Genomic DNA, 72,089 nt, shown 5'->3' with positions numbered 1-72,089 from the left:
GTACTCTTTAGCTGTGGGAAGGAGCAGCTTTTCTTTTCCCTCTAAAGTGAGCATTCTTTTTTCTAACCTTCAGAAAGCGTGGCCTCCCTTATCCTGAGCTTGGTCCAGGCGAGGTGAGGTAATATCCCCAATCATTATGGCTGAGTAAGGAATCTTTGTTGTCCTTTAGAACTCTGATTGTCTATCTATATATAGAGCAATACCCAATGTACTCATACCACTTTGCTTTTTATTGTAGGTGATTGATAAACCATTTGACATGGAGGAATAGGAACACATATCCTTTATGTTTTTGCTTTATTCACAGTTTATATTGTTTTCTGTGTTTGTAGTACGAACTAGCAGTGGCAAAAAACTTTATTAGAACAGAGGCCCTGAAGAAAGCCTTGGGAGGTAGCCCCCCTTTTGGCAGAAACATGTCGGCCCTCAAGCATTTATTTGTTGACACTGTTTTTTTGCGCTGTTCTTGTTTTTAATTGGAAAGAGTCTTACAGCTATTAAAGTTTCTTTGCTGTCCGTTCTCTATTCTATTTTTATTCCTTACCTTACACACACTCACTTTTTGCACTGCACTTGGTCCCATTTAGTGATCACACGCATGGTCTACGGGTAAACGTGGGCTTGATCCCAGTCCTATACGGTGGGTCTGGAAGCAGTTTCAATGATCTAGAGACACACCAGCCCAACCTTTGGATGACCAGATGATAACATTAGATCACTAACAAGACTTTGATGGGAATCCATCTCTGGACTGTGGGTCTCACCTACCTTTGCTAGTGGTTGGATGCGTTGGGTTACCTATCCTGTGTAAAGACTTTATGGTTACTTACCTTGCACCTTTGTGGCTTCCAGTCTTACGAGTTTAGAGTACATAGACTCTCTCTTTAGACCCCCAGGCTCTGTGAGTTTTACTGAATAAATAATATACCATATAGCATGCCATTGTACATATACCAGAGTACACTGAGTCTGTCACATATAAACATAGTGCACATTGCAAAACACGTTAGGGTGTTCCAAAAAGCAATGAAGCATCACATTTTTTAATTTATAAAAAAATTCACATTAGCAGTGCAGAAGATAACAAAGAAAAACCGAATAAAGAACCAAGATAAGACTCCCAATGGGTGGCAAGAATAGATCTATGGTGCACAGAGAAGAGAGAGTGAATCAGAAAAAGAAAAAGAGTCAGCACGTGTGAGGAAAATTGAGAAATGGGTGCAAACTAAGATGAGAATCTATGTATTCAAATGAAGACAATACTTACCAAAAGAAGTAAAATATAAGAGCCTTCAGGAAGTGAACAGCTGGTGCTTGAAGGCTTGATGTATCTATAATTGAACACAAACCGGAAGGCAAGAGAATACCTTTAAGGCTTATATTTGGTGAGACATGTAAAGGAGGCAACTACTAAAAGAGATAATAGGTTACCTGTAATTCACATGGGAGTGCCCAATCAAAGATGTATGACCGGGTCGGAACAAAGGTGAAACTTCTGTGGTGAAGAATCTAAGGGAACATACAACCTGTTATGTTCCATCATTCCCTACAGTCCCTACCAGGACAGGTAAAACTTAAAAGTATATGTTCAACTTTTTAAATACACTGCACCCTGCCCTATGGGCTTTTTAGGGCCTACACTAGGGGTGACTTTTGTGTCTTAAAAAGAAAGGTTTAGATTTGGCAAAATTTTGCTACGTCGAAATGACAGTTTAAAACTACACACATAGGCTGCAATGGCAGGCCTGAGACATGGTTAAGGGCCACTTAAGTGAGAGCACAATGAGTGCTGCAGGCCAACTAGTAGCATTTAATTTACAGCAGCTGGGTACATGTAGTACCACTTGACTAGGGACTTATAAGTACATTGAATGCTAATCTTTCTTTTACTGTAATGTGCTTTTATTATTGTAATTTCTTTTATGGTTGTTTGTACACACCAAATTAAGCTTGATTGAATTGGATGTAAGCCAGTTTTACCATGTTTAAAGGCGAGAGCACAAGCACTTTAGCACTGGTTAGCAGAGTACTAAGGCCAACAAAAACAATTCAGCAAAACAAGAGGGCTGAAGGCAAAAAGTGTGGGGCTGGCCATGCAGAGAGGGCCAAGTTCAACAGATTGCAATACGACACAGAATGTCTGATATCCAATATCATGTTAGGAGATGGCTTTCTACATTATTAGCCGGTGCCATGTTAGGCATCCTGAGACTCTGCATTAAGAAACAATAGCAACAAAAAAAACGTGCTTGAAGTGTCTGTTCGACTTAGACTCATATTAAAAACTAATTTATGATAAGTTACGTGAATTAGAAGAACTATAGGGTAGGTGTGTCCTTCCATCATAGACATGTATCTTCTTCCCATTAACAATAAAATAGGGTATTAAACATTGCTTATGAAAATTATTGAAAATCATTTTTACAGTAGTTTAACCCTGAAACCACACATACGAGGGAATCACTGTGTACAACTAAGTTTCTTGGAAGTGTAAGAAGAATTAACATTTTCTTATATTTTCATTGACTCATACTGTCTGTATCCTGTGCGTGTTTCTGATCTTATCTTTCATTTCTTGCATGGTAAATCACTCACTCTTCACTGAACGTATATCAGAATCCAGGCGAAGTTAACTGTGGCAGGAAGGGTGTAGGAAAGTGTATTATTATGTGCTGTGGGGGCTAGACCTCACCATGTAATACTATCACAATATCACAAAGATAGTCCTTGGGTTCACACTAATAAATCCTTAGCTCAGTCCTGGTAGTGTGGCAAAGAGCAGTCAGGTGTTATTTTAGGAACATGTGTTAAGCATTTCAGAGTACTAACATGGATACTAAGTAATTGACACAACTCAAGAGAAATTTAACACCAAATTATAAAATATAGTGTATTTCTATCTTAATTTAGACACCAAAATGAATGGAATAGCATATGTATAACCAGAGTTATAGATTTTAGAAGCAATATAAAATCAGTGCAAAATAATAAAGTGAAACTTTATCATTGTGGTCAATGGGTCAAACCACTAGTGACAATCGGTCACTTGCAAGTTGAGTCGTGCAGTACCTTTGCAGGGTAGATGTGATGTGGGTCACAGGACCAAGCTACAAAAATCATTTCAACTATACAGGCCCACGGAGCCCGGGTGCAGAGTTGTCCTGGCTGTCTGTGGTGTCGGAACGAAAGCTGCGGGAGAGTTGCTTTTACTGCTGCGACTGTGCTGCGGGGGAAAAAAAGATGCAAAACACAACAATTGTTGACATCGGTTGAAGGTCTGATGGAATTCCCTCTAGATGTCTTGTTAAGTGAAGGGGCCGGTTGCCGGACTGGTGACCATCAAGCCTTGACAGCAGTAAATAGAGCAGAAAGTAACTTTGATGTCTGGTGGTCCCAGGAAACGTGGTAGCTACCTGCAACTTTGTGCACGGCAGGACAACAGTTCCCACAATGCACTAGACCATCAGGATTTGGACAATTTTTCGAAAGCCCAGATGGCCAGCGATTCTTTGAATCCGGAGTGTTGTTTAATCTGCACTTTGCAGGGGAGTCTCGATCAGGCAGTTCCAGAAGCATTGCCCCAAGCGCAGGGAATCCCTCTTTAGCTTTGTACAAGTCCTTTTTTCACAGACAAGGGTCTCTTCTTCTTTCCTATTTGATGCAGGTTGTTCAGAACTGAGGTTTTGGTATCAGGGGTGTCCCTTAAATTCTAGATTTAGGTGAGTTAGGGGAGTTAGGGGTGTGGGAGAAAGTAGCCAATGAGCTGCTAGTGCCTGCAGATAGTCCCCTAGCTAGACCCTGAGATGTGACTCACCTTTTCTACCCAGAACCCTCTATTCTGCTACTCCTAAGGATGGCAGAAATCTAATTTTAATGTACGGACCAGGCCACTCATCATGGAGGTGTGGCTAACCTTCTGGGGGTGTACACCTCCTTGACTAACTAATTTCCCACCTATCCAGGTGCAAATGTGCATAGAGCAGAGGGAGGGCTGTTTCCTCCTCTGGAAGTCAGCCCTGATGCATATCAGAGGTGGTTCAACCTTTGAAGCTCACCACCTTGATGTGCCACTTCACTTGTCTGTTTTGGAGGAGGGAGATGTGACCTCCTTGCTGCCCAATCCTTTCTTCCTGGTTCCTGGGAGTGAGGGTTAACACTGCCTGGCAGGAGGTCAGAATCTTATATTGGCAGCAGCAAACGTGGACTTTCCAGTCAGAGCACAGAGAAGCTGGGGCAACCAGGTGGGCAACCTCTAAGGTAGCCACCTGGGTGCATTCCACATCGCCCCGACCACGAGAATCGGGCAGGGTTGAGAATACCAAACAACATATTTAGGTGGTACCATAATGGAGCTGCCAACCTCAGGTTTGCCCGAGTGCCAGCCCATGTTATCCTATGGATCACTTATCTTGTCCTTCAATGGTAAAGGTCACTATAGGGTCATATGAGCTTGCACTTACATGTCCACACCTTAGATATAATGCACCCTGCCTCATGGGCTTTAGTAGGCCTTCCTTAGGGTGACTGGCATATATTAGGGATAGTGTATTGACTTCACCACACATGGTGAGGGTGAAGTCGAGTTCAATTGGGATTGCCAATTTACACATAACAGTTTTAAGGAGTGGCCCACTGGCAATGGGGTCTGGGCAGCAGACCCCAGTGCACTATAGAGTCATAACCATCAGTAGTGGAGCAAAATGTGGAGTGTGACCATACAAAAAGGGAACTTTCCTACAAAGGGGATTATTGATGTTTTATTTTGGTCCTGGTTTCTTTCTCCCATTTTCCCCACCTAACGGCTTTGTAATATCATACTTTCTTAATTCTGGTCACAACAATTATGTATAGATCTTACTCCCTCTTTTTCTGAGGCCATACTTTGTATTGTTTAAACAGTTTATTAACATGTACATTTGTAGCATCCCCAAGCTCTTCTCTGATCTCTTTCGACCATGGAAATGGTTGGAAACGTACTCCAGCCAAGGACTGGAATAATATCTACTCTTCAAGGATGGGAAGAAGAACAGATCACACTCAGATTTACCAGGTGAGTATCGGAAGGGTTTTCTCTTGGAAAAAAACTCCGAAACATCTGCTCAGGAGGCTCCATTTCCCCAGTGTTTAGTTCTCTATTTAGAACTTTGGACAGCTAGAATGAGGAATAGTCACATGACATTTCCAGTGGTATGCCTCAACCCTGCACTTGACATAGTTTCCAGGCATACTACTGGGAAAGTCTGTGAATAACACAAGAATGTAAATGTACGTGCTGGGAAAGATCTCAATCTCTACCTGTATGCTTCTGGTATTTTTATGAATACCAAATAACGTGTGGAAAGAGCCAGAGGGTTTCGCCTTCTGACCCCCTAGCCCCAAGGACTTAGTCAATGTGCCAGGCTGAATGAGAAATCCAGCTAGATTGCCACTCATAGCCAACCGACTGAGCAATGTTGAGCAGGAAGACAACCATGGCCCTCCCAACCCTCTTTTATGCATGAACAACACCCTCAAAATAGCACTCAGAAGCAGGATATGTATTTGAAAGTAAAATACATTTACAAAGGAGGTTGAGGCAATATGATATTGCATCCAACCTTTCCACAGGAAAATTGTTAAGATACTTATGAAGGTGCCCTGAACCGAAAGCTCAACCTCTTTCAACTTTCAATGGGAAAACATTTCAATACAAATCAATTTCAATGGTTCAGCACTCCTTTCAGAATAATATTAATTCTTATTCATATTGGTTTAACACAAACTCATGATATTTCATACACAACTTTAATAATTCATATTCTCCAATAGTCGAGTTTTGAAGATAATTCTTTATTCATGTTAACATTCTTATTAAAGATAACCACATTCGCCAATGCGTTTCGTCCTGATGGACTTCATCAAGGTTCTTTTCAAAAAGTGGCTCTGATTGGAGACAGTACCTATATATAACTGGTCAATTTCTATAAAATAACTGATAGATTAAATCCTGTGGCACAAATAAGTCTCCAAAAGTGACCACTTTGTACTTAGCACAGGCAATGTTGTCCTGGCTCATAGGGGAGTTTTCTCATAACCAGCATTCAGGGAATGGACCAACTTCACCACAGTGTCAGACTTGCACTGACCATGCCAAGAGCTCCCGCCAGCGACAAACACCCACAAGTCAAACCTTTCAATGCCTGTAGCCGCCTTTCCAGTGTGGAGGCTGCCTGAGTCTGACTTGCCATCTAAATTGGCTGTCTTGAGTGAAGTCTAGGCATTGGAGGGTTTGACTCATGGGTGTTTGTCGCTGGCGGGAGCTCATGTCATGTCATGTACCCTAAAGATGATGCTTGGTTGTGGTAGCATGGGAGTACAGTAGTACTCAAAAACACAGTTTTAAAATTAGCAAAAGTGTAGAGTGAGGGTTTGCGAGAGGCTGGCGGCCCACTGGGGATTGAAATAGGCCCCCCACAGTGCACAGGCTAAGAGCGTGAGTAGTGGAACTGGCCACCTTCAGGATTTTTTAGCTGTCCATCAGATGTAAGGCGCACCACCTGACCAAAGGGATTGTGCAGAGTGGGGCTGCCTAAGGCAGACAGTTGAGCACAGGGCCAGATGAGAATTTGCATTGGATAATAAATTCAACCGTAACACTTTATGCTAGGTTTGCATTACAAAACTAAAGCAAACTTGACACAAACTATTATAAATCTGAGTTCCCATTCCCTCTTTATTGGTGCCTGTTTTGAGGTTGGACTTGTAACAGTATATTGGGCCTTTGATGGATAGTATAGCATACTATGGAAGGATATTAGGGTAAATAAGGACTTTCTGTGATTATAGAGCAAAATGTTTTTGCAGCATGCTATTGAACCTATTAGAGTACCACTCTCTTGTTATACGCTTTTTCATTTATCATAGCTCTATAACAGTAGAGTAGCATTCAGTGACTAGTATAAACTGCTATGGTGGACTCTAAGGATACATTAATATCAATAGACAGACAAGAAAAAAACATCAATGTTTTTCTATTTTTTAACTAGGAAAGGTGGTTCTAACAAAAACATACATTTTTTGTTGTTTTCCAAATATTGTAATTTTTTTCTTTAATTTTCTTTCTTTAGGAGATTTAACTAAAAAATAATAAAACATAAGGCATCATAACTAGTAATAGCAAACTCTTTTTTTTGCAAAGGGCTTCATGATCGTTGCCAGAAATTGGGTCTCTAGTTGGCAGAGGTATGCACTCTGCCCAAGTAGGGACCACAATCTTAGTAAGGGTAAGTCAGAGACACAACCTAAATTAACTTGTTCTTACCCTCTGGTAGCTTGGCACAGAGCAGCCAAGCTTAACTCAAGAGACAATGTTTAGAGTATTTGTGCAACACTTAAACTACAGTGACGCAGTGGAAACACCACAAAAAGACTCCAAGACATATGCATTTTTAAAGAATACACTGCAACATGGTGCTTTAACACAATCGCTGCTGATGATATTCTCCCCCTGTGCTGATAATGGTGAAATCCCATTGTTCATGACGAGCTCAGCTCGTCATGAGCACACGAGAGGTGTACCTCATGACGAGCTGAGCTCGTCATGAGCATCGAAGGGGTTAACAATAGCGTATAGGGGCTACTTGAGGTCACACTAGACTGGGGTTAATCTAAAGGTTTCAGGTTGACCATGATGGAGGGCGGGCCAGTTACAGGACACATGCAGGGGCCAAGGAAAAAGTACCTTGCAAGCATTGGCGTCAAGGACTCGATACGTTGATTCCGATTTACGCAATTGGGTCAATGCTTTGAAGTCAAGCCTCGTAGTTTGGTCCCACATTTTTTCCAAACCCCTTATGATGCAGGCGCTGCATTGCCATAGAGCCTTGCTGGAATGTCTTCAAATCTGCACTGCGTTGGCATTAAACCTCGCAATCGGGACCCTTGTCTTCGTCGAATAGGCACTGCAGCAGCATCCAAGGGCACTTTGTTGGTTCTGATCAGTACACAGTCATCACTGCATCGATTCTTGCAGAAAGACAGCTCCAGAACCCACTTTCAAGTCCCAGGACTGGATTGGCACCTCTTGGCAGGGCAGGGCTCACAGTTGGCAGAGTCCAGCAGCAGAAGCGCTGTTGAAGGAAGTCTTTAATAGCTCTAAGACTTGATGAACTGGAGGCAAGACAGCAAGCTCTTGGAGAACCTGGGTGCAAGGATGTAGAGAGCAGGCTCAGTCCTTCTCACTCCCAGGCAGGAAGCAGAAGGCAGCAGGCCAGCACAGTCAAGTAGGTAGCAATGTGGCAGTCCCCCTCACAACACAGCAACCAACAGCCATCAGGTTCTGAGTTGGTGGGGGTCAGGGGTCTGTTACTTATACCCCAGTTGGAATTTGAAGTAGGGTGAATTCAAAAAGACGCTTTTAAGTGCGCAAAACCCTGCGTTTCCTACCCTGGCTCCAGACTCACTCCAGGAGGGTATGTAACTCTTTGTGTGGGAACCGGCACAAACCTATCCAGGTGCAAGTGTCGGCTCCTCTCTCCCATTCCTCTCAGGAAGGCCCATCAACATGCAGATGACTAGGCTATCACATCTACTCTTCCTTTGTGTATGGCTGTCTAGAGGGAATGTAGGAAGCCAGCTGTCACCCACCCCTTATGTGTGTTCCAGAGACAGGCAGAAAGACACCAAATGGCTTAAGTAACAATTTGCAAACTTTATAAAAGAGGCATTTTCAGAACTACAATCTAAAACAAACTTCATCATAAGTTGTATTTTTAAATTGTGATTCCAGAGAACCTAAAATTGGTTTTCCTAGAACTTCCTAATTGGAAGCTGCACTGTAATAAGTCAGTCCCAATGGTATTCTATGATAGAGATCGGCCTTGCAGTACTGAAAAATGAATGGAAGAGTATTTTACTACCAGGACATATAAAACCTAAAAGTACATGTCCCACCTTTTATATACCCCTGAGCCCTGCCCATGGGCTGTCCAGGGCCTACCTTAGATGTGACCTATATGTAATAACAAGGAAGGTTTGGGTCTGGCAAGTAGGTTAACTTGCCAGGTTGACATGGCAGTTTAAAACTACACATGCAGACTATGCTATGGCAGGCCCGAGACATGTTTAAAGTGTTACTTAACTCAGTGGAACATTCAGTCTTGCAGACCTACTAGTAGCATTAAATTTACAGGCCCTGGGCGCATGTAGTGTTTTTTACTAGTGACTTATAAGAAAAATTAAATATACCAATTATGGATAGAACAATTGTTGCAAAGAAGAGACGAAGTACAGTAACGTGAAGAGTCTTCTTTTTCGTTCCTTCACCATCACAGGTTCCAGTCAGCTGAAGTCAGCTGTGGAATGTACAACACAACACAGACTGGCATATACCAATGGGGTGGAGGGAGCGGGGTGGTGGGGCATACCAAGTCCAGATTATGTTATCATGTTTTAAATAGAGGCACAATCACTTTAGCACTGGTTAGCAGGGAAAAAGTGCACAGAGTCTTAAAGCCAGCAAAAAGAAAAAATAGGAGGAGGAATGAAAATTTCTGGGATAATACTGCAAAAAGGGCCATTTTCAACAATCAGCCACTTACGTGTTATGAACAGGGGCACTCTGTTCACCCACCGAGAGTACCTTTCCAGTCCAAGCAGAGTAGACCAATGTTTCTATAGACATGGTTAAAGTCCTGTTGTTGTGCACTAAGACCCTCAGCTAGTACACTCTCTCTAACTTGTAGACTATAGAGAGCTGCAGCTGATGTAGATGGTCCCTCTTCTTCATCACGCTTCCTTTTAGTCATGAGGGAACGCCATGCTTGAATGTGTTTCAGCATGCCAGAAGTGCTGTATAAATATTTGTTCTCAGTTTGACTCTGCTTCATCTTCTTGAGACTTGTATGGTCACCAAGGTCTCCTCCTAAGGACCATGATTAATTGTAAGTAAAGTTAATCCCAGAAAAAGGAGCACATCAGAAATTCACTGAAAAAAACAAAGGTTAAAGTGATAGTTAGGCCTTGTAATGATTTAAAAACTAGTGTTTTAAAGCCAAAAATCATAAAACACAAGGAAATCACCCTTAATTCAAGAAACGGGACAGGGTGTATATATACAAACAACAATAATGGATTCCCTTTTCACCTAAATCAATATTAGAAAGTCTTTTTTACAGCACAGTAGTGACCTGGACTCACCTATTATATGGCGGCCCGTATTGTCAGGATCTCGAGAGATTCAGAGAACCCTCTTTTCCTATTATAGAGAAAAAATAAAAACTATGAAAAACAGTAAAAATAAGTAAACATAAAAATCATTCTTAATAATATTAAAAAAACGTTATTCACACTAGAACCATTTAAATATAAGAATATACATATCTTTTTTTTTAAATTTTTTTTATTAAACAAAGAAAACATGATTCAACAATCTGTGCACGCCGGGTGAGTCACATAGCATGGGGGTTTTCGTCACATCACAGGATACATTACAGTAATAATCACATTTAGGATTAAGGGGAAACAGACATTTCTGATGCAGATACAGTAGCCGGTGGTTCACAAAGGTCACCCCTGTATGTGTTCCAGAGTCCCCAGACCTTCCCCCACTTGCCCGGACAACCCCTAGCAATATATACATTTTTTTCACGCATCATGCACCAATCTAGGTCTTCGGACCATTTGGAGAGATCTGGGGCTCGGGTGGCTCCCCACAGTTGTGCTATGTTCCGCTTTGCTACCATACATGCCAGGGTCACCCATTGAATCTGCGAGGCATTCAGATCAGTCGGCTCCCACACATTCAACAAGCATCGACGGGCCTCCAAAGGAACCTCTATCCCCATCACCTCTGTCATTACCTCATAGATCTTGCGCCTATACACACTAACATACTCACAATTCCACAGTACGTGGAGGAAGGTTCGCAGCTCACCACAACTTCTCTTACAATCACCACTCACTCCCCGTCCCATCTTAACGAGACGAGGCCCGGTGATGTAGATCCGGTGTAGGATTTTTAATTGAACCAGTCTGAGTCTCATCTGGATGGCAACTACCTTTGGGGAGAAGACTGCTTCAAACCAATCTTCGTCATCCAATATCAGATCATCCTCACGCCACTGTTCGCGTAGCCTCTTTAAAGGATCGTCCATATGATTGACAAGCTTCCTATATATTAGGGAGATAGTTTTTTCAGGAAGGTGGCCATCGTGCACTCGGTCTTCGATAGATGATGCCTCTGGGAGCACCTCACCCCTCGGGACGCGAGCCATCAAAGCATGTCGGACCTGGCGGTAGCGGAAGTGCTCACTATCATTCAGTTCATATTTTGCTTTCAGTGACTCAAACGTGTGCATCTCCGTCCCGTTCCAGACATCCTTCGCCTGGGAGACACCAATCAATTCCCATTTATCAAATCCTTTTGATTTCCACAAGCTCCCCATTTGTTCGGAGTTGATCAATGGCGTTGCTAGTGTCAGTTTACCCTCCCAACCCAAAGACTTATTTGCAATGTGCCAGATTGTTACCGCATGGGCGGTTGGACCCGTCAAATGAAATCTTCCCTTCCTGGCGTATAACGCTCTACCGATATCTCCCCCTGGTGCCTGTTCCCTATCCATAGCATATCCCGGGTCCCCTGGGAGTCCGTATACAATTTGATTGTTGGCCGCCAGTTGGGAAGCCTAATAGTATTTCCTCAGATCAGGGAGTCCGATGCCTCCATCGTACCATGGAAGGGTCAACTTCAGAAAAGTGATCCTTGGTCTACCTTCCCACAGAAGCTCCCTCTGCAATCCTTCTATATCTTTAAAGTAAGACACGGGGACCGGGTCCATCACGTTTTGCAGTGCATACAGAAATCTAGGAAGGGACATCATTTTGAACAACGTCGCTCTTCCGAGCAATGAGAGTGGAAGAGCCCTCCAGCGTACCACATTGTTTTTCAGTCGGCTCAGAGGGGAACCCAAATTACGTTCAAATCTAAGCTTTGCATCAAACGTTATGTATATGCCTAAGTAAGTAAATCCCACCTTTTCTATCTGAAGAGGACAAACTGCGGGATCACTAGTGGCTCCCCAGACAAGACGAAGATAACAGATTTTGACCAATTGATCATAAATCCAGAGTATCTACCAAATATTGCCAGAAGATCCAAAAAACACTTCAGGGATGCTCTGGGCCTGGTGAGGTATTGCATAATGTCGTCTGCGTCCATCTCAGACCGCGTATTGTTAGGTCCCAGTGGGCCCAAGCCGCCAAAGGCTCCAGTGCCAGTGCAAAGAGTAACGGGGACAAGGGGCACCCCTGTCTCGTGCCTCTCTGCAATGAAAAGTCTGCCGATTTACAGTTGTTGACCGTCACTCTTGCCGAGGACTTTGCATAAAGGAGTCTCACCCACCCTACAAATTCCTCCCCGAAACCCAACTTTACCAGCACCGCGACCAAATAAGACCACTCGACTCGGTCAAAAGCCATGGTGGCATCAAGTGACACCAGAGCCGCGGGCTCCTGCAAGGTCGGTGAACGACCGAGGATCCCATGCAGTCGACACAGGTTGAGCGCAGTGTTACGACACGGCATAAACCCTGACTGGTCTGGATGTATCAAGGTAGAGACCACCTTAACCAACCTTACAGCCAGCAATTTAGCGAGGACTTTAGGCTCCGCATTAAGGAGGGAGATGGGCCTGTATGAGGAGCAGAGTGTCTTGGGTTTCTTAGGCTTAAGAATGACGACTATGTTAGCAACCCGTTGGTCATAGGGGAGTTCACTCTTTTCCCTGCTCTCCAGAAACATCGCGTGCATGTAGGGCGCGAGTCTCTGGGCATGTAGTTTGTACAGCTCAATTGGTATCCCGTTAGGGCCGGTGGCTTTTCCGGACTTCGTGCCTCTTATGGCCTGTGCAACTTCGTCGTCAGTGAAAGGGGAATCTAAATACTTTCTATCTTCATCAGACAAAGTCGGCTTAGCAATATCCTTAATCATGGCACTATTTTCGTCCTCGGTGTAAGAGGCTGCCGGGGTGTACACCTCTTTATAATACATGGCAAACTCCCCCGCCACCTTCTGCGGATCACAAACACTGAAAATCAGGAACCCACTGTGAAGGGTTCAGAGACCTAGTTTGTGTGTATGGTTGCTGCCAAATTTTGTCAGTTTTTACCAAAATGAGAAAGAAAAATTTCTTTCTAGAGCCTTCCTCACCGGGGTTTCCCCACGGTGACATGCTTCATCATTGGGGCCATCCCAGTTCTCTACGAAAAGGGGCGTGCTGCGACTAGCGGACTACGCAGGAGCACTATTTTTGTGAAAGGCTATGTGTGGTGTAGAGTGTTGTGGTGGTGGAGTGGGTGTGTGATTAAAAATACCGTGCTAGTGGGCCTCAACAATTTATTACGCTCCTAGTTTGGTATGTTAAAATGGGGTGACACTGTTATCTAACCTTAAATTTGGGCTAGATCAGTGTTCTGTGGTCGACATGTTTCAAGCTCCCCAAGCTTTTCATCAGGACCATACAGGGTCCAGCCCTGTATTTTCCACTCCTATATTTAAATAAATAGGTTTGTTTTGTAATTGTGTTTTTTTATGCGCTGTTAATGATTAAACATGCGTTTTCATACATACGATTTGTATCTTATTCGCGTATCTGTAAAAGAGAATGACACTTGATTAGTGGCAAACATCCCCCCTAAAGAGCAAGGGGATCACACATGCAGCTCACTTTGTCTAGGGCGTGAGTGTGCCTTGTGCACCATATCGGTGAGTGCAGGCTTTCAAATCCAGTGTAAATATAAAAAAAAACTGTGAAAAAGTGGTTTCGTGAATTCACACATATAAATAACACAGGACTTAATGTGACTAGAGACATGACACACAACATATATACACACAGTATTGTCATGGCAAAGGATATATTTACATGTATGAGTGCTAAGTTACACTTCATGGTCTCAGGCGAGGGCAGGATCGCCTCGTGGAAACATTGCTGTGAAATTTTGAAGTAACAATTAAATTTGTATTTCATCGGAAATTGCGCGTTTTCAATGAAGAGTTAAGACCCTCCATAAAGTCGATGTACCAGTATTATATTGCGATGCTATTGTCTTGTAGTACTTACTTCCTATTGGCGAACCCGCTCGATATTACCTGCTCGATCCTCACCCGACCGCATATTGATGGTAATCGGGTATGCCGGTGTATTTAGAGTCACCGCGCTTCCGGGTTCTGAGCGTTTGGAAGCTAGACCGTTCCGTATGCGGCGGCCATCTTGAATGGATGTTAGTGGTGTGGGCGCGAGTATGATTTATAATTACTTGTAGATCTCGTATTTCACGGAGATTTTTGAAAACAAAGTTTTATCATCGGTATCCCAATGTTTTGCTTCTTTTTGGTGATATTTAGAACACCTTTTCAAAAAAATAAAGAAACAATAGTTTATTCGGATAATCGTTCAGAAAGAAGGTTGAACCCATAAGGTTATGGTTATTTGTGCATTGGGTTCTGTAATGGTACTTCATACTGGTGTATTCCTTTTATTTACAGTTACATGGGCTTATGACTGTTGTTGGATATTGTTCAAAAAGCCTGATGGATTTTGTGAATGATCAGAGAGAGTTATAAAATGGATTTTCATGGTTTCTTGTTGTCTTTTGTTAACCACATTAATTTCTGAATGCGCCCCATGGGATTTCATCGTTCAGCCCAAGGGTGTCTGTGTGTAATCTGAACACCCATCTTTGCTCGCGTTCATGGAGAATTCGATCCAGGTTGTCTTTGTTTTTTACTGTTTCCAACACCACCCAAGTTAGGTCATTGGGTGTGTGGTTCTGCTCAATGAAGTGGGTGGTCATCCGGGTAGTGGCTCGTTTGCACCTGATGTTGCTCCTATGTTCCACTATGCAGGTACTGACCTTCCTTGTGGTCATACCTACATAGTGTAAGTTGCAGGTGCATGTTATTAGGTATACCACTCCACTGGTGTTGCAATTGGAAAAACCTCTTAATTCCCATTTTGTGGCATTGTTGAAGATTACAGTTTTTGTTATAGATGTTAAGTGACAGACACTGCAATTGTTACAGGGAAAATGTCCACTGGGTAGTGGTTGAGCTCTTATTGTTGGGTTTGTAAGTATGGGGTGAGTGTGCACCAGGAAATCTTTCAAGTTCTTCCCCCGGCGGTGGCTGAACATAGGAGTGGGTATTGTCAATCCTCCACTGTTGACCACAGGCCAATGTTTTTTGATTATTTTGGCCACTGTGTCTGATACCTGATTGAATGTAGTAATGCAGATTGGTCTGGTGTTATCTGATTCTGTTTTTTCTTTCGGTTCCAAAATGACATCCCTGTTATTGTTTCCAGCCCATTTTTTGGCTTCCTTTATCAGTTTGCTAGGGTATTTCCTATTTTTCAGCTTGTTGCTCAGGTCTTCTGCTTGGATCAAGTAATCTTCTTTGTGGCTACAATTCCTTCGTAATCGCAGGAATTTCCCGAAGGGCAGGTTCTGTCTGAGGTGGCGCGGATGAAAACTATCATATGCTGAAAGACAGTTGCGTGATGTCTCTTTGAAGTGGGTTGTTGTGATAAGTTTTCCTGATTCAGCATATATGTTCAAATCCAAGAACACTAAGTTGGTCTTGCTCATTGAGCACGTGAAATTTAGAAAGGGATCATGCGTGTTAAGCAATGTCAGAAAATTTTTTGCTTCCTCTTCCGTACCTTGCCAGATCAAGAAAATGTCATCGATGTAACGTTTCCATTCCAAAATATGGTGTCTGTAGGGGTTTCTCTCATTCAGAATTTTGTTCTTCCCCAGTTGATGAACGTACAGGCCCGCTATGCTCGGCGCAAAAGTGCTGCCCATGCTGGTCCCGTGTTGTTGTTTATACAGTGTGGTCTCGAAACGGAAAAAAATCTCAGATAGTGCTAGTTGGCAACATTCCATCACCACATGTCGTGGGGTATGGTATTCCCATTCATTCTCAAACAGTACTTCCTCCAGTATTTGTAAGGTCTCTATGTGTGGCAAACTTGTATATAAACTTTCCACATCCAGGCTGATGAGGATACTGGATGTGGGGTCAAAGTTTAGATCTTTGAGGAGGCAAAGTACATCCTTGGTGTCCCTAAGGTAAGTATCAGTGTTTTGGACCAAAGGTCTTAGGAAGGCGTCAGCAAATTGTGATAGGGGTTCCAAAATTGAACCTATCCCCGAGACTATCGGTCTCCCTGGTGGGTTTTCTAGTCTCTTGTGAATTTTGGGGATAGTATAAAAGTATGGTATAATTGGTTTCTTGTTTGTCAGAAACTCTATTTCTTGTTTACTTAGCCAATCATTGGCCAGACATTCCTCAGTTAGGTAAGCAATTGAAACTCGTAGTCGTTCTGTAGGATCCTCATTGAGTATGACATAGTTTCTCGTGTCTCCTAGAAGGCGAAGGCATTCCCTTCTGTAGTCAGTAGTGTCCTGTAGGACTATTGCCCCGCCTTTGTCGGCTGGCTTGATGGTGATAAGGTCATTTTTTGATAGCTCTTGTATTGCTGTTAGCTCTGCCTTGCTGGTGTTGTGAAAGACTTTAACTGTGCGTGGAAGATTACTTGATCCAAGCAGAAGACCTGAGCAACAAGCTGAAAAATAGGAAATACCCTAGCAAACTGATAAAGGAAGCCAAAAAACGGGCTGGAAACAATAACAGGGATGCCCTTTTGGAACCGAAAGAAAAAACAGAATCAGATAACACCAGACCAATCTGCATTACTACATTCAATCAGGTATCAGACACAGTGGCCAAAATAATCAAAAAACATTGGCCTGTGGTCAACAGTGGAGGATTGACAATACCCACTCCTATGTTCAGCCACCGCCGGGGGAAGAACTTCAAAGATTTCCTGGTGCACACTCGCCCCATACTTACAAACCCAACAATAAGAACTCAACCACTACCAAGTGGACATTTTCCCTGTAACAATTGCAGTGTCTGTCACTTAACATCTATAACAAAAACTGTAATCTTCAACAATGCCACAAAATGGGAATTAAGAGGTTTTTCCAATTGCAACACCAGTGGAGTGGTATACCTAATAACATGCACCTGCAACTTACACTATGTAGGTATGACCACAAGGAAGGTCAGTACCCGCATAGTGGAACATAGGAGCAACATCAGGTGCAAACGAGCCACTACCCGGATGACCACCCACTTCATTGAGCAGAACCACACACCCAATGACCTAACTTGGGCGGTGTTGGAAACAGCAAAAAACAAAGACAACCTGGATCGAATTCTCCATGAACGCGAGCAAAGAAGGGTGTTCAGATTACACACAGACACCCTTGGGCTGAACGATGAAATCCCATGGGGCGCATTCAGAAATTAATGTGGTTAACAAAAGACAACAAGAAACCATGAAAATCCATTTTATAACTCTCTCTGATCATTCACAAAATCCATCAGGCTTTTTGAACAATATCCAACAACAGTCATAAGCCCATGTAACTGTAAATAAAAGGAATACACAAGTATGAAGTACCATTACAGAACCCAATGCACAAATAACCATAACCTTATGGGTTCAACCTTCTTTCTGAACGATTATCCGAATAAACTATTGTTTCTTAATTTTTTTGAAAAGGTGTTCTAAATATCACCAAAAAGAAGCAAAACATTGGGATACCGATGATAAAACTTTGTTTTCAAAAATCTCCATGAAATACGAGATCTACAAGTAATTATAAATCATACTCGCGCCCACACCACTAACATCCATTCAAGATGGCCGCCGCATACGGAACGGTCTAGCTTCCAAACGCTCAGAACCCGGAAGCGCGGTGACTCTAAATACACCGGCATACCCGATTACCGTCAATATGCGGTCGGGTGAGGATCGAGCAGGTAATACCGAGCGGGTTCGCCAATAGGAAGTAAGTACTACAAGACAATAGCATCGCGATATAATACTGGTACATCGACTTTATGGAGGGTCTTAACTCTTCATTGAAAACGCGCAATTTCCGATGAAATACGAATTTAATTGTTACTTCAAAATTTCACAGCAATGTTTCCACGAGGCGATCCTGCCCTCGCCTGAGACTATGAAGTGTAACTTAGCACTCATACATGTAAATATATCCTTTGCCATGACAATACTGTGTGTATATATGTTGTGTGTCATGTCTATAGTCACATTAAGTCCTGTGTTATTTATATGTGTGAATTCACGAAACCACTTTTTCACAGTTTTTTTTATATTTACACTGGATTTGAAAGCCTGCACGCACCGATATGGTGCACAAGGCACACTCACGCCCTAGACAAAGTGAGCTGCATGTGTGATCCCCTTGCTCTTTAGGGGGGATGTTTGCCACTAATCAAGTGTCATTCTCTTTTACAGATACGCGAATAAGATACAAATCGTATGTATAAAAACGCATGTTTAATCATTAACAGCGCATAGAAAAACAGAATTAAAAAACAAACCTATTTATTTAAATATAGGAGTGGAAAATACAGGGCTGGACCCTGTATGGTCCTGATGAAAAGCCACCACAACACTCTACACCACACATAGCCTTTCACAAAAATAGTGCTCCTGCGTAGTCCGCTAGTCGCAGCACGCCCCTTTTCGTAGAGAACTGGGATGGCCCCAATGATGAAGCATGTAACCGTGGGGAAACCCCGGTGAGTGAGGGGACTCTAGAAAGACATTTTTCTTTCTCATTTTGGTAAAAACTGACAAAATTTGGCAGCAACCATACACACAAACTAGGTCTCTGAACCCTTCACAGTGGGTTCCTGATTTTCTGATATAGACTGGAGGCCGACCTAGTTTAGCTTAACCTCCTTCTCCCCCCTTTTTCTTGTTTGGATCAGTAACACTGCTCGCTTCACTAATAGACAACTCAGGCACCAATCTGGAGGCTCTCTCCCCCCTCTCGAGCCAAGCTATCAATTTCCCCGCTTTATCACCATGCTCATAGATCCTGCTCTGTATATCATTGTATGGGCAACAGCCTTCTCCCATGCCATGCTCTTATACTCATCCTGACGGAGCTTCAAGCGGTGGAGACCGTTCTGATTCGGCGACTCCAATATTTCTTTCTCTAAGGACATCACCTCTGTCTCCAGTCTAACAATATCTGCCTGATGTTTCCTTTTATTTCTCGCTACCAGGGACAGAACCTCACCTCTAATAACAGTTTTGTAGGCCTCCCAAATTATCCTTGCAGAGCTTACACTGCCAGCGTTTTCACTAAAATATTGATCTGAGAGGCGTATAGTCTCCTTTTTCACACACGGGTCCTTGAGATACCACGCGTTAATGGGGGCAACTTTACCCGCCGATGGACCACCGTAGTCTAGCCGCAACCACACAGGGGAATGATCAGATATACCTCTGCTCATGCACCCGGTTTCCCTGATGTTCACTGCTTCAGAGGCTGGTATAAGAATATAATCTAACCTTGACATGCTATTATGCGCGGCAGAGACGTGAGTGAATTGTTTCTGTGTAGGGTGTCATGTCCTCCAGCTATCTACCAGACCCAATGTTTCTAGAAATTCAGGGAGCCACCGCTGGGACTGATGGAGAACCCTCCCTGGGTGTCTATCAAGCTCTCCATCTGACACTGTGTTGAATCCCCCACTACTACGAGGGGGCCCAGGGGGAGCATGAGAAAGACAGCGCCCAGGTCTCGGAAGGTATCAGATTGCAAGCCAGGCAGTACATATGTCGACAAGAATGTGACTGTCCTACCCTCCAACCGACCGGATATACCCACATATCTGCCCCTCTGGTCCACCCATGTCGATCGAATCTCAAAGGGGAAGGAGTTTTTGAACAGTATTCCGACACCCCTTGAACCTGTGGTAAACCCCGCGTGTGCCACCAATTTATATCCTCCCTTATGCAGTGCCATACATCTATTGCCAATCAGGTGTGTTTCTTGCAACAACACCACATCTGGCGAGTGTCTTCGTATGAACTGATTCACCATCCCCCTCTTGATCCTGTCACCCAGACCATTAACATTCCAACTCAGTATCTTCATCCCCAATCCTTTCGGTTCTTGCGACATTTACCCTATTCCCATGACCGTAAACACCCGACGTGAACATGCAAAACTATTCAATGACGTCAGAAAAATTGAACGAAAGCCAAAAACAATAACCCCCAACCCCCAACCCCACCCCATCACCCGGCACCCCTGCATCAGGCCTGAGCCCCACCCCAACTCGCAGTGTGTCTGTCGCCCCCCCACTAATCTAAGGAACTAAAGATAGTATCGGGGAGGAACCCGATGCCCAGCCCCTCCCTCCCCCTCCTCATTATTATTCCCGAAGTATACACATCTGCTGAATCCCCCTGAGTGCTACATTAGTCCACTACCCAAGTCCATAAATAAAACACAATTAAACGGCGACACCTTCCCCATCCCTGTTCATCTTCCTCCGCTACGTGCTGGTGCTCTTCGGGATGTTCTGACGCAATACTGTCCGCCCAATCCGCTACCACCTCCGAATTATCGAAGAACCAGGCCTTGCCGTCCACTTCCACTCGCAGTTTCGCCGGAAAGAGCATCGAGTATCTCAGTACCTTGTCCCTTAGTTTCCTCTTTACCGGAAGAAAACTCTGTCTCATTTTCTGCATGGCCTGCGTAAAGTCTGGAAAGAAGGAAAGCGTAGTGTTTTCATAATGCAGCGGGCCCGTGGAGCGGGACGATTGCAGAATCGCATCCCTGTCTCGAAAGTTCAGCACCCTGGCGATCATCGGGCGGGGCGGTGCTCCTGGTTTTGGCCGACCTCCTGGCACCCTGTGTGCCCGTTCGATTGTGAAAAAGTTGCTGAGGCCCCTTGGCTTCAGGTGGTTGAGCACAATATCTTCCACAAAAAGATCAGGTGTTTGGCCTTCTGCTTTCTCCGGAACACCAAGGATGTGTACGTTATTTCGCCGATTGCGCCCTTCGTAGTCATCCAGCTTTCAACGGGTTATCTTCCCGCGCTGCCTGCAGATCCCGTACTTCCCTTTGCAACTCCGCCACATCATTCACCAAGCTGGAAGTTTTAATGTCCAGGGCTTTGACCTTTTCGCTGGTTTTGGCGTGGTCAGTCCTCAGTAGGTTGACTTCCAACTTCACAGAATCCAATTTGGCGTCAAGTGCGTCCATTGTACCGACCGTGGCGGCCTGGGTGTTGTTTATCGCCGCCAAGAGATCTGTCCTTGTAGGCTCGACCGGTTCGTTCAGTGGGTCCCCTCCGTGCGGCGGGGTCTACCTCTGCTCTGAGGGCAACCCCTTGGGCTGAACATATCGGTCTATCTTGTGGGTTCACTTCAGTACCCGAGGACACCACAATATCTCCACCATCGACTCTCAAGCCCAGCTCGGAGGGCAGCTTTCAATTATCTTCACCAGACGTCAATCCAAATTCATCGCATCTTCAGCGAATGAGTTTCCGTTTCGGTTGTGGGCCGCAACTTCCGGTTGGACTATCCGCTGTTGTTCAACTAGAGTGCGGGTGCACGAAGCACTGTGGTCCCCGGATGAGATGAGGTGTAGGCCTCCAAGCTCTCGACGGCGTTACTATGGGCAGGAATGCTCGATTCAGTCCCAAATTTCACCAGGGGGATCAGCGTCTTTTCCCCTACCGATTGTAGGGTTCGGCAATCAGGATTAATTCAGGATAGGCCCGACGGAGGATCCGGAGCTAAGCCTTCACACAGCCATCTTGGTCAAGCGCTTAGCTCCTCCCCCAGAATATATATATCTGAGTATTTTTTTTTTTTACCACTTTAAAAAACTTAGGGCCAGATGTATCAAAGGGTTTTGCCCATTCTGTGTCTATGGGGAAATGTGTTGATACATATGGCCCTTAATTATTACATTAAAACACATGAATACATACCTGTCACAAGCCAGGAAAGAACACCGACTACAGTCTCCTTGTCTTACAGGCTTGTCTCGATGAAACCGGAAGTCAGGCGGCCTGGAGAGGACACGAACTTCCGTTATAAGATAGCCCATCGAGAGGCAGGGACGCAGGAAGCACAAAAGAAAACGGACACCAGCTGACAGCGGCGCTCTCCTCCAAGTGAGATCAAGGGTTGTCCGGAAATGAAGAAATAGTCCCTGTCAGCCTGTGGTCTCCTGCTTCTTGCCACATACGAGGAGGGACGTAGTTTACCCAGGTGCGTAAACGTGTCTTCAATAAGGTTAGAAGGCGGGAGGGGAGAAGGGAGAAAGTTATGACGCAGTAAGGTATGATCTAGAAAGAAAAAAGGGGGGGACGAAGAGAAGATGGCAAAGTGGGAGGTATAAATGAAGGAAAGCAGGGCTGAGAGAGAGCTATCCTTATTCTGTAAAACCAAGAACTCAGCTGTTTTCCTAGCCCTAAAACTCTTCAAGTCTAGTGGCATTCTCCTTCCTACTTTAGGGCCGATTCCGATCTGGTTCGGAAAGCTCTCTGACCGAGCCGGATCCGGAGTGTTTTCCGACCAAGCAGGAGTCCTGCAGTCCACCCGAGCGAGAGTACGATGCGGCTGTATGCTGCCAGACTTGGTTAGATCGGACTCCCATAGAAGTCAATGGAAGCCGGTCCTACGAGGCGTACATGGGCTCCCATTGACTGAATGGGTACGTCACGCACAAGTGTGCCCCCTACAGTGGGTACGCGTTGGTGCCATCCGCACCATACATGCCTGTGTTGAAGAGACCCTTGGGTCTCCCCCTGTGTCAGAGTCATAAGGCTGCGGGTGACAGGGGCTCGGCCGTGGACCCCCAAAGGCAATGTCCCGGACAGTTTGCAAGCCGGAAACTTCGGCTCGCACTGGCTGTCCGACGCGTGCATCATACTGGATCGGTCGTAATTCCCATCCATTGCACGGCACCGTCAGCTTACGGACGAGTTGTACAGAGCGGTTCGGACCCGGAAACGACCCGGTCAGTGAATTTCGTATTGCTCGCATCGTACTTGCTCGCGTGTACAGGTGTACGAGTCAGGTAGAAAAAATTAACTTTTTCCGGCCGGATCACATTCGGTGCCTTTCCGAACCAGATCGGAATTGGCCCCTAAGAGTGCACCCAAATATAATAGGAAAGAATGAACAAGAGCACGAAACTAACATACTCAAAAGAAGAAAGAATAAAAAAACTATTGACTTACCTAATGTATGTTTAATTTTATCGAGGTTACCGGCAGACAGGAGTTCCAAAGGCCCTGCAAGAGATAGAAGAAAAGAAGAAGCCATAAAGAAGTGAAAAGTTGTTTTACTTATAATTTGTTAAATCTTATGACAACTATTCCATGCTTTAAATAGAGGAGAATTGTATGACACTTGAGAAAGCTGTCCTTGTTGTTTCAGTAATATCCGTTCGACAATATCATAATTGCATTTTATACAGAAAATACATTCCATAAAGTGCTAGTGTAAATGATTATACACAAGATGACTATTTCAAATCCCCACACACATAAATTATTCTACTATTCAATTTATGTAAGAAAACATGACAATGTTGACAAAATTCATATATTAAGAAGGCTGTTGTGCTTAGAACTATCTCCACCCAAAACTGTTGAATTGGGGTTTCGGTGAAAAATCTAATTTTCATCACCTTCTTCAGGACGATTGATAAACATGCAACCATTATCACTTTATCGAAGCGAAAATCCGTTTCTTGCGTCACGGATCTTGAACTGGGGTAATCTCTTATCCACCCTCGCGATGACCTTATTCGCCAACTAATTTATGATGAATTAGTTGCAAATAATAAGACTCTAATATTGATTTAGGTGAAAAGGGAATACATTATTGATGTTTATTAAAACAAAAAAACACTAAAAGCCACCAGTTACAGTTTACTGATCTAACCTAACTTGCACCCCTGGCATGCACTGCACATGACCTCACATATTAAATCACGCATGCCAAATGCAATGACATCATTGATGACATCACTGATGACATCTCAGATCACATCATTGATGTCAACACTGATGACATCATACAATCTACTGCTGTTTATGTTACTCTATAAACCAGTGCAGCATTTCCTATGCGCACATTTTCCCTGTACTGAACATTTTGTGCACAGCTGACCTCATGTAGACAATTAACAAACATGGGTGGGCAAGTTTCTGGTGTACACGAACTTCGCTCTGTTTATAACTCTTCATGGCAATGTTGTTGCCCCAATCTCCATTATATGGCAAAGCCTCTACTACGCGCAGCCTTAGAATGATTACATTTACATTGCATAATGAGTGAAGAGGTAGTAGTATGAGCATAGCTTCAGATTCACATTGCATTCAGTAAATATCATAGCGGTTTACACTAAGTCAGCATGCATGATTTTTTATTTTTTTTGAAAGGGTTAAAGGATGAGGCATATCTTACACTGACTTGGATGCTGTTCCATATTTTGAGAACATATCTGAGAAGCTGAATAGAGATGAGATCTTGTTACCTCTTTTAGATACAAAGACAGAGTTATTGGCACATAGTCGAGATGGTTGTGCTCCTCTGAAGTAGTACATTTCTTTTTTAGGTAGTGGAATAAGTTACGTTTTCATGTAAAGTTTCAGTGCTTTGAAAACCCTGCATGCTGTTCTGAGAGTAGTGTGAGATTGAAGGGGAAGCCATTTGTTTTAATTTGGTATCGGTGTGTTTTTGTTTGTCAGAACCCAATCTTGCAGCTGCATTGAGGATAATAACAGGACATATTGATGGAAAAGAGACCTGTGCGTACGACAATCCCATATTCCAGCTGTGAACGAATGTGTGTGCTACCTACTTCATAGCATCAGCAGGCAAAAATCTCCTTATAGATTTCAATACTTTTATTTAGTGGTAAGCAGGCTTAGCAATGTTTTCAGTGCATATATCTATGTTTGGCTTGTTGTCGAATGAGATACTGTATGAAAATAGGTTATTAGTTGGGAAGAATGTGAGTCCTTCCCAAGTAATGAGCTGAAAATCGTGTTAGGTCCAACAAATAAGTATAAAAAATGAACCTAGGCTCAACCACTGGTAGCTATAAAATCGAGGGGACAGGCTTAAATGAATGAAAAGCGTTTAAAGCATTTTTTTAAATTTCTTTTAATATAATAGTTGTATCATGACATATAACAATTACAACGGATCACATTTCCATGAGCAGGCTCCTCGCAGTATCAGTTCTTACTCGTTTTAAACCCCATCAGAATCTCACAGTTGCTTAACTAATCCTGAGAACCCCTCTTCCCAAACAGAGCATCTATTACATTTCGCCTGCTGGCAGCAGTCTAGGTCCTCCTTCCAATCTTTTTTCGCGGGAGGACTGCTTGCTCCCCGTAGTCCAGCTACTGCTGCTTCCACTCCCAGCCAGGTATCAACGTGTTTGGGCCCCTTCTCTTCTACTGACACGTTCAGCAGTAGCCACTTAGCTTCCAACGGCACCTGCTCTTTTGTCACCTCTTTCATTATTGCAGCTATTTTGGACCATTTTAAACACTCTTGTCCTGGATAGGTAAGATCTGTGCAATATACTTAGTTGCACTAATCGCAATCTAGCTCTGATCGCTATGTCTCTTGGACTTTGAAGTGCTTCGCTCCGGTCTTCATCATCTAGCACCCCCAGGGCCAGCCGACTATGTCTCTCGCAGTGGGACAAGACTGTCCGGCAAATCGTTTATTTTTTTTTTATATATCAGAGATACTGTTTTAAAGGGCATCATATCTAGTAGCAGTCTATCTTCTAAGGGAGAATTCTCTGGAATCGTTTTTCTCTCTATGTCAGATGACTTTTCAGGGCGGGCTGCAACTGCCAATATTGGAATATTTCTGTTTGTGCCAGGTCAAATTCGATCTGTAGTTTCTCAAAAGTAACAAAGGTGCCAAATCTCCATACATTGCCTAACTTCTCAATCTCTATCATGTGCCACTTGGTGTAAGCTCTCAACTTCTTCACCTCACCTAGTTTGTCACCTTCCCTTAGACGAGTTTCATCTGTAACTTTCCCTACCCTTCCCATCCAACGCATCTATTAGCTGCTTTCCAGGCTCGAAGCACCACCAATGTGTGCAGTGAAGCCGATTCTGAACTTTCTTGCAATAGAGGAGTGCTGGGTAATCTCTGCTTCCAATGGCCGGATGATCCACTCTATAAGCAGGTTCCTGACGATCTCCAAACACTCACTCGTTCACCACCTCCAGTTGGGCGGCCAGTAATAGGCTTTAAGATCTGGGACCACCATGCCCCCATGATAGACTCCTCTCTGTAATTTTACCAGCGAAATTCTGGCAGCCCCGCCGTCCCATAGTGAGGACCTCAAGATTCCATTAATTCTCTGCATATATGATTCTGGAATTTTGAATGGTGTATTTTGGAAAATATACAGCATTCGCAGGAGGGTCATCATTTTGAAGAGGACTGCTCTTTCCACCAGTGAAAGGGGAAGTTTGCGCCAGTGACCAGCATCCTTCTGAAAGCGATCAATCTGAGGGACGATATTGAGTGTCAGGAATAGTTTATCATCCCTGGTAATTTCAATTCCCAGGTATTTAAATCTGTCTGTGACCAATGAGACGGGACAGCTATTTGGTAGGGACAAGGGGCCCAGGGAAAGCAGAAAGATCAAGGATTTATCCAAATTGATTTGATATCTTGCAATGCTCCCAAATAAATCGAAAATATGCAGAATTTTTGGAACAGAGGTATGGATATATATATATATGCTCCAACTTGCCAAAAAGCAGTGAGTGGCACTCCAGCATCTTATTCCAATAATTTATTCAGGTCAGAATGGCGTGTTGTAACAGATTCCTTAAGCAGCTGGAAACCTCGGGATACTGCCTGACGCGTTTCAAAGGACACAGCCTTCTTCCTCAGAGGCTCCGCTTACTGTTCAACAGTTACTGCCAATTACGACGCCCTTTATGGGCTGCTCCATCGAGACTGCGGGGCAATATGGAACAGAGAGTCCGGACCACGTTAAAACCCAATGTCACTGCCGGTAAACAAAGCCCTTAATGGGCCTCCATACACAAAACGCCATCCAAAATCCCTAACAATGCTTCCCACAGCAGGGCAGAGAATTACTCCACCCCGGGCCTCCTTGTCGATATTACCTACTGGCAGTCGACAGTAGGTATATATAGTTAGGACCTAGTTTCCATAGGAAATCCGTAACATTCTATTGGGAATAACTTTGGCGCCGGTTAACGAATCTACGAGAATTTCTCAAAGAAGATGGCCCGTTACGCTCCTCTCCTTCCCTGAAAGTCTCGAGGGGATTCGTCAAGCGGGGGCCGAGAAAAAAGGGGGTCCCAAAACGTGTTTTGCCCCATGCAATTTTCCATAGGACGATTAGACACGGCTACAGCCCGAACCGGTGAACGGAATTACACCAAACTTGGCAAAATGGTAGGGACTGGTACGCAGTACGCCCTTTTGTTTAAATGGTGTAAATCCCTCCAGTAGTTTTTTTGAAAATAGAAGTAGAAATATATATATATATATAGGTGTGGCACCGTGCGCGCGCGGGTCCCCCACGTGCGCGGACCTTGGCGTGCGTGAGCACACTCCTGATTGGCTGGCAACATTCCAAACTGTCCAAACCAGGAAGTGTTGGCCACCATCTTGTTTCTCAGGAGAACTGAGGCACAAGAGACCCCAAAACAAGAGTGGAAAATGCAAAAAGGGGGCAGTGTAGAGACCCCCTGACCCCCTAGCCCTTCTCAGGGGGTCCCAGAAGGAACCCCACGGAAAAAAGAAAACAAAATGTTACAAAAATTCGTTGGGTCCGCGCACCGTGCACAGACGTGCGCGCACAGGTACACGCACAGTGCGCGGACCTTCCCGAGTATGGGCTGCATTGATTGGCTGTGAACACTCCAAACCAGGAAGTGTTGGCAGCCATTTTGTGCTCGGCAGACCGAGGCACAAAAAAAGCAGAAAAACAAACGTGTAGAACGCAAAAAGGGAGCAGGGTAGAAACACCCTGACCTCCTAGGCCTGCTCAGATGGTCCCACAGGGACCCCCAAGGCCAAAATAAGAATAAAAAATAAAAAAGCTCTGCTTTTTTTTTAAAATTACCCCCCGGGGGGACAAAATCTTGGGGAATTGCGAAAAAGAAGTGTGGGGGGGCCCAATCCCCTCCACACTGCCCAGGGGACCACCACCTCCTGGGGCAAATCAACGCAGCCCCTGGTACATACTGGAGGCTCCTGGTGGGCTAGTTGGCCTTAGTACCCCCTCTGAAAAAGCGCTAGGGGGCTGCATTTCAGAAATGTGTAAAAAGGGGCGTGGCTTCATTACACCTCTCTGCAATGCTGCCCCCTGGCGCATACTGGAGGTTCCAGGTGGGCTAGTTGGTCCCCATGGACCCTCAGTATGCAAGTGCACATGGCCTGCGTTGCAGAGAGGTGTAAAAGGGGTGTGGCCTAAATACCTCTCTCTACAATGCAGCCTTCTGGTGCATACTAGAGGTTCCAGGTCATTCATTCATTCATCTATGCGGTAAACCAAAGGATTCAGGCCTGATATAGTTAGGAATTAGTATTTAAAAAACCTTGCAAATTCACTGAAAAAAACAAAGGTTTCAGGCCTTATATAGTTAGGAATTAGCATTTAAAAAACCTTTGAAATTCACTGAATAAACCATAGGTTTCAGGCCTTATATAGTTAGGAATTAGCATTTAAAAAACCTTCGAAATTCACTCAAAAAACTATAAGTTTTAGGGGTGTTATAGTTAGCTGGACATTTAACTCATACAAAACCAATGAAATTGCTCCTATATAGTTAGTTGTACTAACTATATTTCACGCACCCGCAATCCACTGCTGATGATGTCACATATTACATCATTTATGACATGGTCAGTGACATCACTGATGACATCTCAAATGACATCACTGATGACATCACTGATGACATCATCCATGTGACAATCACATACACCTTTTCATAAACTAGTAAAATCTTTCATCACTCTTTGTAAAATAGAGAGTATCATATTTGAATCCATTGACACAGCAATACAAGTATCTAAAAACCCACTCAGTGATTCATAGATGTATACACACATCTAATCACTTACCTGTAGATTCACTCATACATGCTGTCAATGACAAATAGAACACTATTCACACATCTTTGGGCAGTCACACACCCCCCACCGAACCACACACACATTCACTCTCCCATACAAATACTAAGTTAAATAATCAATAACTTATATCGACTTTCACATAGCTATTAACCAACTGGAGAACCAGTTTACAGAACAACTGACAAAGTGATACAGATATTCACGCAGTTTAATCACTATGCACTATATTTAGTGAGACACTATAAATTGGTAAAGTAAACAGTCAATTACACTGCTACTAAATCCTCCATCCAAATATTTATTTTTATATATCCACTCATTCTTCAACACAAATTGCTATATATATATATATATATATATATATATAATGCATATTTAAATAACGAAGCAAACCACATTCACTGGATGATGTCATCAGTGATGTCATCAGTGATGTCATTTGAGATGTCATCAGTGATGTCATTGACCATGTCATGAATTATGTAATATGTGACATCATCAGCACTGGATTGCGGGTGCGCGAAATATAGTTATGTTATGTTATGTTAAAAATAATTTGTTAAGCGCACTGCCACCGATTGGTTTCCTGGCGCTGATAAGAGACAGAGAGCAAAGCCTGAGGTCATAGAGTATGCTGGGATTATTGATATGCTTGTCTGAAGAGCCAGGTATTTAATGCTTTCCTAAATGAAATGCCGGATCTCAAGGGGTAAGGTGTTCCACAGACGGGGTGCCAAAACAGCAAATCTGCAGCCCCCAGCACGCTTTCGTTTAAAAGCAGGTATCTGGAGGAGGGCCAGATGAGCTGAGCGCAGATTGCGGGAGGGAATATGTTTTGTGATGAGTTTATCCATAAATTTAGGACTTTTGCAGTGGAGGGATTTAAAAATTATGCATCCAGTTTTGAAGGAGCAACGTTGGGCCATGGGGAGCCAGTGGAGCTTCCTAAGCAATGGAGTGGCTGATTGCCATCTTGGTTGCGCCGTAATCAATCTAGCCGCGTAGTTCTGCACCATTTGAAGGCGCCTCAACAGATAGAGGGGTAGGCCTAAATAAATGGAGTTTGCATAATCCAGGTGGGAGAGCACCGTGACGATCACCACCTGGATGATGGCCTCTGGGGTGAAAAAGTGTCGCACCTTCCGAATTTTTCTGAGCTGGAAAAAGCAGTTGGAGACCACCTGACCCACTTGAGCTTTTAGTGAGAGATCACTATTCAGGGTGACTCCAAGTGTCTTTGCTGAGGCGGAAGGGATTGGGGCTCGGCCCATGTCTGATGGCCAATAGTGCTGGCTCCAATGTTTAGCACTGTCTCCTGTAAGCACTAGCTCAGTTTTTCCAGGGTTTAATTTTAAATGATTTTGGTTCATCCATGCTTGGATGAACCTCATAGTGGACTGAAATTGGGAAATGGAAGATTCAGAATTATCGATGGTAAAGAGTAATTGCAGGTCGTCTGCATAATTGTACACCGGCACCTGTTTATCTCTTGAATGGGGTCCTTCCAAGGGGTCATTAAACCAATAACTAAAATCACCTACCAGAAAAATTCTGGCATGTTCCATAGCCAAATTAGCAATCTGCTCACTTAACGTAAGAGGGAAGGATGGCATGGAATTAGGGGGCCTGTACAGAAGTACACAAGAAATGGTAGTATAAAGGGTTTCAAGTTTTAGTTCTCTCCACATCACTGGAGTCAAGCTATCCAGGCTGAAGAAGGCTGATAGCCAGAAACCGGTCCTTGGATGCTTGATTCCGGTCTAGGAAAGACATGGCTTGGCAGTTCGGGCTGGACTGTTCCCATGAGGCACAGGGTCAAGGCTGATTTGCATATAGCCATTGTCTGACCTAGGGTGGTGTGGAGTGCAAAAAAACGATGGATTTAGGCCCAGATCTTTGTACTGGGGTGAATGTAAGACATTGTTCTGCATTCTGTCCATCAACTGTGTTTTTTGCAATTTTCACCCGAGTGGGCTGGGTATGCTCAGACGTGAGTCCCAGGATCTCCACATCACTGGAGTCTAACTATCCAGGCTGAAGAAGGCTGATAGCCAGAAACCGGTCCTTGGATGCTTGATTCCGGTCTAGGAAAGACATGGCTTGGTAGTTCGGGTTGGACTGATCCCATGAGGCACAGGGTCAAGTCTGATTTGCATATAGCCATTGTCTGACCTAGGGTGGTGTGGAGTGCAAAAAAACGATGGATTTAGGCCCAGATCTTTGTACTGGGGTGAATGTAAGACATTGTTCTGCATTCTGTCCATCAACTGTGTTTTTTGCACTTAACGTAAGAGGGAAGGATGGCATGGAATTAGGGGGCCTGTATAGAAGTACACAAGAAATGGTAGTATAAAGGGTTTCAAGTTTTAGTACTAAATTTTCCGTGTCCGGTAAATTGAGGCATGTGAGGGTGGTAACTTTTAAGGTAGAATGAATAATTGCTGCAACCCCCCGCCAGATTTGCCTGACACACGGTCCGCGTGTATATTGTAGTAATTCGGGGGGAGTGCTGCTATTATAGCAATGGCAGAATCTGGGGTCAGCCAGGTCTCAGTTAATAGAAGAATATCAGGATTATCAGTAACCAATAATAACGAAAATGTCCTGCTGATGTTTCACGAGGGAGTGGGTGTTTAAATAAAAAATGGTCAAGGAGTGTGGGTAGGGTGCAGGCTCCACCTGGCTGTAGGGGCCAATGCACAGTGTAATAGGGATTTCTCCGAGGGTAGTGCAGTCTGCTAAGATCCCTTGTCTCCTAGCCCTGCTGCACGTTTGCCTTGAAATGTGACCATGGCCTTCATTGTAATTCAGAAGGTCATTACGGGAATATGAGATCAGACGGGCAGCATGCCCGGCCCCGGGTCCCGTCTGGTCGCAGACAGGCTCGCCTTTGGCGAGCCTTCGGCGCGCCCGCAGCGCTCGTCCGCTGCGCTTCCGATACGGGGAAACCATTTTATGCCTTTGAGGGCGGGAGGGGTCGAGAACTAGACCGCTCCCCTGCTCCTCACCTCACCCAAGATGGCGCCTGAAATGCTAGACCCCAAGCAGCACTTAATCGGCTGCAATGGGGAACAGCACGCTGACAAGGTGGGCAGTTACGATTTAGAGTGGGTAAATGCCAGCGCAAGGAGCGCAATAAGCCAATTTTAAAATTCAGCAATATAATGCTAAATACGGTCGCAAGTGCAGGTAAAATGATAATTAGAATATCGTAGGCTCAGCACACGCTCACATACAGGTCCCGGCTTCCGCCTCAGGACATCCACGTTAACACTGTAAATCGGTGAACGCGGTGACTGTCAGGGTATTTATGCCTTTGAGGGCGGGAGGGGCCGAGCACTAGACCGCTCGCCTGCTCCTCACCCCACCCAAGATGGAGCCTGAAATGCTAGACCCCAAGCAGCACCTAATCGGCTGCAATGGGGAAGAGCACGCTGACAAGGTGGGCAGTTACGATTTAGAGCGGGTAAATGCCAGCGCAAGGAGTGCAATACGCCAATTTTAAAATTCAGCAATATAATGCTAAATACGGTCGCAAGTGCAGGTAAAATGATAATTAGAATATCGTAGGCTCAGCACACGCTCACATACAGTTCCCGGCTTCCTCCTCAGGACATCCACGTTCACACTGTCAATCGGTGAACGCGGTGAATGTCAGGGTATTTATGCCTTTGAGGGCGGGAGGGGCCGAGCACTAGACCGCTCACCTGCTCCTCACCTCACCAAAGATGGCGCCTGAAATGCTAGAACCCAAGCAGCACCTAATCGGCTGCAATGGGGAAGAGCACGCTGACAAGGTGGGCAATTACGATTTAGAGCGGGTAAATGCCAGCGCAAGGAGCGGAATACGCCAATTTTAAAATTCAGCAATATAATGCTAAATACGGTCGCAAGTGCAGGTAAAATGATAATTAGAATATCGTAGTCTCAGCACACGCTCACATACAGGTCCCGGCTTCCGCCTCAGGACATCCACGTTCACACTATCAATCGGTGAACGCGGTGACTGTCAGGGTATTTATGCCTTTGAGGGCAGGAGGGGCCGAGCACTAGACCGCTCACCTGCTCCTCACCTCACCAAAGATGGCGCCTGAAATGCTAGACCCCAAGCAGCACCTAATCGGCTGCAATGGGGAAGAGCACGCTGACAAGGTGGGCAGTTACGATTTAGAGCGGGTAAATGCCAGCGCAAGGAGCGCAATACGCCAATTTTTAAATTCAGCAATATAATGCTAAATACGGTCGCAAGTGCAGTTAAAATGTTAATTAGAATATCGTAGGCTCAGCACACGCTCACATAAGGTCCCGGCTTCCGCCTAAGGACATCCACGTTCACACTGTCAATCGGTGAACGCGGTGACTGTCAGGGTATTTATGCCTTTGAGGGCGGGAGAGGCCAAGCACTAGCCCGCTCGCCTGCTCCTCACCTCACCCAAGATGGCGCCTGAAATGCTAGACCCCTAGCTAGACCCCTAGCAGCACCTAATCGGCTGCCATGGGGAAGATCACGCTGACAAGGTGGGCAGTTACAATTTAGAGTACAACTAACTATATAGGAGCAATTTTATTGGTTTTGTATGAGTGAAATGTCCAGCTAACTATAACACCCCTAAAACGTATAGTTTTTTGAGTGAATTTCAAAGGTTTTTTAAATGCTAATTCCTAACTATATAAGGCCTGAAACCTATGTTTTTTTATATATATATATATATATATATATATATATAGTTTTAGGGTATTAGTGCCTAAAAAAAGTAAAACGTCAATCAGAAGTCTTTGTTCATGCTTGGCGAGGAGTTGGGGCAAATTCAGGCTGACTGCCATGGAGTGAAGGTTGGATACCAGCAAGCAGGTTGTCCTGGTAAAATAATTCACCTTCTGACTTAGTCCCTGAAATGGAAGTCAAAATCCTTCAGCAGGGCATGTTTGCAGGCTGTATTCAGTGAAGTTTCCTCAAAGACGGATAGCTGTTGGACAAGGTCCCACTAAAGCTGTTGGTTTTTGGCATGAAAATCTCCAAGCGGGGAAATGTTACTTTTCAGTCATCCAAAGTTCTCTCGTTGGTCTGATACTTGTTGCACCTTTCACACCAGATCAAGATTACTACCTTTGAACCTAATTTTTTTTGAAGCGCATAATCCTCCAGCAGGGCAAACCTGAAAGTTGTATCTGACAAAGTCCTGACAAAGACCTCTCAAAATCAGAGACTTTGCCATGAGGCTCCACTGAAACTATGGACGTCTTATAAGTCCACAAATTGTCCTAACTTTTCAGACTTTCTGGAGCAGTTCATTTTGGTCTCTTCTAAGCCATGTAGGACTCCAAGCACTTAGGGATCAGAACTCACTCCAGCAGAGGCCACCAGCAGGGTCCAGTCCAGGTTCCATTTCTACAGGTCAGCTGGTCACTTCAGGAAAAAGGCCTCTTGCAGTTTGTTGTGTTAATGTAGCCACACAAGAGGTCAGACAACTGACTTCTCAGTTCTGCAAACAAGTGGGAGCAGGTCCAGTTCTTTGAGTCTCCACACAGGTCACAAATAGCAGATCCAGTCTTCTTCTATTCTTCAACAGGTCCAGAAAGTGTTCGATGAGCTAGGGGTGATGTGCATCATTTGTAGGATTTGCAAGTCAGTGCGTAGGGGTGCCTGTTGAACCCTTGATAATCAATGAGATAAAAGTTCCCAAGGGCAATCCTTCCTACTGGTGCAGCACATCCCGTTTGCCTTACTAAAAACTATCCCACAGGTTTCCTTTCTGATATAAATCCAACATGGTGGTACACTTCTTTCCTCTCCTCCTCAACTATACCAAACTGGTTCTGGGACCATCTCCCCCTCCCAATGGGCTGGGACCAAGCTGGCAACAAATGACCAGATAACAAGGTATTCTCTTTACAATGGACTGTAGATGTGCAGGTCTCACCCTAGTCCCTCTCAAGCTAGTGAAGTTACTGAAGCCTTCCCAACTGAGCACAGTCACATACATCACACACAGGTCTTCTTGGCAAAAATCCTAAACTATTTTCTGCTGTAAGAGCAGTTTCCACACATCCTTGAGAGGAAAGCACTTATAGGGGTCAGCTACACGTTGGCCAGTACTGGATGAATCATTTCTGTAGATAATCCCAAACCACAGTAAGTTTAAATAGTGTTTTATTATCTCAAATGTTAAGTACAGACCTGTACAGGGAAATAGCTTTTGGAGGCTTGTCATTACATAAATATGTCAACAAAATTCTTGCATGTAATAATTTTGAATACTGGGCTACAAGGCCTACTTAGTGATCCCGTGTGCAGAGTTAAAAAAAACAGCAAATCCAATCAGCATAAAAATGGGTGTGATCACGCAAGAAGATGAGTTTTATCACATATAATTAGGGGTGGAGAATTCCTCATAGTTGCAAAACAAAAAAAAGTCTGTGGAATTCCACTCCATCCCACAACCAGAGCCCGAGAGACGTTTCCATCATGTAACTCTGGGTGAGTGCAGCATTAAAGCATTTGTAAAAACGCTGGCCGATGGTCTGACTCCGCTGCAGCTGATTCTTTCTGATCTGGGCTAGACCTGGCCCATGGGGTGGGTGTGAGGCCGAGCCGCCGCCACCATGTCTGTCAGTTTGGGGGTAAGGGTAGCATATGGTGCTGACATCATAGGTGGCGGCGGAAGGTGCTACGGCTCTATCTTGTCAGACGGTACTACTGACAGTGTCCCTTGGCTCCCCCCAACACAGGGCCGCCCATCACCCCATTCTCCCTAGTAGTCTTCTCACCCCTTGCACCCCATGGTGCTGCTGGACAGCGGAGAAGGAGAGGCTGGATGTGGTGAGCTGGGTGGGTGTGGAGGGGTTTTGAGCCATGGGCACTGATGTCAGATGTCAGATAGAGGCAGGCATGTGCAGAGACCCCGTCAGAGGTCAGAGGCTGCTCCCGCCAAAGTTGAGAGTGTTCTGGACGTTTCAAAATGTGCTCCCCTCTATAGTTTATCTTTTCTGTCATGCCTGATAAACACAAACAAAAATGTGAGACCTGGTGTTGACTAGAGGAAGGTCAGACACCGGTAAACTCCACAACGTGGTAGTGGGAGGCACAGCTTTTTCACAACTCCACACGAAGTAGGAAAACCTTTGCAAGCTCCACCAGAGGAGCAGAGTTCACTGCCCGACCTCTACATATAACCATTGATTTTGTGCTTTAAACTGTTAATGCACAGGCTAGGTTCAAGTAGGCTTGTTTGCCAATCCTTATGAATGTTACTGCTAGGGTAATAGCTGATAATGAGAAATGTAGTTTTCTATGATTCAGCTTGAACTTTTTGGAGGACATCAAGCTTTGTATTTCAGATATACAGTGTGTAATGTAGTTGATTGATGGACTACTAATATAATTACATAAATCTGCATATTGTCAGGATTTACTTATGTGAAAAGCCAATGGAATTTTTGAAATCCCCCAATGGTTCTAGGTACAGGTTATTAAGAATATGTGCAAATATTGGGCCCTGTGTATCACAAACATTAGTTAATATATGATATAATAAGGTGCAATTAATCTGCACAAAACAATATTGTTCGATTAGATGTGATTTGAACCACATTTGTACTGTTTCCCCAACAGAGAATCAAGAGGACATGGTGCAAAGGAAAAGGTGAACCCCATCAAACACACTGACAAGTCCATCAGGACTTGTCAGACATTGCTGCTCTCTTATCCACCATTAAATATGCCTCATCACAAATATTAAACATGTCCATTTCAGCGATTTGACCATCTGAAATTGTTCAGTAGCCCATTTCCTTAACTATATTGAGTTAGATGTTTGACTACACATTTAAAATAGGCTTGGCAATGAAAAGTAGACCCATGATGAGGAGATCATATTCACTCCTGTCAGTGTCAGCTTCTGAGTTTCAGGTTAAATCTTATGGTGCCTTTCTTTATGATATGTAGAAATAGCCTTGATTGTTTGGACATACTAATTATATTTGTTCAGAGTGGGAGAAGAGAGTACCCTACAGCTTTAGCTAGATAGGTGGCATGTGACCAAGTGGGGGGCTTAGTTTGTCTGCTGGAAAAAAATATTTCCTCTAGCTATTCAAAAATGATCAGGTCAATAAAGGTCACACAATCTGAGACTATTTTTGGTCTTGCACTTGTAATAAGGCAGACATGATTACCTTCACCTTTGTGAGGAATTACCATTCTGCCAAACTCTAAATGAGACCCTTAGTTTGGAAGTACATAGCTAACATTCAAGTAAGAGCTGCTCAGCCCTCGGGACACAAATGTACAACTTACCCTCTCACAACTTGCGATAAATGTGTTTTGGGGACCCATATACCATCCATGGTACAATTGAAGGTGGCAAAAGCATACCAGTAAGTAATTAAATCAAGCATTTTATATTATAAAGAGGTAGGCGACAGGAAGGTAGCACCTTATCTAATTCCCTCTTATGATGTGCAGCAGGGATAACAGAAAAAGGATTTGGCAGTTTCATGAGACATAAGATTGCATGGCTAAGGTATCTCCAGATCCCTGTTCTTGAGTTTTAAAAGGCATAACAATAATCCAGAATGGAGAAAATTAATTACAGCTCCGAATGCATTACATCTAAAACTATATTATATCTTCAGGGTATTTGCAAATGCCTGAAGTGATTACGGCTCAGCCCATTATTTTTTAAATTGAGTCTGAGGACCACTTGTGAGGCAATCAACTTTCAATTTAATATTGTTCTATCTGGGGTAGTGCAATTTTTTCAAGATTTTGAAATCAAATTAAAAGAAATCAATCTAGCCTTGGGAGAAAAAGAATCGACTGAATAATGACTGTTGAAATTGTTAATTGGTTGTGTGTATGCAACTGTAAACATGTTAAAGTGTTATGTTTGACTCCATTTTACCTGATTATATTAACTTTTTAGCTTCTGTATCTGACCTGGGTTGGAAAATCCGGGAATCCACACAAACATTTTGCAATTAATTATTTAACCAAGCAATAAATCTTTTTTTCACTTACATCTCATCTTAGTAATCGAAATTCTCATGTTTTGGTCACATGTTGGTCTGGGAATGGGAAGTGGATTGTGAAATTATGGAAGATATGGGAGCCAATTGGTTGTGAACTTCAACCACCACCACAAAGAAGGCACTGGGCGTAGTTCGCAGAGATGTGCTATGCGGAACTCCGCGGGGTTACAAAAAAACTCATCGAAGTTCCGCAAGTGGCAGAGTGTAGTGCGCTGGTCTTCCTGCCGCGCTGGTCTTCCTGCCACTAGGGTAGAAATTTTGCCCGAGTGGCAGCTCACGCTCGCGAACGGTAAGTTCGCGAGCGGGAGCAAGGAAAAAGCCCTGCTGCACTACGCAAAGCGTAGTTTTCTGCACTCCGCCAACTCATCAGACTCAGCAAACGGAGCGGAGTTCACCGCCAAGGCCTAGGTATAAGATCATTCTAAGCTGGCATCTCACTTTATCCCACCTAAATCGTATTCATAGAGATACGGGCCAATGTTGATTAGATTGTGACTATGCTTCATTTGTGGTGGGCTGCAGGGGGGGTATCGGGCCTTTTGGAGAGAAATGCTTAAATTGATTAAAGAGATAACACATTTTATGATCCCTTGAAATTTCCTATTAATTTCAGTGGGTGATGCAGATGAAGAAGGTCGTGTTTATTGTCATCCTTGACAGGCAAAGTATTTATCCAACATCTATTATCAGTGAGATTGACACTAGCTCACAAATGGAAATCACCAGAGGTTCCCTGAGTTGTGGTATTGTGGGTCAAAGTGTGGCACATATATGCTCTGGAAAGTTTGACCGGTGCTCTCAGGGACACGGTTAAGAAGTACAGTAAAATATGGGGCATTGCCTGTACTGATGTTAACGACAATGGAGTCCTGAAGGTTGTCCCCTCCCATCTAAATACTGCAGACAATAGCAGGAATGAATGCGTCCCATCCTTCTACTTTCTGAGTTTACCCATGTAATATGCTAGAGTGGGATGGCTCCTTTGACTGAATACTAGGGAAGAACTACACATGTCTATGCAACTTACATGTCAGTTATCCATACATCGCAAATATCAAACCTTTACCACATAAATTACTTACATGTGTTTCTATGTCATTATTTTAATAGTCATTATTTTTATTTTTATTGTTCTTTGTTATTTTTCAGTACATCCCATAAATAAACATTGGGAAAAGAACAAAATGAGGCTCATATTTTTTATATTTCATGTCTCTTTGGTGTCAGTGATAATATAGGGCACAAAAACAAAATAGTGGATAGAATTCTTGAATTAATCGCAACAACTGGCAATCCCTTCATGCTTTCCATCCATTACATTTTTATATACTTTAGACAGGGAAAATACCTGTCCATCGCTTGGACACCATAATTTTACAAATAATATTTATTAGATTATTGCTAGTACTTGCAACCACTGTTATCTATCTTGACTTATGAAATCAGAAATTATACCATAAATAACATTACTGGTGATCCATAGATCATATCACTAATTACTTCGCCAATTACTGAAGATGCCATTGATTTCTTTTCTATAGCGTCTGTTTGCTGACAGTAGAAGCATTGCATTTGTTTAATGTATCCGTTGTGAATATGTAGGTACGTTGAAAATGATACTGGGGCCTTACAAATAAAATGAATGCCACTGATATGCACTGACTGTAAATGCAGTTTCTTTCTTAAACACAGAAAACATCATCGGTTTTCTGACAGTGAAAATACAGCCTTGTTCCCAGGGCCCACTGAGCAAAGACAAAAACATCCCCTGTTGGTTCTCGGGACGAGGCCATTCCCTTTGCTTAGAGCCTGGTAGGCACAACTGAAGGTCATGACCTGTAGACTCCAGGAACAGATGGACTGGGTATAGGACATTGTTTAAGACAATCAATTATGGCTCAAAGGAACTCATTGCTGATGTGAATGGTGTCGAAATGTGATGGCACCAGGGATGTTACTGAAGGTGTAATTTGTGATGTCTTCTGTTAGGTCATGTGCATGGTCATAAAAGTGCACTGGGGACAAATTAAGCATTTCTACCTCACCATGACTCCGCAAGTTCATGTTTGGCAGGTTTTGAATCATAACATTAATACATTTTCACCAGAAGATTTTTTTTATATGAATGTTAAATGTAAATATTAAATATGTTATACTGTTGCTGAGAACTTAGATGAGCACCAGAAACTGTCTTAATGAACGTTTTCTCATAAAATGGGTGATTAACTTTATTTACATTTTTTTAAGGTATACTATTCGATCTGGTATGGACCAAAAGTAGGCTGGGAGGAAGTTATTTATTTATCTAATGTAGATGCAATGAAGTGTCCTAAAGATATAGGGTTATGATGCTCTCAGTACAGGTAGCATTTATATTTTGTACAATAAAAACTTCGTGCAGGGGGGATATTGGGTTCATATTGGTGCAATGATAGGCTTAGACAATATAGTCACTTTCCTGCTTTACCCTTAAAGTGTGCCAGTCGCGAGCACTACCTCGGTAGTGCTATGCACGTCCGTTGGCCGACGAGGCCCCGCCCACTCAATGGAACGCCCCGCACTGTGGCGGAATTCCCCCCGCTGTTAAGACGATAAACAATGCAAAGTGTGTGTATGCAGATGTTTTTTCATTGACATAATCAATCAATCAATCAATACATTTATAGAGCGTGCTACTCACCCACGAGGGTCTCAAGGTGCTGAAGGGAGAGGGGGGGCGCTACTGCTCGAATAGCCTGAGAGGCGGTTGTTGAGGTATTCGGGGCCCATGTCGTGGAGTGCTTTGTGTGCGTGAGTGAGGAGCCTGAACGTGATCCTCTTGCTGACAGGGAGCCAGTGCAGGTTTTTCAGGTGGGCCGATATGTGGCTGTGGCGAGGGATGTCGAGGATGAGTCATGCGGAGGTGTTCTGTATGCGCTGTAGTCATTTCTGAAGTTTGGCTGTGGTTCCTGCGTAAAGGGGGGGGGGGGCGCCACTGCTCGAATAGCCTGGTCTTGAGGTTTTTCCTGAAGGTGAGATGGTACTTGGTCAGTCGTAGGTGAGCGGGGAGAGAGTTCCATGTCTTGGCGGCAAGGTAGGAGAACGATCGTCCTCCGGTGGCGAGGGAGTTGCAGAGGTCTTGTGATGGTGTGATGTCGTTGTTGCTGGCGTTGGAGTTGGAGAGCTCTTTTACGATGCTGAAGAGTTCCTCGCTGTTGTGGGTGTTGTTGTCCAACCTTTGAATGATGTCCTTTTGGTGGTGTGGATCAGCTGGTGGTGTTTGCGAGTGGCGTTCTTGAGGGCTGTCAAGTTTTCTTTCGTCCGTTCATGGTGCCAGGTTTTTTCTAGCGTGCGGCATGATTTCTTTGAGTCTTTGAGGGCGTCGGTGAACCATGTAGTTTTCCTGTTGCTGGTCTTGCCTGGGGGGTTCTTCAGCAGAGCGAGGTTGTCGGCGCAGTTGGTGATCCACTGTGCGAGATTGTGAGCTGCGTCTTTGGGGGCGGGGGTCTCGGCTGGTGGGTTCTGGCTCAGTGATGTGGTGAGCTGGTCTGTGGTGACTTTGCTCCAGCATCTGCGGGGGATCTGTAGCGTGCAGTGGTGTGTTGTAATCTTCTTGTAGGTGAAATGGATGCAGCTGTGGTCGGTCCAGTGTAGTCTGGTGGAGTGGCTGAAGGAGACGTGGTTGTTGGCGGAGAAGATGGGGTCCAGCGTGTGGCCGGCGAAGAGGGTGGGGGTGTTCACCAGTTGCTTTAGTCCGAGGTTGGCGAGGAGGGTAGTAGTGTTGCTGTCGTTGTTGTTCTCTAGGTGGAAGTTCAGGTCCCCTAGGAGGATGTATTCTGGTGAGGTTAGTGCGTGCGGGCTGACGAAGTCAGCGATGGTTTCGCTGAATTGTGTGCACGGGCCCAGGGGTCTGTAGACGAGTGTTCCTCTGAGTTTGGTTTTGGGGTCGGTGAGGATCTGGAAGTGTAGGTGTTCAGCGGTGGAGAGTGTGTCTTCGGCATTGGTCGTGACGCTGATGGTGTTCCTGTAGACGAAAGCGATTCCTCCTCCGGTTTGGTTGACGCAGTCCTTCCGGGTGATCTTGTAGCCGTCCAGGATGGCTATGGCGATGTCGGGGGCTGAGGAGGCGTTCATCCAGGTTTCCGTGAGGAAGGCGACATCCGGTGCTGTTGTGTGGAGGAGGTCCCAGAGTTCGATGGCGTGTTTGTGGACGGAGCGGGTGTTAAGGAGGATGCACTTGAGGTGGTTGTTGTTGTTGTTGCTGGGTTCGATGGGCAGGGTGTAGGTTGGGAGGCAGGTGAATTTGCAGGTTTGCAGGTGAAGGGTCCGTGGGTTTACTTCGGGGTTGCTTGGTAGCAGGCGGGTGGTCATCCGGTGTTGAGTGCGTTGAGGGTGGTGGTGTTGTATCTCAGTCGGGCGCCCTGGTTCTGGCGTGGGCCTGGTGTTCTGGCGCTGGTCGCGGTCCAGGTGCGGACGGGTGCAGACGGGCTTGCCTTTGGTGTACCTTCGGCGCGCCAATGGCGTGCCCGCTGCGCGGAGCTGTGGGAGGAAGGAGCAGCTGGGAGGCGGGAGCAGGACGGCGAATGGGGGAACGGGGGGCGGGGCCGCATGGACGCAGCGGAGGGAAGTGGGAAGGAACACAGAAAGGAAAGGGGCAAAAGGAGGCACAGGGGGCACAACAGTGGGGGGAAACAGCGAAACAAAAGTCAAATAAACAGTATCAGAAGAAGCAGTGCAAAAGTAAAAACAGGCAGAATCAAAGGTAACAGATGAGGCAAGGACTCACGCAACAATCTAGGCAGCGGCAAGAGCGAGGCGGGGGCAGGCTTCACAGGAGGACCGTGTGGCGGCTGGGGGGTGACCTGCCTGAGGACAGGGTCGAAGGTCGCTCCCTTCACTGCTGCGCGGTCTCCATATGAGGGGCTGTGAGAGGGAGGAGCAGCTGGGAGGCAGGAGCGGGCGGCGAATGGGGCAGCGGGGGTCAGGGCCGCAGGGACGCAGCGGTGGGAAGCGGGAAGGGACACAGAAAGGAAAGGGGCAAAAGGGGGCATAGGGGGTACAACAGTGGGGGGAAACAGCGAAGCAAAAGTCAAATAAACAGTAACAAAAGAAACAGTGCAACAGTAAAAACAGGCAGAATCAAAGGTAACAGGTGAGGCAAGGACTCACACAAGAATCCAGGCAGCGGCAAGAGCGAAGCGGGGGCAGGCGTCACAGGAGGACCCTGTGGCGGCTGGGGGCGCCTGCCTGAGGACAGAAATAGCTTTTATACATTCAAAGGGATCACTGACACTATATTGAAAATAACAAAATCTACTATTTCCAGACATCAATACTTTTCTTGATATTGTTTAAATATATCTATTATTATTATTTGTCTATTGTTTTACATTTATATTATTTGTTTATATATATATATATATATACATATATATATAATAGAACATTTTAAAAATAAACTAATAATAGAAAATGTTTCAAATAAACAAATAATAACAGTAGATATATTTGAACAATATCAAGAAAAGTATTGATGTCTCGGAATAATATGTATACTATTCCCACTCTAGTTTGTACAACAGTTGTGAAAGCCTAGGCCTTCAGAGGGGTTACATTCACTGTTCCAATGCCAAACAGGCCAAATGTCAGTAAAATGTTGGGCTTAGGAGGGCTACGATTCCCTATTCCAACTCCTGACTGTGCAGCAATAGGGAGAGCGTTGGACTCCGGAGGGGTAAGATTTACTATTCCCACTGCAGTCGGTGCAATGGTAGGGACGGCATTGGACTTCGAGAGTGCTGAATTTACAATTTCCACTTCAGTTTGTGCAACAGTAGCGAAACGTTAGACTTCAGAATGGTATGATTTACTATTCCTACTCCAGTCTGTGAAACAGTAGAGAAAGCATTGGACTTCGGATGGGTTAGATTTACTATTCCCACTTCATTCAGTGCAAAAGTAGGGAAGAGGTTGAACTTCGGCAGGGTAAGATTTACTATTAAACAAAAGAAGGGTACGAAGTTCCTAGGTGATATAATAATCACTTATAAAAGATGTTAGCTTCTTATATAAAAGAACATAAGTGTACTACAAGTGAAAAGGGGGGGAATTCCTCCTTTCGGAACTAGCGCTCTCACACACCCAGCAAGCTAGTTGTCATGCTTCATCATTTAAGCCTGTTCCTCGTCGGGCCGGCGCTGCAATGGCTGACGGGAACCCTTAAAGGGGCTCTTTATCGGAGATTTTATGTTCCTTGCCGTAAGGGTGCTGTGGGTGTGAGGGCCCTAGGTAGATGTAGATGTAAGTAATGGTGATGTTAAAATAGGTAAGGAAATCCTCTGTGGTGTATTTTTATTCTGTGAGGGACCCTGCCTGATTAAAATGAAAAATAGGGAGGGGTAACTCTTTCTGTTATAATGTGACAGAATTCGTACTCGACTCCCAAAAGGTCAACATGTTTCTCGCCCTATAATGTCATCGAGTGATCAATGGCGATTCTTCAGGACCGTGAAAGAAAGGAACCCTTCGGCCGACATCCCCTGCTCCGCCGCTCCCTTCCTAGGAACAGAGACACCACAATCGGGGTTTCATGCACTCTGCTGCACCTGATGAGACCTAACTACAAATCTAATTAGATCGCCTCATCTCTCCAAGGGTAATGAACCAAGGGGACCTCCAGTGTTAGGTAGCTACGCACCTCACCACTCACTTGTAGATAGCTTTTCCTTTTGAGTTTTAAATAGCGCTAGCCAGACCCAAGGGTATTGGAGCGCTTTACAGCAGTTATAGTACAGGAATCTCAAATAGTCAAGTACAGGAATCACAAATAGTCATCGGTATACATATTAGTTCGGAACATGATTGTCTTGCGCAGAACCATTTCAAAGGTGTGTGGGAGTGTGGAGGGGCACAAGGATGCTAGGAGGAGGTAGATTATGGTGACAAGTGTCATGGTGCTGCGGAATGCAGACATGAGCCCTTTAGCGGATGTATGACGTTAGCACGCATACTATTAACACGCATACCTTTACAACGCGGTATTTACAACGAATACCGTTACAACGCATAGCGCTTTGAGGTGCTGGATAGTGGTAAGTATAATTTTATATTCCAACTCCAGTCCCCGTGGACACTAGGGAAGGTGTTGGATATAAAATTAAACTTATTCCCTATCCTAGAGCGCCCCCCCAGCGCAATGCGTTGTAATGGTATGCGTGGTAATGCCTGCGTTGTAATGGTAGTGCGTGGTAAAAAATGTGTGCTAAACGTTGTATACCCCCTTTAGCACTGGTTACCTGTCCGGGAAGGCACGGTTGAGGTAGAGGTCTTTTAGGATTTTTTTTTATTTTACAAAGGACAGGATAGTCCTAATGTCTGCCTGGATGAAGTTCCATATTCTGGGTGCGTTTCTGGAGAAGGAGCGTGCAGCGGTTTTTTGTTTGCATGTTTTCATAGGAATGAGCAGAAGGGAGTTGGAACTCCTGAGGTTCCTAGTCTGGCCTGGATATTTGAGTTTGGAGGCCAGCTATTCAGGTTTCCCTGTGTGGAGGGTTTCATGCGTGAGGGAGGCAGTTCTGAAACTGGCCCGCATCTCTATTGGGAGCCATTTTAGATCTTTGAGTGCGGGTGCAATGTGCTTAAATTTTCGGACTCCGGTGACCATTCTGGCTGCTGCGTTTAGAGTTGTTTTGAGGGGAGCTAGGTGGGATTTCGCTGTACCGGTGAGGATAGCATTTCCGTAGTCGAGTCTGGATAACACCAGGGATTGGGTGGCTTGTTTGAGGTTGTTGGGTAGGATGAAGGGTTTTATTTGGTTGAGAAGCTTCAGATTGAGGAAGGCACTCTTCGCTGAGTTCTTGATGTGGCTGACCATGTTAAGTTTGGGGTCTAGGGTACATCCTAATGATTTGGTGGAGTTGGCCAGAGTGTGATTGCAGTTCAGAGCATCAATTCCTTTAAGCCATTCCATGATTTGGGGGTTTTTGTCTTTGTTTGAGAAGAGCAGAATTTCAGTTTTGTCTTGGTTGAGTTTGAGGTGGTTTATGGATGGCCAGTGCTGGACTTCTTTAAGAGTTTTGTTTAGTCTCTGAATGTCTTCAAAGGAGGACGCTTCCAGATAGATCTGGGTGTAATCTGCGTAGAGGTGAAAGGTGATGTTGGCTTTTTTGCGTATGGAGGTGAGGAGTTCCATATAAATGTTAAATAGTTGAGGGGAGAACACTGATCCTTGGGGGACCACTCTATTGACAGCCTGAGAGTCAGACAGGAAGGTTTTGATGTTTATCCTTTGGGAGCAGTTGTGTAAGCAGGAAGAGAACCACTATAAGACCACCTTGTCTGCTCCTACCCTGTCTTGAAGAGCCTTGATGAGAAGATTGTGATCCACCGTGTCAAAGGCTGCAGATAAGTCTAGGAGGATGAGTAAGCAGCATTTGTCGGTATCTAAAGATTTGTGAATGTCATCCACGATGTTAAGGATCGCGGCCTCAGTGCTACAACCTGTTCCGAAACCGGATTGGTGGGGATCTAGAAGGTTGATGCTGTCCATGTGCTGAGTCAGTTGAGGAAGAACGCACTTTTCAAGAATTTTGGCAAGGAGGGGTAGATTGGAAACAGGTCTGAAGTTGTTGAGATTGTCGGAGTCAAGACTAGGTTTTTTCAGGAGTGGGGTAACTTGGCCGGCTTTGAGGCAGTCAGGAATGACGCCGGTTCTCAGAGGAGCTGTTTATAATCTTGCACCAGTATGGAGCTATGGAGAGTATCCCTTTTTTTGTCAATTGAGTGGGTAGAGGATCTAGTGCATGAGCTGCGAGTTTGGAGGTGGAGATCAGATTGAGAATCTCGGTTTCCGGTATGGGGTTGAAAGATTTCCAGACTTTCATGGTATGTTTGACTGCATTAGCTTTGGTTTCTGGGGGTGAGATTGTGCAAGAGGAGTTGGGGTTGATGTCTAGAGAGAGCTCAATCTTGGTGATTTTGTCTATGAAGAAGTTGGCGAAGTTGTCGCGCAGGTCTTAGAGGGTTTAGATGTTTGTTTTCTGATGATATTAAATAGTGCTTTGGGTCTGTTTTTCGCCTTGTCCAGGGCGGTGCAGAAGAAGGTGGTTTTTTCGTTGATAATGTGTTTTTTGTATTTCCTTCGGGTTGCTTTGAGTTGCTCGTGGAGGCTTGTATAGGGGTTGTTCCTCCATCTTCGTTCTGCAGCTCTTAGTTGTCTTATTTCAGCATTCATGTCTGAGTTGAACCAGGATCTAGATGGAGTGTTCCTGTTTTTTTTTTAGTTTCAGGGGGGTTAATTGATCTAGGATGGAAGTCATGGTAGAGTTATAGTGAGTGGTGAGTTCCGTGGTAGAGAGATCATCTGTGGAGGTAGGCAGGAGTGAGCCTACCCTTTTTTCAAAGTCGGTCATGGAGATCCGTCGAAGATGTTTCATCCATTAGGGGGGTCTTGGGTGGGGGGTTGATGAGAGATTGGTTGGGTAATGTGAAATAGGATACGGTGGTGGTCAGACAAGTCCACAGGTAGGATCTGGTCAATCATGATGGTGTTCTGTTGGGAGATGATGGCATCCAGGGTCGCTCCTTTATTGTGGGTAACTTCTGAACAATGCTGAATGAGGTTGTTGTTGTGCAGCAGCTCATTCAGGTTCTGGATTGCCGGGTTAATTGTGGGTTTATATAGCGCTAGAATCGACTCCCGGAGGAGTATCTCCGCGCTTCGACTGCTGGGGAACCCGTCCTGGCTCACCCTGAGAGATGGTCCCTAATGGGTATCTCTAAGGTGCGACCAAGCATCCCCGGCGGTCTGGGGGGGCCGTTGTGAAGATGATATTTTTGTCCACCCTAAGCGTGGAAGGGTATTCTCAGATGTGAGACCCTTGCTCATTGCACCATCAGGATTCAAGCAAACCGGGCCGAAGACGGCTGTAATGCCAGAAACCGGTCCCCGGGAGCCTGTTTCCTTCCCAGTGTAAGAATTGGCTTTTGTAGTTTGGTTTGCCCTGTTCCCATCATGCACTGGGACAGGAACAGACTAATTTTCATACAGCCAGGTTCTGAAACTGGGATGGTGCAGTGAGCTAAAAAACGGTGTTGGATCTAGCCCTGATCTCTTGACTGGGTGAGAGCTTTCTGCTTAATTCAGAGACTCTGTCCCTCACCACCCCTTGTTGTAAATATTTTTGTCCACCCTAAGCGTGGAAGGGTATTCTCAGATGTGAGACCCTTGCTCATTGCACCATCAGGATTCAAGCAAACCGGGCCGAAGACGGCTGTAATGCCAGAAACCGGTCCCCGGGAGCTTGTTTCCTTCCCAGTGTAAGAATTGGCTTTTGTAGTTTGGTTTGCCCTGTTCCCATCATGCACTGGGACAGGAACAGACTAATTTTAATACAGCCAGGTTCTGAAACTGGGATGGTGCAGTGAGCTAAAAAACGGTGTTGGATCTAGCCCTGATCTCTTGACTGGGTGAGAGCTTTCTGCTTAATTCAGAGACTCTGTCCCTCACCACCCCTTGTTGTAAATATTTTTGTCCACCCTAAGCGTGGAAGGGTATTCTCAGATGTGAGACCCTTGCTCATTGCACCATCAGGATTCAAGCAAACCGGGCCGAAGACGGCTGTTATGCCAGAAACCGGTCCCCGGGAGCTTGTTTCCTTCCCAGTGTAAGAATTGGCTTTTGTAGTTTGGTTTGCCCTGTTCCCATCATGCACTGGGACAGGAACAGACTAATTTTCATACAGCCAGGTTCTGAAACTGGGATGGTGCAGTGAGCTAAAAAACGGTGTTGGATCTAGCCCTGATCTCTTGACTGGGTGAGAGCTTTCTGCTTAATTCAGAGACTCTGTCCCTCACCACCCCTTGTTGTAAATATTTTTGTCCACCCTAAGCGAGGAAGGGTATTCTCAGATGTGAGACCCTTGCTCATTGCACCATCAGGATTCAAGCAAACCGGGCCGAAGACGGCTGTAATGCCAGAAACCGGTCCCCGGGAGCTTGTTTCCTTCCCAGTGTAAGAATTGGCTTTTGTAGTTTGGTTTGCCCTGTTCCCATCATGCACTGGGACAGGAACAGACTAATTTTAATACAGCCAGGTTCTGAAACTGGGATGGTGCAGTGAGCTAAAAAACGGTGTTGGATCTAGCCCTGATCTCTTGACTGGGTGAGAGCTTTCTGCTTAATTCAGAGACTCTGTCCCTCACCACCCCTTGTTGTAAATATTTTTGTCCACCCTAAGCGTGGAAGGGTATTCTCAGATGTGAGACCCTTGCTCATTGCACCATCAGGATTCAAGCAAACCGGGCCGAAGACGGCTGTTATGCCAGAAACCGGTCCCCGGGAGCTTGTTTCCTTCCCAGTGTAAGAATTGGCTTTTGTAGTTTGGTTTGCCCTGTTCCCATCATGCACTGGGACAGGAACAGACTAATTTTCATACAGCCAGGTTCTGAAACTGGGATGGTGCAGTGAGCTAAAAAACGGTGTTGGATCTAGCCCTGATCTCTTGACTGGGTGAGAGCTTTCTGCTTAATTCAGAGACTCTGTCCCTCACCACCCCTTGTTGTAAATATTTTTGTCCACCCTAAGCGTGGAAGGGTATTCTCAGATGTGAGACCCTTGCTCATTGCACCATCAGGATTCAAGCAAACCGGGCCGAAGACGGCTGTAATGCCAGAAACCGGTCCCCGGGAGCTTGTTTCCTTCCCAGTGTAAGAATTGGCTTTTGTAGTTTGGTTTGCCCTGTTCCCATCATGCACTGGGACAGGAACAGACTAATTTTCATACAGCCAGGTTCTGAAACTGGGATGGTGCAGTGAGCTAAAAAACGGTGTTGGATCTAGCCCTGATCTCTTGACTGGGTGAGAGCTTTCTGCTTAATTCAGAGACTCTGTCCCTCACCACCCCTTGTTGTAAATATGTTTGTCCACCCTAAGCGTGGAAGGGTATTCTCAGATGTGAGACCCTTGCTCATTGCACCATCAGGATTCAAGCAAACCGGGCCGAAGACGGCTGTAATGCCAGAAACCGGTCCCCGGGAGCTTGTTTCCTTCCCAGTGTAAGAATTGGCTTTTGTAGTTTGGTTTGCCCTGTTCCCATCATGCACTGGGACAGGAACAGACTAATTTTCATACAGCCAGGTTCTGAAACTGGGATGGTGCAGTGAGCTAAAAAACGGTGTTGGATCTAGCCCTGATCTCTTGACTGGGTGAGAGCTTTCTGCTTAATTCAGAGACTCTGTCCCTCACCACCCCTTGTTGTAAATATTTTTGTCCACCCTAAGCGTGGAAGGGTATTCTCAGATGTGAGACCCTTGCTCATTGCACCATCAGGATTCAAGCAAACCGGGCCGAAGACGGCTGTAATGCCAGAAACCGGTCCCCGGGAGCTTGTTTCCTTCCCAGTGTAAGAATTGGCTTTTGTAGTTTGGTTTGCCCTGTTCCCATCATGCACTGGGACAGGAACAGACTAATTTTCATACAGCCAGGTTCTGAAACTGGGATGGTGCAGTGAGCTAAAAAACGGTGTTGGATCTAGCCCTGATCTCTTGACTGGGTGAGAGCTTTCTGCTTAATTCAGAGACTCTGTCCCTCACCACCCCTTGTTGTAAATATTTTTGTCCACCCTAAGCGTGGAAGGGTATTCTCAGATGTGAGACCCTTGCTCATTGCACCATCAGGATTCAAGCAAACCGGGCCGAAGACGGCTGTAATGCCAGAAACCGGTCCCCGGGAGCTTGTTTCCTTCCCAGTGTAAGAATTGGCTTTTGTAGTTTGGTTTGCCCTGTTCCCATCATGCACTGGGACAGGAACAGACTAATTTTCATACAGCCAGGTTCTGAAACTGGGATGGTGCAGTGAGCTAAAAAACGGTGTTGGATCTAGCCCTGATCTCTTGACTGGGTGAGAGCTTTCTGCTTAATTCAGAGACTCTGTCCCTCACCACCCCTTGTTGTAAATATTTTTGTCCACCCTAAGCGTGGAAGGGTATTCTCAGATGTGAGACCCTTGCTCATTGCACCATCAGGATTCAAGCAAACCGGGCCGAAGACGGCTGTAATGCCAGAAACCGGTCCCCGGGAGCTTGTTTCCTTCCCAGTGTAAGAATTGGCTTTTGTAGTTTGGTTTGCCCTGTTCCCATCATGCACTGGGACAGGAACAGACTAATTTTCATACAGCCAGGTTCTGAAACTGGGATGGTGCAGTGAGCTAAAAAACGGTGTTGGATCTAGCCCTGATCTCTTGACTGGGTGAGAGCTTTCTGCTTAATTCAGAGACTCTGTCCCTCACCACCCCTTGTTGTAAATATTTTTGTCCACCCTAAGCGTGGAAGGGTATTCTCAGATGTGAGACCCTTGCTCATTGCACCATCAGGATTCAAGCAAACCGGGCCGAAGACGGCTGTAATGCCAGAAACCGGTCCCCGGGAGCTTGTTTCCTTCCCAGTGTAAGAATTGGCTTTTGTAGTTTGGTTTGCCCTGTTCCCATCATGCACTGGGACAGGAACAGACTAATTTTCATACAGCCAGGTTCTGAAACTGGGATGGTGCAGTGAGCTAAAAAACGGTGTTGGATCTAGCCCTGATCTCTTGACTGGGTGAGAGCTTTCTGCTTAATTCAGAGACTCTGTCCCTCACCACCCCTTGTTGTAAATATGTTGTGAAGATGAGGCAAGCTAATGCCCAGAGTTGCCGAGTGTGGTCCCTAACTGGAGTAGGCACCGAGGCGAGAATTATCGAGCTCGCTGACCCTGGTCCACGACCCTGCCGCGTCCGGAATCGAACCCTGGTCCCGGGCCGTCCTCTGCTTACGGGTCTGCCGCCTCTAACCAGTGAGCCACACCAATAAATTGACAATTTATTGTTAATTAATGATTGCTTATTTAACTCCCCACCCTATACCCTTACATACCCAGCAGCCCACACTTAATTTATAACTAAAAAATATAATTACACCGTTTACATAATTAAAAATCAATTAAATAATTAACAATAATTAAACATGCATTGCCAAATATGACTTAATTACCTTCTCACCCTATACCCCCACAAATCAAGGATCCCATTACAGCACGATAAATTACTATTAGAAATTAAATTAAAAATTATAAACCTCTTAAACATACAAACTACTTTTAACAATATCATTAACTATTATACAAATGATAATAACATAAAATTAATATATGCCCTAAAACACATTGAGATAATAAAAAACAATATTTTTACATCTACATAATTGAAAACTATATTAACAACAAAAATATTCTTGACAACAATATTACTTACCTGAACAATATTCTTCAAAATGAAATTTCTGCATCATGAGATTTTTGTATCATGATATTTTTTCCGATATTTCTGTATCCCGATATTTGCAACTCAATATTTTTTCCAAATACCTTGGAACGGCTTGCCAAGTGCATCTGTTGCTGATAGGCAATTATTTTCTTACTAGGTGAGGAGGGTACTAAAATAAGCAGGTCCCGATTCATGAAGGAGACGCAGCATGATAATGAATGGCATTATTCAAGAAAATACAGTACTTGGAGCCACTTAGTGTTGAAGCCACTTTAGTTGCATTAAAGAAGCACAGGTCAGGCATGATTTTTGTTGTTCAAATACAGCTGATAACAGAAGTTGAAGTCCAGCAAAAGCGTGGGGCCCTGGGGCAAAGAGGTACAGCTGCCCTCCCCTTGTGACAGAGGGTGTATTGAGGCTTGCACAGTGAGGGTAGATGCTGCACTCACAGTTTTTTTGCACATTGCCTTTCAAGAACCATATTGGTATGGCAAATGGGGCCGTACTTTTGTCAGCAGGCTCCCTCTCTAATATCATCACTGATCTTAAGAGCACTATTTAATTGCATTAACTTTAAAGACAACATAAATGGTACACCTAAGACTGACATCATCACCAATTATTTAGGGGTGAGATTTAATCTGTGCTCAAACTCATGAGTAGTTCTGGAATTGTAATGTTGGCTGGAAGCATTTCTATCATCCTTCTATTGCGCCTACTTTTGTGCAAGGTCTTCTCTAGATTAACGTTCTGTTCTTTACAACCTGCAACCCTTACACCCAAAAGTAGAAATACACAAGGGAGCAGAATGTGTGTACCCAAAACAATTAAGGTGCACACTTCTCATTTTGTGCACATGGAAATATTCCTTATGAATGTGTGCCTGTGTGAAATGCACTTCTGTGAGGAGGTGTGAGCCCTTCTCAAGCAACAGCCACAATCCTTATATGGGTGAATGACCAAAGTCACTAAATTAAACTCTGTTTAACTCTTTAATAGCTTTGCACATAGCAGTCAAGCTTAACTTAGAGGCAATGTGTAAAGTATGTATGCAGCAGTCACACCATAAATAAGTGAAAACACAACACAAGAAAAATCCCACAGCATTTCAGAAAAATAGAGTAAAATGTAATAAATTATTTGGCATGAAAACGATGACAACCCAATCAGTAAAACTTGAGAGATGCGATTTCAAAGATTTAAGGTAAATATAGCACCTAAAAGCACAAAGAGCCACTTGCAGTTATCTGGTCGTGCGAGACCGGGTAAAAGTCACAGGTTTAGCCTGACTATGATGGAACCTAAGCAAAATACAGGGACCAGGTAAGTCCTGCCAAAAATGTTACCTTCTGAAGTCCATCGGAAAGAGTTTCGTTTGCGGTGGGAGGCCATGAGGAGCACAAAGAACGTTGCAGTTGGTCCTTGCTGTAGTGCAAAGGTCCTGTCAGGCATCATGGCCTGTTTTTGCTGGAGAGTCGTGTTGGCGGTCACTATAGGCTGCTGATGCTGTAGCATGAAGTGCAGATCTAACATTGCCGCTCGCCGCTGGTGGTCGCTACAGAACAAAGCGTTGGGGTCACTAGAGTTTCACGTTGTTGGTTGGCGCGGGCGGCAACATTTTAGACCAAATGGGCCTGTTCACAGTTGCGAAAGAGTCTAAAATTTCAGGATATCTATATTTGGAGTCAAAGGAGAGCCCTCTAGCTCTAATGCTAGTCAAGGGTCCGGGACCTGGGAGGCACATCTTGGGGATCAGGAACTCACTCTTGCAGAGATAGTAGGACTCATGCAGCAGGTCGAGGGAGATGGAGGGAGGCCTCTGGAATTTGTTATGTCTCTGTATCTCAGAGCATGAGGTCAGTCAGCTGACCCTTGGAGTAACTCAGCCTGGGAAGAAGGGAGCAGAGGAAGTCTTACTACTCAGCAAGCAGCGCAGGCCTCAAGCAGCAGGTAACCAGTGAGTGCTTCTTCTGTAATATCCACAGGTTAATGAGTGACTCAAGAGTGGGTCTGAAGGTCTCATTTTTATACCTCACTTTGAAGTGGGAGAAACTTTCAGAGTTTTCCCCCCTTCAGAGGTTTCTGGAATATCCTGCCTCGCTGCCCTGGTCCCCGTTTGTATGAAGTCCTTTGTGTGTGTGCTGAGGCAGCCCCATTGAAGTGCCAGTGTGTTTGGTGACAGGTCCTTCCTTCATCCTACCAGAGATGGTCCCTCCTGCCAACAACCAGTACTCCTTTTATGATAGTGTATTGAAGGAATACACAAATGCCAACTACACCTTGGTAAATGACCCTGGAAAAGGTTCCAGACACCAAATGGTTAGGACAAGAACATGCAAACTTTCTAAAAGTGGTATTTTCAGAATTGTGGCTTAACCATTAAATTACAATTCCACAGACACCAACCCTGACTTGGCTACCTGTACCAGCACCACAGGACTGGACTAGGGACTACTGGAGTGCTCTGTCATCTCCAAAACAAGCATTTGTGAGACATCCTCCTTAATTCTAGCCCTCACTTTGTCTGACAATCTGCAAAAACATTTTTCCCCTGAATACTTTCTCCAGTATCAATGTCATGGTAACACAGGTGTGTAAGCCTAGAGGTGAAAGAGAACAGATAGGCAAACTGTCCCAACACCTGGCAACAGTTCCTCTGCTATTCTGGAATCAAAGTAGGGGAGAAGATGACACCCTCTACTGACCCATCTTGCTTCTTAGAATCTAAGAGGTCAGGGAGAGGCTCACCTTCCTCTTCCACCCCATCATCTGTCACCAGGAGCATGGTGGCCTTGGGTCTCTCATAGTGGGGTTTAAGGCAGCTGACTTGGAGTGCCCATAATGGATTCCTAGAGGTCTTAAGCTCAACAAGGTAGGTGACTTCTCCATTTCAAGGGGTCTGGGATCCACAGGCTCCAAAAATCCACACTTTTTGGCCAGGTTGAACCTCAACCAGTGTTGCCTTCTGGTCATACCAGAGTTTCAGAACCTCTTGGCTGGACTCAAGATTCTCTTTAGCATTCTTCCAGAAGCACTGCATCTGGTTTTGGAGAGCCAACATGTAACTGACTACATCCTGCGGAGGCTTCCTGGGAGCTTGCTCCCATCCCCCTTCACCAGACTGAGAGGTTTCCTAACAGCGTGGGTATAGAGGAGTTCTAATGGGTTAAACCCAAATCCCTTCTTTGGTACCTCCCTGTAGGCAAAGAGTAGGCATCGTAAGAAGATGTCCTATTTCCGTCTTGTGGGCTCAGGCAGGCCCATAATCATGCCTCTGAGGTCTTTGTTGAATCTCTCAACGAGCCCATTTGTTTGCAGGTGATCGGGTGAGGAGAACTTGTAGGCTACCCAACACTCCTCCCACATGGACTTCATGTATACCAACATGAATTTGGTGCCTCTGTCAGAAACCACTTCTTTGGGAACCCCCCTCAGGTGAAAGTCCCCATCAGGACCCTAGCCACTATAGTGCAGATAAAGACCTCAGTGCGATGGCTTCTGAGTATCAAGTGGCATGATCCACCAAAGAGAGGATAAACCTGTTGTCCAAGGCAGTTTTGGTGTCCAGGGGCCCAATAATGTGTATTCCCATCCTTTCAGAAGGAGGCCAATGACAGGAAGGGGAACCAGGGGAGTCTTTAGCTTCTTCCCTGCTTTCCCACTGGCTTGGCTGGTGGGACATGATTCACAGAATGTGTCTGAGGCCTTCTTCATCTGGGGCCAATAGAAATGGGTGATAAGCCTGATAAAGGTCTTGTCCACCTCGAGATGTCCTGCCAGGGGTATATCATGATTACTGAAAGATAAGAGGAACCCCTTTACATCCAAAGGAATAGGGTACTATACAGTTGTATCACAAAAAACATTTTCTTTGGAGAATCTAATATCCTGTATGCACTATATGTTCTGTGTATTCCATTCAATCACAGAATCTCTCATTCAACTACACACTATACATACATGGGAAGTAAGACCATATATACACCCTACAGATAATCATGACTACTTAAGTTCTAAAAAAAAATACAAATCAATTTATTAGTTAAAAACTCCTGGAGTACACAAATATTAAAAAACAGCTGACATAATACATAGCATTGTTGATGTCCTACCCTCAATTGTGAATAGCACTTTTACAAATTTTTATTACACATTAAAAAACAACAGTCAAGTTAAAAAAGAGAGTACATATCATAGACAGAAACACTGTGTCATTAACAAAGTACACATCCTTGCTAGAACAATTTTACGGGCTGGTGCCTGGTACTTCTCTATTAGTTTGATACTCATTGGCCACGCCACTTAACGGATTGTGTTATTCTCAACAAGACGTTGACGCGTTTCAATGGATTCTTATGACACCATTTTTTCAAGACAATGATTTTGACTCTCATAGATATTAGATTAACACTTGGTCTGTTAAAAACACCTCTCAATGGCGAGGATGACCACTCCAATTGCCCTGAGCATATACTTTTGCGGGTGTTTGGGGTCGTATTCTCCTGCTTCCTTTCAAGATTGCAGTTCAGTCAATCTTCTTCTAAGGTAGGCAGGAATATGTTTTTGCTCTACTAAATCTGTCCCAAAAGGCGTGTAAAAATCTGGCCCGGTTGGCGGCTCTGATAAAAGGGGGCAATAATTGCCTTCTCAAATTTGGACAGGAAGGTGTCTTCCCGCTACTTAATCTGCCACCAGGGGTGTGTAAAATTCTGGCTCAAATGATGGCTCTGATAGAAAGAGGATGTGGTTGCCTTCTTAAAATTAGGCCTTATTTATAGATTCCACTTTTGCCTTCTTAAAATCTCAGAGTACAAATTCCCCTGTGATAATTAGGGTTTCAATTGATGCACGCTCATGCGTGATATCATCTTAGCTTAACCTCGCTGATAAAATCTGTGTTGAATGGAATACACAGAACATGTAGTGCATACAGGATATTATATTCTCCAAAGGAAACAGTTTTTTTGTGATACAGGGGTATATCATGAGCTACTCAAAGTAGGAAGGCCCTGTAGCTCTGGGAGACCACCAACAAATGGGTTGCCTCAGGTGCAGGAGCCTTAGGCTTGTTATATAGGAGGTCATTCTCCCAATAGATGAGGTGATCTCTAAAGCTGTAACCAGCCGCCTGGGCCTCAGCTTGCTGTCTTATGTAGGGGTGGGCAGCAAATTTCGTTCCGCTAGCGGAATTTGCGAAATTTCTGCATTTTCGCGTTCCGCGCAGAACGCGAAAATGCCAAAACTTCTGCAATCCACAGTGGAACGGAATTGTACTGCAATGGTGGCGTCTTCTTGGATAAATATGCAGGGCAGGATTCATTCTGGCACGATGCTCCTGTCACAAAAATTAAACCTCAACAGAAAGCACTTACAGGTGCCCGAGCTGAAGGTCAAATTCAGTAGCTCATTAATCAGCCCAAAAAAATCATGAGCTTTGTCAAGGCTGGGCAGGTGTGCTTTCTCCCCATATCTACCGTCGAAAATTAGCTGTGATGTTTGATGGAGGCCTTTGCATGCTTGAGTTTCACAAGCGCAATCCCCGTGCAGTTCCTTGGTCTCTGACCTTTTATAATCACAAGAGGCATGTGAACTCGCATAGAAGCCTGCCCGTTTGGCCCCGCCCCACACACTAGCAGTGTGCACCGTCTTCCCTCCCTTTACCCTCTAGTTTGGACAGCTCACTCAAGGGACCCTGGAGCCCTTCGGCGCGATGGCAAAGTTACACACACATGGTCACTGGAGACAATTCTTCTGGCCCTTTATGTAGATGTAGTGTAGGAAAAGCACTATACATTAACCCAACGAGGTAGCACTTACTGATTAGCCAGTAGGAAGTACTCCAGTTGAGTAGAGGTATCGCACAAAATGGTGGTGTCTTCTTGGATAAATATGCAGTGCAGGATTTTGGCACTAAGCTCCTGTCACAAAAATTAAACCTCAACAGGAAGTACTTACAGATTATTAACGCAGGTGCCTGAGCTGAAGCTCACCTTCAGTAACTCAGTAATCAGTCCCAAATAATCGTGAGCTTTGTCGAGGCTGGGCAGGTGTGTTTTCTCCCCATATCTACCGTCGAAAATTAGCTGTGATGCTTGATGGAGGCCTTTGCATCCTTGACTTTCACGAGCACAATCCCTGTGCAGTTCCTGTGACCAGGAGCTTCTTTCTCCTCATCTGCTGCTCTGATTGGTCTCCGACCTTTTATAAACACAAGAGGCATGTGAACTCGCATAGAAGCATGCCCGTTTGGCCCCGCCCCACACACTAGCGGTGTGCACCGTCTTCCCGCACTTTACCCACTATGATGGACAGTTCACTCAAGGGACCCCGGCGCCTTTCGGCGAGATGACAAAGGTACACACACATGGTCACTGAAGAGACAACTCTTCTGTCCCTTTACGCAGCTGAAGTGTAGGAAAATCACTATGAACTCGCAAAGAAGCCCCGCCCCTGAAAATCTCTGCGAACACGCGAAATTCCACGTGTTCGCAGAGATTTTTTGCCATTTTGCAGAAGTTTACAAAAGGCAATTTCGCAAATTCCACCCACCCCTAGTCTTAAGCTTTCTAGAGTTGGCCATTCTATCTGCACCTTGTAGAATTCCTCCCTGGTGGGCCCACCCTCAGCTTTCCATCCGGAAATCTCAGGCAGGTCTCCCAAAGAGATAATGGCCTTCCCAGAAGGTTCCTGGGCCAGCTCCCCAGGCACCCCTTCAACCTGCTTTGCATGCCTGTGCCCTTACTCTACTCAGCAGTGACTGGGCCATTGTTCTAAGCTCCAAACCTCCTTGACTTCCCTCCTGGGCTGCTATGGACTGTGTGGTCATGCACACCCACTCAGGTGACCCTAACATCTCCAATCGTGAACTGACCTCCATTTAATTCTAGACAGTGTGCTATGGGTCGTTGCCTAACAGACAATCTATAGACATGGCAGGGCTCACAGCTACCTTCAGAGAACCTGAGACCCACCCATTCAAAGGGAACTAGAACCACTGGGTAGTAACTCACATGGTTGTCTGCGACTAAGATCTGGTGGAATTTATTGGGTATGACTTGCTCTTAGGACACCATATGACACCTTACAGCAGTCATCCAGTGTATCATGCCCCTCACAGCCTCCACCCTTTGCCCAGTGACGGTGACCCACTGCCTGTACTTGGAAGTATTTGAAGGCATGTGAGCTTAAGGCACTATCTCTTTATCCCCCAGGGACACTAAGGTAACCTCCATTCTCCATCCCGTGCTAACTGGGTCCACCTCTTCCCAAGCGCAACACTGGCCATCTCTGGTGTCTGCCCACCAGTAAGGGGTGTGCCATCTTGAGGCGTTTGGTGTTTCCCTTGGAGTGTCTATACTTATACCACTCAGTACACTGGGATGTTAACCTCCCTGTCTGCTTCTCAAAGAACCCCGTCTTCTTCTGATCAGGTTGAGACTTCTTACTATTCTCTTGGGAATTATTTGGAGGACCTATTGAGAACTCTGTATTTTTAAGTTTTTCTCCCCCTTCTTTATGCTGTTGGGGACCCTGACCATCATTTTAGGAATCCCCCCAGCCTTTCTGGACACTCTGGTGCTGGCCCCAAGGTCTGTCTCCTTAGCAAGCTTGCTGGGGTCAGTGAGCTCACTATCATCTAGGTGTTGGTGCGGCTCTGTAAAACAAGTATTGAATATGTGCTCCTTCAGAATCAAATTGTACAGCCCAATATAATCAATGTGTTTGCTGCCTCTCACCCAACCCAGTGACATCTTAAGGGTTTTGGGTGCCCCTGTTCAAAATTGCTTTGAATTTACGAAGCAATGTCAGCGCTTTCATGGCCTCTTTGGCCAATTCACTCACAGTGTACAGGCACACTTGTCCAAATTCTAAATGCATTTACATCTAATATTCAGGGATAGTTGTGTTTTCAATATTGTAACACAGCTGCAATTCACTGATATTACTGCAAATAATCTCGGTGACACCCTCCCTTCATATGTGAGGTCCTGTTTTGATCTTAAAGAAAGTTTTTTATGGATGTTGCATGAAACATAAACATAACATTTCTCTGCAAACTGTCTGTCATAGACTCTCACACACCACCCTCATTAAAAATAGATTACAGTAACATTGTATTTAAAATTAATTCATCAGGGCAAGATTCTGCAGAACAAAATTGGCGGTATCAGGTGGGGCCCTGAAAGGATGGAGCCCTGGGCCAGAGCTCACTTTGCCCATGCCTTAAAACATCTCTCACCCAACACTGCCTTGCTGGTATAATCTAAGAAGGGGGACCCTAAGAAGTCCATCCAAGACTGGTTTGGGAGTTTACGGCTGTCCATAAACTTAGCAAGAAAAATGGTCTTCATGGGAGCATACTGCATCTGTTCCTCCACCTCTAGTGTTGGAAGAGTGCCCCTTCTCACCATATCCATGTGTTTCTGAAAGCTTGATCCCCTGTCCCCTTCTGGGAACCTGTGTATTCGGAATGCCACCTGAAAACCATTTATCAATATCATACCCCACCACATTGCTGTGCACCAGGTCTTGTGGTGTGCGGACGTTGCATCTCCAGTGGACGCTAAGGGTACGCTGCCACAATTGTGAAGCTCTCAGGCAGAGCAAATGCTTGTGTAAATGTCTGGAAAGAGTATGGCGTAAAAATCTAGAGGACAAAAATATTTATAAACAGGCCTTGAAATTCCACCACAATAAAATTTATGAGGCCAAAAAAAGATTTTTTGTGGCCAGAATTGACTCATCTGGCAATAAGGGCAAGGAAATGTTTTAAATTGTGAAAGCCTTTTCTTTCCTGCTTCCAGCTGCCAGGCCTTTTACACCTTCTATGGAATAGACAAGCCTACTTGCCACCTTTTTCCATGACAAGCTCAGAATCATCCAAGACTCGTTCACTGAGAACCTCTTGGTGGAGGGCATGAACTCCAAATTTCTAACAGCTGGAGCTCCTGTGGAGGGTCAATCATGAATACAGTTTCCCCCTCTTCAAATGGAGTCTTCCTTGGAGATTATGAAAAGCCTTAAGTCTGGCTCCCTCTCAGACTCCTGCCCAGCAAATTTGCTGGCGTCGGTGGCTGAGGTTATTAATCCAGCCGCTAATCAGGTCCTTAATTCCTCGCTGAGGACCGAACCATGTGCCCAGCAGAGGGAAAATTGCCAAAATCCTGCCATTGCTAAAAAAAGCCCTCAGCCGACCCCTTGGTAGCATCCAATTATAGGCCTATCTCACTGCTCCCGTTGTTTCTAAGACTCTAGAGAAATATGTTAACTCAGTCATTTCGGAATATGTGGAAATTAATTATCTCCTCCATCAGAGCCAGTCTGGTTTTAAATCTAATTTTAGTACAGAGATGGCTCTGCTCGAAATCTCGGAGTTCATCAAGGAGAAGCTGGATAAGGGGGGTAAAGTTGTGTTGATTTTGCTGGACCTCACTGCGCGTTTTGACACCATGCCACATGACGACTCCTGCATAGATTGGAGGAGTGCGGCCTAGGTGGCATGGTTCTAAAGTGGTTCTCCTCCTTTTTGGAGGATAGATACCAAGAGGTCTGGTCTCCCCATTTTGCCGCTCCCATTCCTTCAATGAAGTTGGGTGTCCCTCAGGGTTCAATGCTGAGTCCTACACTTTTCAACATTTATATGTCTCCCCTTGCCCCCTTGGTAGAAGCTTGCGGCTTCTACAATAATTTCTTATGCTGATGACCTGCAGCTCATGTTCATCTGTGACAAGGGTGAGGACTTTGCTGGGGAGAAGATCAACCAAAACCTGATTGGGGTTTTTGCCTGGCTGAGGGAGAACCAGCTCAAATGTAACCAAGAGAATTCGGAGGTAATTTTCTTTGGCTCTCCACCTTTGGATGAATGGAAACAATGGTGGCCATCAGACATGTTGCCTCCCCTTTCCTCGGTTAGCACGGTTAAGAACCTGGGTGTCAAGCTTGACGATATTCTGTCTGTGAAAGCCCAAACCCAGACGTCGCCGGATCCTGTTTTGGCCTTCTGCAGGTGCTCGGGAATTTCTTTCCCTCTTGGCTCTTGCCTACAGGAAGACCATTGTCCAGGCTCTTGTTGTCTCGAGACTGGACTATGTTAATCTCCCGGAGTACCTACTGAATAGATTACAGGTGATCCAGAATGCAGCCACCAGAGTGGTCCTCCTGCTTAAACCTAGAACTCAGATCTCTCCTCACCTGAAAGCTTTGCACTGGCTTCCTGTGAGGAAAATAATTTGCTTTAAGGCATTGGTCTTGGCTTTTAAGGCTTTACAGTTTACGGGTGCACATTATCTCAGAAGGAGAGTCACGTACTATGTCCCCTGCAGAACCCTGAGGTCATCCTCACTGCATCTAGCTGTGGTCCTCAAGATTTTCCGTACCAGTATAGGAGGTTTCTCTTTCCAAGTGCAGGTCACACACGTCTGGAACCTCCTGCTCGTGACACTCAGACAAGTGATGGACCTACTTACCTTTAGGCAGCTGCTTAAAACCTGGCTCTTCTGACACTTGCCTAAAGATTTCCCTCTCCCTCTAGGGTTAGCTGCAGACCAGTTCTGAGGTTCTCTAGCACCGGGACACTCTATCTGAGTAGCTGTGCGCGTTATAAATAACCCCTCATTCATTCATTCATTCATTGTTGCTGGACTCGGAAACTTGTTTTGCTGTTTTTCTCCATCATGGTTCATGAGCTATTAATAGTTTCTTTTCAGCGACAGCACTCTCAGCCTCAGCCTTCTCTTTTACCAAGACTGTCTCTACATCAGCCTTTCTCATCTCTACAGCCATCTGGACCACTCACTACTTCCCCCATCCTAAGTTTGGTCAACTGCATCTTGAACTCTCCTCTTTCTGCTTTCCTGTCTGCCAGTTCCTCTGGGGACAGTTGGTGGCATGAGGACCTGCTGCTGACCCTGAATCTGTCAGAGGACCTCACTCCTGTGGATCCTCCTATCTGCTGCTTTAGAGCCATGATCAGGGAGTTGTATCATCCCCCTCCATCTTCTCCTCCTCCTGCTCCTCCTCAACATCCCCCTCTTCATCCTCCTCCTCTGCATCTTGTAACTGGCATGCCTCCCCTCTGGCCCTGGGGGGCCTTCTGGAGCTCCTTCTTCTTGTAGCCCTTGGATGCTGACAGGCCCCTCTCCCTGCAGAATCCTTTGAGCTCCACCACAATGTAGTTCTCCAGATTGCTAAGCTCAAACTCCATGCAGGTAGGGTCACAGTACAAACAGTCAGGTGGAATTAATTTTGAAAAAGCAAAAAGAGCCAATTAAGGAAAAATTAAAACAGATTGAATATGGTGTCAAACTATTTAGATGGGATGTTAGTGTTACACAAAATCACTGTATGGCACTGCATGAACACAATCACTGGGACTCCCACTCTGCCTCACTACGCGACTTCAACTGGTACAAAACCAGCGGCACGATTAATATATAAACAACCCAGGTGGCAACATGCTTCTCCCCTCCTTAGGAAACTGCACTGGCTCCCCATTTTCCAGCGCTGTGCCTTTAAAGATGGCTGCCTGGTGTTCAGATCCCTAAATGGCCACAGCCCCAAATTTAGTGATAGCCTAATCTACTGCTACATTCCCACATGCAACCTCCACTCAGCCCAACTCCACCTCTTTACAGTGCCAACTTTCAAGCTCAAGAGCCAAGGGGGATGCAGGTTTGCGACCCTGACCCCTCGACGATGGAATTCCATCCCCCTGGAAATCAGACTTAGCACAAATCTACTCCGCTTTAGAAAATCTCTCAAAACAAAGTTATTCACACTAGCTTATAAATGATCTGCTCCGGGTTGGCCACCACCTAGTCTCTCCAGCGCCAAGAAACCAATCGGTGAATGAGCGTTTTACAAATTATTGCTAACATAACATAACATAACATAACTGAATCCCACCACTGAATACCAATGTGAAAAAAATGTGCTGTTGATTGAAGGTGGTGTGAGCCCTTCTAAAGCAACAGCCACATTGCTTGTCAGGGTGAACCACAACATTCTCTAAATTAACATGTGCTTAACCATCTGGTAGCTTGGCACAAAAGATTTAAGGTTTAACTTAGAGACAATGAGAAAAATATTTATGCAGCAGTCAAAGAGTAATAAAGTGCAAATACAACACAAGAAATGTCCCACACCAAATTGGGAAACAATAGAGTAAATGTTAATAAATTATTTGACACTACATGACAAAATTCCAATCAGTAGAACGGGAGATATGCAATTTCAAAGATCTATGGTAAATATAGCAACTAAAAGCACAAAGAGCAACTTGCAGTTATCTGGTCTTGCGAGATCAGGTGAAAGTTGCAAGTTCAGGCCAATCCCGATGGAGGCCAGATAAAGGGACCGCTGAAAATGTTACCTTATAAAGTTCAATGCAAAGAGTTCTGTTTGCGGTGGAGGAAGCCATAAGAAGCAGGGAGAGCGTTGCAGATGGTCATCCCTATAGTGCAAAGAGCATGCTGGGCATCGTTGATGGTCATCGCTGTAGCCCAAAGATCTTGACGGGTGTCATGGATGATCATTGCTGGAGATTCGTGTTGGCAGTCACTAAGGGTTGATGATGCTGTAGTGTAAAGTGCAGATTCCACGTTGCCAGTCATCGCTACCTTGCGTAGAGCAAAGGGTTGCGTTCACTGGAGCTTTGCATTGAAGGTCGGCGCAGGTGGCAAGAGTTTGGCCTGAACAGGCCTGTTTGCAGTAGCAAAAAGGCCAATACTTCAGGATTTCCCCTTTTCGAGCTAGAGGAGTGCCCTCTAAAGCCAGCCAAGAGTCCAGGACCTGGATAGGCACCTCTTAGGGATAAGGGACTCACTCTTGCAGAGACAAGCAGAGATCAGTCAGTTCATATTGTAGGGTCAGTTGCAGATCCAGGCATCAGGTCAGCTGAGCAGATGCAGGGTTGTCTCTGGAACTTGTTATGCCCCTGTAACTTAGAACAGGAGGTAAGTCAGCTGACCATTGGAGACACTCTGCCTAGGGTAAAGGGAGCAGCTTTTCAGCCAGCAGAGCAAGCCTCAAGCAGGAGGGTAGTAGGGTGTCTTTCTTCTGTAGTTTCTACAGCTCCAGAAATGTTCTGAAGAATGGGTCTGAGGGTCCCCTTTTTTTGTACATGATATCCACTTTTAAGTGGCAGAAGCTTCTGGAGTTTTCCCCCTACTGAGGTGTCTGTAATTCCCTGCCTCCCTGACCTGGTCCCAGTCTGTCTGGGGGCACAATAGGCTAGTGTTAAGTCCTTTGCGTGTATGCTCAGGCAACCCCATTGAAGAGCAAGTGTAGCAGGCAACAGGTCCCGCCTCATCCTGACGGAGTTGGCCCATCTTGTCAACACCTTGTCCCCCTTTGTAATAGTGTCTGGGAGAAATGCGCGAAGACCAACTGCCTACTACACCCTGCCATGTGACCCAGCAACAGGCTGCAGGCACCAAATGGATTGGGACAAGAAACTGACAACATTCTAAAAATGGCATTTTCTGAATTGTGACTTAAAATTCCCCTTTACCATTAAAGAGCGTTTTAAATTGCAACTCGTCAGACACCACACTTTATAATCCTATCTGCTCCAAAACAAACACTATCACTTATTAAATATAGAAAAGCAGCCCATGTTATCCTATGCGAGAGGTAGGCCTAGCAGTAGTAAAAAAAACTAATTTAGGGGTTTTTTCACTACAAGGACCTGTAAAACTTAAAGCAGATGTCCAACATTTTGAATACAGTGCACTCTGCCCAAAGAGCTGTTATGCGTTTACCCTAAGTGTTACTTATATGTATTCAAAGGAAGGGTTCGGTCTGGCAAATGATTTATTTTGCCGGATCGAAATGGCAGTTTACAATTCCACACACAGGCTGCAATGGCATGCCTGGGACATGTTTTAAAAGGTTACTTGAGTGGGAGGCACAATCATTGCTGCAGGCCCACTAGTAGCATTTCATTACAGGGCCTGGGTACCCGTATTACCACTTTACTAGGGACTTACAAATAATAAAGCCAATTTCACCATGTTTAAAGGAGGGAGCACAAGTACTTTAGCAGTGGTACGCAGAGTATTGTGGACAACAACAACCAATTCAGCGAAACAGGAGGAATGAACGTAAAAAGGTTGGGGGAAGACCATCGTGAGACTGACAGGTCTAACAACCTCTCGCTCTCTCACTCAGATTTGGGAAAAAGGGTCATGTGAATTTAGACACCTGTGTGCTTATAAACGCCCATCTATTTGTTACCTTGAACTAAAGAATATATGGGCAGAGGTCATATTTGAATGAACTCAATAATTGTATATAAATGGATGAATAATTTTCAGTGGTAGTGTGTAACAATGTCATGAATTGCATGAATTTATAAACCAACGGTTTGAAATATGAACAAGTAATATTTCACTTACAGGTTCAATAATTTTTTAAAAAATGCATAACCCCCGCAGCTGTTAAGAACACCCTCCTCCACTAGTCCCAAAAATATTTTTAAAAGGTTTTCCATGTCGTACTCAAACCTTAATGTTTTTCTTACAAAATATGTCATAGCAAAATCTGAACTATTAGTTTCATCAAGAGATGATGACCCATATGATTGGGCATTGGCCCTGTTTATGAAAATATAGAGCATGCCTATACTGTGTTGTTACAATCAGTTAAAGCACATGTATTTTTCCATAAATAAGATAAATGAAAGATTACTCGTTGCTCCTAGCTACTCATTTAGATCATGCTGAAAGATTGGGTGTAACAAACTCCCTGATGCAAATTACATGTATGCCAAGCATCATCTAAGTTTTTGGCTCGATCTACAGTTTTACCTAAATAATTGGCCTACTGTGCAAGGGTTAGTTCGCTATTTTTCCATTTTCATTTTTAGTTTATACCTAGGTAAAATCTGGTGATAAGAAGAAGTACACAATCTAAGGGGGATATTCACATGGACTTATCTCTGATTTATCTCCACCTTCCTTCATCAAAAGTGGAGATAGATTTAACACCCCATTCACAAGCTGGTGCAAACTGCAGACATCGCCAGTATTCCCTCGATAACTGCCCCAAAATGTATTCCCACGGTGGACACCACCAATTAACCCTAATGAGATGCAGAGTAGGCGTTCCGTGCAAAAACACACGAAAAAACCACAACACCACTTTTACAATGAACTGCCAGGTCTGCAAAGCACAACAAAAACAGGCGATAATCCGCAATAGCACCGGGGATTTAACACCTGCCTTTTGCTGGTGCTAAGCAAGACGACTACCCACAGCATGAAAGGGAGCCCAGCCAAGAGCCACACCTGAAGACTCACAGATGCCATGGAGACAATGATCATGCAGCTCCGATACCCATGAGAGCCACAACATCCCCCGCCGCCACCACCCCCAGCCCCCCACTTCCCCCGCAGACATATACATACTGTGCACGACACAAGAGCCACACAAAAAAACGCATGATGATGGACATTGCCAAAATAAATACACACATGTGTGGCCAGAAGAATGAGAAACAGTTGCACAGCACTGAAGTAACAACCAAAAACGTTATTGAACAACAACACAAAGCACCTATTGGGTCCATCAGGGACAATCTCGACGTCACAGCCTGGAAAATAAAGCACAAAATCCGGACGTGTGTCATGCGCACATCAAAGGAGCGAGACACAGAGAAACAGAGAAGGAAAGTAAACCAGAGAAAGAAAGAGAGGGAAGGAAAGGAAGGGAGAGAGAGAGAGAGAGAGGGAAGGGAGAGAGAGTGAGAGAGAGAGAAGGAAATGAAGGGAGAGAGAGAGAGAGAGAGAAACAACGCCGCCCCAGCGCACACAGGCCCCACTGTTCACCTGCTGCCACCGGTGTGTCCACCAGTAGGCACACCATGTGCCTGTGCAAGCTCCACGTCCCGGTCCCATCACCATGGCATGGTCCACATGGTCCACATCAATGGCGGAGACCACCTCAGTGCACACATCATCAACGCACACCGCTCTGCAATTTTGGTACCACTAAGCCTGTGTAACGCCAGTCAGCGCCACGTGGTGATAGGCCTGCGACGGCCACAAGACTTTGGGTGCCACTAACCCTGTGCAACGCCAGTCAGCACCACGTGGTGGTAGGCCTGTGTCGGCTGCAAGGCTTCGGATGCCACTAACCCTGTGCACAACAACTCATGGCCCTTATGATTGAGAACCATGGAGTGTCCGTCATCCAGTCACTACCAGCAGAGGGGAATGTGATGTTGTCGGCCCTTATATTTGGGGGTCTCATGGCCTGTGATGCTTGTGCTGGATGGGTGTGGTGTGTGTGCAAACCTGCCCTTAGGGAGTGGCTGTGACATGCAGACAACTAGACCAGTGACCTGCACACCATCAGCAACTACGCCAGCGACAGGTAGCTATGTGTGACCCCCCCCCCCCCGGAGCATAAGCGGAGTGGTCTGGCCTGGTGTACGCCAGACTAGCGCAGGGCTTGCAACAATGACTCGGGGCTCTGGGCGGGGTTCAGCCCATGTCCATAAAATGAAGTGGCTAATGCATGTGTCCCTGTTGTAGTATCTACTGCACCGGAAACAGAATAGGCAATGTTGCACACTGTGACTGGCATCCCACCAGATGAGCATCATTGACGTAAGGGAAATCACTGTCCCTACATTCATCCACACATTCATATTGGAATGATGAAAGACATGACACAGCTAGGCATTACTGGATGTTTATTGCACATCCAGTGGATTATTGCAGCTGGTGCGGTACAGAGCCATGTCAAGCACACTACACAATATGGGCCCGTGGAGGATAACAAGTACTAAGGAAGAGGAAAGGTACAGTCTTCAGTCTGGTCGCTGTGTCATTGGTCATCAAACAGGATATGGCAGTCCATGCTGCGGTCCAAGGTGAGTGCAGCGGAGTGTATCGGGGTCAGAGGAAGGTCATGGGGCCATGTTCGTCACCAATCAGAAACAGGCCAGGTGGCGTTAATGAATGCTAGTGCCTCCTTCTGAACACAATCTCCTCCACGTCCTCATCCTCGGATGCGTGCTCTGCTCCACCTGTGGGTGTTGCAGTAGTGGCTGCGGCGCTGTGTGTCACTGACACATCAGGGGTCGGAGGAGGAGTGTTGGCCGCACTGTGTGGCAGTGACACATCAGGGGCCGGAGTGGATACACCTGCGGCACTGTGAGGCACTGGCACACCAGGGGTCGGAGATGCTGACGGTGTGGGGGCAGCAGCATTCATCAGCACCATGCCTTGTGGCAGCAATGCCATGATGAGGATCTGCAGGGCATGGTAGATCCCAGCTAATTTCGCTGATGTGTAGCGGTGACTGCCATCCTTTCCACCTCCATCCGCACCATGTCCTCCATGAGCCTCCACATGTGTGCCAGCTCACGGCTGGGATCTCTGGAGCCAGTCTGAGCAGACAGGCGTTCTCTCCGCATCATGACTCGAGTGATGTCAGTCAGGGCTCGTTGGAGACCATGGAGCAGGCCGTGGGTGTCCGTTAGGGACTGGAGCTGGTCCCTGATGAGGCCTAAACACCCATGGATGGCGTCCAGTTTGGTAGCTATGAGGTCAAAACCCCAACCGCACCTGCTCAGCCATCTCCCTCTGGCCCTCCAGAACACGGCGTTGGAAGGCCATGTGTTGTTCCTGGCGGTCTAGGGAGACTGCCGGGGCTGTGGGTGCCTCCTGCTGAGTGGTTTGGGTAGTGGGTGGGGTCTACTCGATGTAGCTCGGCTGCCCCGATCCTGGAAGTGATCTCAATGGTGTGTTGGAGGGCTTGGGTGTCGATGCTTGGACTGCTCTACAGGAAGTGTTGACGGTGCCCCTGAAATGTAAAGGGGAGATGGTGTATTACAATGTGTCCACATGTATGTAGCCGCATGGTACATGTTGACATTCAGACAGCATGGCATTGTACATTGTGACAGTCAGTAGATCAGGGCCATTACCCAGAGTCATTGTAAGTGTGCACTGTGCTTTGCTTGATTGTGCATGTGTGCCATTGTGGTCATCTCCACTTGTCCTCCCAGTACCTGGTGGTCATTCACCCTGTTACGGTTGTGTTGTGTCCTGTCGAGCAGTGTCCAGTCCCCTAACTCCGGCCACAGTCTCCACACTGATGACTGTCAACAACAGCTCCTCCATGTCATCCAGCATGAGCTGTGGTGCTTGACTCTCGCCTCTAGTCTGAATTGCTGCCTTCTGATTGGCTGCGAGTTTCTCCTTGGTCTTCCGCTTGATGTCAATCTATTGCCTCTTGGCCTCGTCCATTGACCTCTTGTGCTCTCCGATGGCATTCACCTTGTCTACGATGTCCCACCATATCCCATTTTTGGTGCCCAATGACACGTTGGAGGTGACAAACAGTTGTTGATGGTGTTCCATCACCTCCATTATCAGGATCCTGTTTTCTTGCGGACTGAACTTTGTCTTGCTCTTCTTCTAGTCCTTCTTCTTGTCCTTGCCCTCCCCTGTCCCGAGGTCCCAGGCTGGTCGTCCGGGGTACTTGTGGGGTTGCGCTCGTCCTCTGCGCCTGCTCCAGCTGCCTCCATGCTGCTTGGGTGTTGCTCAGTTTGTGTTTGAGTGTTTTTTTTTATTTTATAGTGATTTTTCCCGCCTCCCATGTGTGTCTTGCATGCCTGGTGCAGCTTGTCACTGATTTCCTCATCATGCTTTGGCACATCGCATGTTTTTTCGCATTGAGGTTTGTGTTTTTATCTCCATCACAGTGGTTGTATCACGGACATTGGCTGCGTTATCGGCGGGTTATCGCATGGTACCACGTTGACACAGGGTTATTTTCCCGCAATAGGCTCCGATGTGTAAAGTTGCCTTAGCATTTTTTGATGATGTTTAGCACACCTTCTTGTGAATATACCCCCAAGTCAGAGAAACTTGGGCCCAGCTTCTAATCTGTGTCAGATAACATTTGCACCAATTTCATATTACCACCAGGGTTTAATGACCTCATGGGGCACAGACAAAAGTCTACCACATGGGCTCTTATGAGACGGGGTGTATTTCAGACAGGTTCCATTATGATTTCTATGGTGTTTTGATAAGGTAATATCACACCTGGTAAATACTTATATGACAGAGTGTGATATTTATCCATAGTAGTATTACCCCATCAATCCGAGTTCTGTACCAAGAACTAGAGGATTAGCACAGTAACACCCAGTGTTTTCTCCCAGTATGAACTGTGAAAAATGAAAATGTTTTAGTTTGCCCGCATGCAAATCTGGCCATGCCTTACCTGTCGACCATTGTGTTGGGGGAAAACCTTGTGGTTATGTCATGTCGGCAAAACTTTGTGGCAAAATTCCAATACTCAGCACTGGGTTGTGTCAGAAAAGTGACGTCAATTGGTGCAAAGTGTTTCTTTAGGGATTTACTTTACAGAGCAAATCTTCATACTCTTTGGAAAGCAGCTCTAAAGAAATACAAATTATTCCTACTTTCAGCTCCTTTATGTCAAATGGATGTTCTATGGGTGGTATGTGGGAATTCTCATGCAAATACCCATGGGTTTTGACACAAAGCCCTATGAACAAAAAATATAGGACTTTACATAAAACATTAAGCCTCATTAAGGTAGACATAAAGTTGACAGATGTTTTCTTTTCTCAAAACGTTTACAACTTTGCAAGTGTGATGCACTGTAAAGCACACAAACATAAAGGGAAAAGTGTTAAACTATTTCTAAGCACAATATATTTGCCCTTGGTACAAAACCTAT

The sequence above is a fragment of the Lissotriton vulgaris genome, chromosome 6 (assembly GCF_964263255.1).
Source record: "Lissotriton vulgaris chromosome 6, aLisVul1.2, whole genome shotgun sequence".
In the NCBI taxonomy this organism is placed as follows: Eukaryota; Metazoa; Chordata; class Amphibia; order Caudata; family Salamandridae; genus Lissotriton; species Lissotriton vulgaris.
This window is presented reverse-complemented; position numbering follows the sequence as displayed.